This window comes from Globicephala melas, chromosome 9 (genome assembly GCF_963455315.2).
Source record: "Globicephala melas chromosome 9, mGloMel1.2, whole genome shotgun sequence".
Taxonomy (NCBI): Eukaryota; Metazoa; Chordata; class Mammalia; order Artiodactyla; family Delphinidae; genus Globicephala; species Globicephala melas.
The window spans coordinates 88,309,690-88,381,778 of NC_083322.1; the positions used below are offsets into that span (position 1 = coordinate 88,309,690).

General features: G+C 38.2%; 1 protein-coding gene and 1 pseudogene across 2 annotated transcripts; one reads left to right on the forward strand and one right to left on the reverse strand.

The window, feature by feature from the left end:
- Positions 1 to 2,487: 2,487 nt before the first annotated feature.
- Positions 2,488 to 44,282, reverse strand: NAMPT (nicotinamide phosphoribosyltransferase). Of its 2 annotated transcripts, XR_009565130.2 has the most exons (13): positions 43,920 to 44,282; positions 43,219 to 43,377; positions 36,905 to 37,061; positions 34,848 to 34,951; positions 32,542 to 32,670; positions 27,064 to 27,222; positions 26,354 to 26,490; positions 21,681 to 21,906; positions 19,815 to 19,934; positions 16,158 to 16,298; positions 14,887 to 15,021; positions 6,268 to 9,417; positions 2,488 to 5,521 (listed from the first exon to the last, which is right to left on the reverse strand). XR_009565130.2 is itself a non-coding variant. In XM_030834390.3 (11 exons), the coding sequence occupies exons 1-11, from the start codon at positions 43,273 to 43,275 to the stop codon at positions 9,307 to 9,309; spliced, it is 1,476 nt and encodes a 491-aa protein (XP_030690250.1). In that variant the 5' UTR covers positions 43,276 to 43,515; the 3' UTR covers positions 5,783 to 9,306. The 2 variants fall into 2 exon arrangements, 1 of the variants encoding a protein (XP_030690250.1); XM_030834390.3 differs by lacking the exons at positions 2,488 to 5,521; positions 43,920 to 44,282 and having other exon boundaries at positions 5,783 to 9,417; positions 43,219 to 43,515.
- A 22,462-nt stretch (positions 44,283 to 66,744) lies between these two features.
- Positions 66,745 to 72,089, forward strand: part of LOC115840920 (la-related protein 1B pseudogene) — a 5,514-nt pseudogene continuing 169 nt past the window's right edge.

Consider the following 72,089-nt stretch of genomic DNA (forward strand, 5'->3'; position numbering starts at 1 on the left):
TCTTTTTCTCTGGCTGCTCTTAAGACACTTAGTGTACTATTGTTGATTTGCACTTTCACTGTAACATGTCTGGGTGTGGCTTTTTAAAGTGTATCTTGCTTGGGATTCACTGAGCTTCTTTAATCTTTCACTTGTTGCTTTCTATCAGTTCAGGTAAATCCTGAACCCTCAGATCTTGAAATATAGCTTCTACCCCATTTTCTTTCTTCTTCTTCTAGAGCTCTGATTAGACATACCTTAGGCCCTTCCCCTCTCCCATGTTGCTTACCTTCTTTTTGATTTCGTCCATTTGTTTTGTGTTGCGTTCGGAATAATTCCTTCTGACCTGTCTTCCCTTTGGTTCCCTCTATGGCTGTCTAATCTGATAATCTGTTTCTGTATTTTTTATTTATACAAATTCCATTAATCCCTTTTTCAAATCTGTTATTAAAAAGATTTCCTATTCCAAGTAGCTTCAAGCTATTTCATTAACAAAAATATTATGCATATTTTATGTCTCATAATTTCCGTATCTGATGGTGTCCTGTTTCCTTGTGTGATTACTTTTTGAGTTGCTCATTTTCCTTAGAATATTATTTTGGGAGTCCTTTGAGGCTTAGGATGAAACAGTATCCTTTCAGAGGATCTGCATTCTGGCCAGCATTTAGGGAATTCCCCCAGTCCAGTTTAATCTAAATTTACAGCTTGAGGCTTTTGTAACATGTACGGGGTGTGAATTTGGGTTGCAACTAGGTGCAAGGGCTAGCTTGCAGTGACAGTTTGTCAGAGGTTTTTCTTAACTCGGTCTGCCCTGGTGGTGTTGGGGTAAAGGTTTACTCCTGGTTCACCGTCATCCGGAAGTAGCCCTTTGCAGGACCTGCTTTATAAAGGGTCTTTGATTTCTGTTCGCATGTCCCGTCGGGCCCTGGAAGCTGAAGCTCATACTCCTCAGGTTTGGTAGATGCCCCGGGACAAAAGTACCTTCCGTACTTGCTTCTCTAGTCCACATCCCATTTTCACTTGGATTTTGACCTAGTCATTTCTTGCTGATGTTTGTTAGTTCAATACAAAAAAAAAAAAGTTACCCATTAGTTTTTGTTGGCTTTTAGTGGAAGGCAGTCAGAATTACCTAGTCTGTTTACATTTCTGGAAACAGAATCGTCTAGTTATAAAAATACAGAGAAAGCTTTTGTCAGAAGTTTGGTGTTGCTTGGTTTACAGAGAAGATTCTGTTTCTCCACCTGTAAAAGAGACATTTAAAATAGCCACCAGTTTTGGAATCTGCATCAATGAAGTCTGCAGAACCCCTTGCGAGTTGAATTGAAATCACATTTACTTACTTTGCCTTGTTACAAAAACAATTTAAGGTGATTAAAACCTTAAAATTTCTAAGAGCACCAGTAGACGTTCAAATAAAGAGGGAAGGGCATTTGGTAGAGAGCACCCTTAATCTCTGCTCTGCAATTACAGGCATACATCATTATTTTCCTGTGCTTGTTGTTTTACAAATTGAAGGTTTGTGGCAACCCTACATGGTCAGATGATGGTTAGAATTTAGCAATAAAATATTTTTTAATTAAGGTATGTACATTGTCTTTTTAGACATGCTACTGCGCACTTAACTGACTGCAGTATAGTCTGAACATAACTTTTATAGGCACTGGGAAAGCCAAAAGTGAGCCAGACTCGCTTTATTGTGACGTTTGCTTTTTTGAGGTGGTCTGTAAGTGAACCCACAATATCTCCGACGTCTGCCCGTAACTAGGAGTTCTCATGGTGGAGTCTGTGTAGCAACCCCCTTAAGTTATATGCAAAATGTTTTATTTGCAAATAAGAGTTTTTCTCTGAAGAAGGCCCACAGCTGTAAGCACCGTCTCAGAGGTCTAAGGTCCAAGGAAAGTTATGAACTACTTAAGTACATACAAGGAAATCTTAGGCAAATAACTTATCCTCTTTATATGTTAGTTTTCTAACCTATATTTTGATGAAACAAACACTTCATGAATTTACTCTAAGGGTTTTCCAAAAAGACAGTAATATGTGAACATGCTTTGAAAAAGTTATCCGTGTTTAAAAAAACAACTTAGTAAAACGTTCTACTTGTTTTTTTTTGTTTGTTTGTTTTTCAACACTTATTAAAGTGTTCAGGGTACTACAAAGGGTACCAAAACACTGTGGAAAAGTGTTCATCTTAGTGACATTTATTCAACAAACATTTAAAGGTACTGAATGCAGGAGATACAGATGAATAAAACACCATTCTATATTCCTCATGCAGGACCCAGAACCATGGATTGTAAGAGCTGTTTTAGAAATACACTCAGTACCTATGGAGGCCAGAGGAAGGGCATGTGGGGTGGGGATGGCAGATGAGCGAGCTGTTGCATGATTCTTGGGGGTGTTACCACCTAACACCTAAAATGAGTTAGTCAAATGCAGCGTAAGTAAGGAGAGGAGTGGGGAAATGGTGTGATGTGTGTGCACGTGCAGGAGTGTGTGTAGGCAGAGCAAGTAGGTGATGCTGGCACAGAAAACAGAGGGCAAGACATGAGGCTGCGTGTGTGGCAGGGGCCAGATCAGGGAGGGTTTTGTGGGTTAGGTTGGATTCTGAGCATTATCGTGGGCTAAAGACAACACCAAATGCTTTAAGCAGGGGACTGAAATGATTCGATTTTGTTAGAACACTTTTTTGGCAGTACACAGCAGCGGGGGGAGGCGGCTAAGGATGTAAAATCTAGTTAGATATGTTTTGTATTGCTTCAGGAAGAGATCTGTGCGCCTAAAGTGGGAGTGGGAGAGAAGACAGATTATAACATTATTTAGTAGGTAAATCAATAGGAATGTGTAATTGAGGACATGTGCAGGGTAATGGAGAGGGAACTCTCGCTCGGGCGGTTGGCTGAACCCCCAAATGAGGTGGAGAATCAGGAGGAATATAAGTTTGGCCTCGTCGTATGTGAGTAGGTATCTGGGTGGAAATGCATCACAGGTAGAAAAGTCTGGGCTAGAGAGAGAAATGCGTGGAGGCTTGAATAAACAGGTGATTGCTGAGAGCAGGAGTGGCTGAGATCAGCCGAGATAAATAAGGAGATAAGCAGGACACGCCAAAATTGAAAAGGTAAGTGTGTGAAGAAGAGCCCCAGAGAGAGAAGGCACCTGAACTGTTCCAGCACAAGATGAAGCAGTTTCAAGGACTGAATTACTAACAGTGGCAAATGCAGGGGAGATCCTCCGGTAAGATAAGAACTAAACATATTCGTTTGACAATCAAGAGGCGTCTGTTTTGTTTAATGAGGGATGAGAACCAGATGGGAGATGAACAGCAAGTGAGGCAGTAAATGGAGAGGAAGTGTACACAGAGTTTGGATATGAAAGGGAGAAGGGCGACTAAGCTGGTGCTATCAGGGAGTGACTTTTTTTTTAAGGACTGGAGAAACAGGAACATGTTTGTTGGCTGAGGAGGAAGGACTAGAAAGGGAGAGGGTGAAGATTAAGAGTTGTTTTTTCCCAGGCTCAGAGTTCAGGCTACTTAGGAAGAGCTAAAAAGAACTAAATTCGTAGTCAGTCCATCAGGAGGGCTCCTCAGCCCAACAGCTGATCCATCCATCTTAATAAAAACTGCAGAACGTCTTCCCTAGTTTACCTCAAAGAAGTAACAGCTCAGTAGGCAATTATAATAATTAGATAAGAAAATAAAGTAAGTCAGGATAACTATATTTTTAATAGTATTTTGCTGCCAACAAAAGAAAGATGCTTCTTTGGGATGAACATAAATCAATGTAAACCAAAATTGTATTTTTCTGCAAAGATTATGCTATAAACTGGTAGAAAAGTCAATTGACAGCTTATTCTACTCGCCAAGAGAACAGTATGAGCCCTGAAAAGTGGTAAAAAGATCCCTTGTGAATATACCAACTAAGTCACCAAGAGTCCTGTATATACCAATAAGGTGAGGGGTCAGTCAGCCCACGTGAGAGCACGCAGGCAAAATTCTCGATTACCAAGGACCCATTTTCATGTTAGTTAAAAAAAATTTTGGTGAAGTTGGTAATTGGAGTGAGTCTAAAATTCCATTCAAGAATATATTTCTCTTTGCTGGAATAACAAATAAATAAGTTTTAATGGAATGAAGAACTGTGAACCAATTAAGATAGAGTTGTCTCTGGGGGGAATAAATAATAATTAGAGAAACTTTTGAATAAAATAAAATAATTTGAGGTGGGAATAACCTGAATAAGAGGTGACCGATTTTAACTGGCGCAGAATGCTTTGGTTTCTTTAAAAAAGAAAATGTGACTCTTAAAACATTAAAAACAAAAATTCAAAAATGTATTTAAAGGCTGGAACACTGGGCCCTATGTCAGTTGAAAGGGGATGCTGCAGCAAGCTAGCAAAACCAAGAAATTTTAAACCGAGATCATTCCTTCCTTCCGTCTATTCATTAACTCAACAAATAGTGCTTAAGCATCTGGTAAAGGACATCAAGCCTTTGGCAATACACAAAGCACTTTTTAATCAGTTTGTTACTCGTCCACGCATGTTTGGACCCTTCCAGGAGGCAGAGCTCCTCCTCTTGCAGGCTTGCCTGCGTCAGCGGTCTCCACTGCCCGATCCCTTTGAGGCTCACACCCCTCCTTGTTGCTGCCCCCTGCTCCCTTCCCTTCATTCACTGAACACACTGCCACCTGACTTAGTTTTCCTCTCCACTATGACTCTGGATGATCTTAATGTCCACCCGTCCAACCCACTTGTCTTCTTAGGCTTTGTGATCTTGTTTTGTCTCCAGTGATCTTCCTTAACTTCATGTAGCCACTGCAAGGTCACGCCTTGGATCGTACTACACCACGAACTTGCTCTTCTCAGATCACTAATCCAGGCATCCTGGTCTCAGGCTAGCATTTTCTGTCCTTCCCAAGCTGCTTGCTCAACAACTCCCAGTAGACCAGAGCTGTCGTCAGACTGTCCATTGGGCTGTCTACTGTCTTCCCAACACTGTGTGTTGCCTTGACGTCCTTACCTATTCAGTGTAAGTACCGTAGGACCCTTTTCAACAACTCAGTTTTAAAAATTATTCAGTTATTGTCCTTTGTTCTAGTCAGACTTATCTGGCAAAACTCCAAGTTATCTCTATTTTCTGCGCGTCTGTACCTAGGCATCAGGGTGTTACTAGGGAGGGCAACAAAAATAAAACCACAAGAGGCAAATTTTCAGTGTAAGTTCTCAATCACCAACTAGTTGGGGAACTACAGAATGGTGTGGAGGACCCAACACCTCTGGGCACTTTACTCTCCACAATAACTGTTTTAAAACTTGCATTTTCAACCATCTGCCCTGGTCTCAAATTTCAGAGAAAACCAAAGCCTGCATACGCACTAGCCTCTCCTTTCTTCTAGATTAAAAGCACTCTGTCCATCGGAAGCCAATCCTTTGGACCCCATCCTCCTCCACTTTCTTTGGAACCCAGTACCATGCTGATTCTTTTGACTCTCTGGTCTTCCACTTCTCCCTTTTTCCTGGGTCCTTCTCAGAGATAAAGCAGTACCTAAAAAGGGAAAGGGAGACACACTGTTGCCTCATTCTCTCCTCCTTCACACTTCCAACATTTGGGAGCTGTGCAAAGGGTAGCTTCTTTCTGACATCTACCTCCTCTACTACCTGGAAGGGCATGTCTCTAAGCTGCCGGTTATTTCCAGGAGGTCAAATCCAATAGATGCTTTCACATCCCTCACTCTACTTGATTTCTCAGCAGTATTCAACACCTGTGCGCAAAAAAAAAAAGCCCTTCCCTGGGCTTCCATGACTTTCCTCCTCCTGGTTTTCCTTTCATTTCTTTAGCTACTGCTTGTCAGTCTCCTTTGCCTGCTGATCTGCCACTTAAAACTTTTGAGAGTGCCTATGGTGTTGCCCTGGGCCCTCTCTTCTTATAGCAGAGATCCGCACATTTTTTTTCCTTTAAAGGGCCATATAATAAATTATTCTAGGCTTTGCAGGCCATAAGGTCTGTCACAACCACCCAACTCTGCCACTGTGACATGAAAGCAGCCATGAACAATAGTTTAACTAATCGACATGGCTCTGTTCCAATAAAACTTTATTTACAAAAACAGATGGTGGGTTGGATTTGGCCTATAGCCTGTGGTTTGCCATGCCATACTCTATACTCTGCCTAGAGAAGCATCCTCTCTTGAGTCTCCAATGACCATCTATACATCACATTCATATCCAAATCAGTATCTCCAGCTACCTAAAATCCACATTTAAATGTCTCAAAGGCATCTCAAATCTTACCTGAGGAATTGTGCTCTTTGCCCCCAAATCTGATCTTCCTCCAGTGTCCTTAGTAAAAGGCACTGCCATAGAGTGCACAAGGCAGAAAGTAAGGCATCCTAGATGTTTCTCCCTCTTTCATTCTCTAATTCTTTGAACTGGAAGAATACCTAAAAAAGGTAACTCTGTAAATGCCATTATTTGAAGCACACAGTCAAATTTAACATTTCACTAATAGAGCTAAACTTTATTTCCATGTTTATTACATGTTTATCTTTGATGTTGAATACATATTAGATTGATTTAACATACAACTTGGGAGAAAAGCTGACATTCTCCATTAGATGGGTTAAAAAGGAATGTAAAACTACAAAATACTTGTTTAAGTTTGAATTCTAAATTATGGCAAACAGAACAATAATTACCTTGCCATTTTTCTCTTTCTAGTTTTCCAAGATGGATTTCATTATAAAATGTTTTTCATGACAATTTATTTCAAGGAAGGAAATAAGGGATAATCATTAAAACCATTTTACTTTAAGTATAGAGTACAAATAAAGAGTCTTAACGCAGAACTCCTATCTCCTATTTAAAATACAAATAATACTTCAGGATATTATGAACTGAGGGGGACTGACTGTTGTAAACTGCAAATCTAATGACTTGAGCAAACCCACACATGCCATTTGCTTTTGTCTGCAAGAGTCAGGCTAATTTAAGGGTGACACAACAGAGTCCTATTTGATATCTATGTCACCCAGTTTCTACTCAGAATGGGGATGGCCAAATACTAAGTGCTTACGTGATGGAGATTCAGGATTCATCAATTCCAAGTGGCTAAGAGCTAACAGAGTTAATCATTCCATCCCCCAATCTATGGCCATGTACAAATGTACAGATTTTAGCATTCACTGAAAGTTTTAAAATAAAACTCCTCTAGATACTCTGAAACGGCTGAAATTCAGTGTATAAAGACTGTTATCTGCAGTATAATTGCAGTGTTTCAGCAAAATCAAAATTATGGGTGGTTATCAAAGTTGTTATTGGTAATAGTTTTTTTCTTCTCTATAAGCCCCTTAGCATATTTTGTGAAGAAAGGTGTGTTCTTAATACTCCTGCTCTTTACTTAGATTTAAAAAATAATAAATCAGCTTAAAATTATTTTCTACCAGGGATTACAGGATGAAAACTCTTACTAGAAGTGTGAATGATGCCTACTGTTCTCATTAGACAGGTGTTTAGAATCATCTGCAAAATCCCATATTCTTCTTAATAATGCATATAAAAGATGTTTAATAAAGATAACTCGCTTCTAATTAGATTACTCTAGTGATAAAATATTTTCTCATGTAACTGTTTAGGCCAAATGATTTATGGCTTTTCCATTTTTAAAATTTCACTTTTAATGTCATGTTGTTAAAGCTTTTCTAAATACTCTTCTAATATCAGGTTCTTAAATGAGAAAAGACAAAAGAGCGAAAAACTCCGTCTCAAGGCACACTCCTTTTCTTACAACAGGGTTGACACACTTTTCTGTAAAGGGCCAGATAATAAACATTTCAGGCTTTGGGGGTCACAGGGTCACTACTGCAATGACTCAAGTTCTGCTGTTCTTGTGAGAAAGCAGCCATAGACAATATGTATTTACAGAAAGAGTAGTCCGAATTTGGCCTGCAGGCCACAGCTGGCCAATCTCTGCCGTAGAACAGAAAGGACATCTAAAACATCCTGGTCTCTAGTCCAATGTGATGACTGACTCAGAATCTAGCAGTTTAATCACTCTAGAACACGTTGACGTTGAACACCGAATTTAGCCAACTTTCCGCTTCTGGTTCGGATTATTCAAACTCATGTCATCATGCTTTTCATTTGGGATAATTTATCTTCATTTAAGAACTTGCCTGAGCATTATTTATTGAGGGATTCAGTTTAAAATTAATAAATGATGTCCATAAAATTGAATATCCAATTTAATTTTTGAAAAAAATGAAAAATATAACAGAATCAAAACATTAAAAATAAGTACACTCACTACCCATTCCAGTAATTCATTTAAGTCATATCAACTATAGAATAGGAAAAATAAATTCAGAAGTGTAATTACTTTAAAATACACTGCTTCCATTTCTGTCAATATTTTACATTTATGTATATATTCTAGAGTGTAAGCAGAAATTCTCTCTAAAAATCTCCTTAAAATCTTGAGGTGCATATTAGAGCCACAGGCATTATCTGACATATAAAATTGCAGTACAGGCCTTTCAAATTTGGCATTTCACTGGTACAATACAATGACCAACGTGTATAATCACTGTACAGTGCCTAGACATTCCAGTAAGAACCATTATTTCCTTTAATGTAGAATGATTAATACATATTCTACAAGGGGCAGTGAGGTTTAGTAATTCTATTGGGTATGTCCTGACATAATTTTCAAATTGTACAATAAAACAAACAGCTTTGTTAAGGCCATGTTTTATTTGCTGATTAATGGACAAAAGGCAATGTAATTTATTTTCAAGTATTTTCTTGAAAGTCTGTGCTCATAAAAATCATGAAAAGTTGGAAAGACTGTTAAATCACTGAAACTTTAAATATATCTTACACAATCTTGTTTGTACAAAAATACAAGTTAAATATAAACATAAAGCAATCATGATAATTTTATGCAAATCTGTTTTATGTGATCTTCAGTTATATATAAAAGTTTCTTGGTTCTGTTTGTGAAAAGATCAATACCAGATTGAATTACTATCTATTGGCAAAGGGCCCTAAAAAGCTTACTTTAGCAATTATCTTTTACATGGTTAAGAGCATTTCCTAATTTGAGATCACCTAAACACTGGAAAAAAGAAAAAATGAAAAGGGCAGTATGTCCATAAACCAACAAATAATGTGGCTGAAATGTATCATAAAACACAAAGAAACCCCACACATCTGTACAATAAACATTATGTATTACATACTCACACACACAGGTGTATACGTGTGTGCATGCACGTAAACACACACACACGCACACGCAGGCACGCACACACATACCCAGTCATAAAACAAAGCTTAATGAGGTGTTGCTTCCAGTTCGATATTCAGCTGTGCATTTTTTCTTACTTCATCAAATGAATAGCTTTTTGTCACCTTCCCATTCTTGAAGACAGTATGGAGAAGATCCTGCACAAATATAACAATATTAAAGTTTAATGATATTAGACTATCAAAATTCTTAAGTAATGCTTTGATGAATGAGGTTAGTTAAATACACAGAGATGTTGATATTGTTCAAATTATGAAATGATTTTATTCACAAAGAATGCTGGTAGAGCAGGCATGATCTAAAATGGGATGTAGAGATATTTAACTTTTATGGAAAGGAATGATCTGCGTAGTACATTCTTAAAACAGTTTTCCTTAAAGGAAAAATGAAAAAACCTAGTTGACCCATCTCTTTTTTTTCAGGTGGAAGATGCTTACTGCTTTGGTTGCCCAGAAGAACTATGGCTGTCACTGATAAGCATGACTGACAGATCAGCAAGGAAAGCCTGCCAGACCTTCCCTCGTTCCTAGCCAAGACTCAACACCGATTAAACTTCTCAATTTGGAATTTACTAAACTTTCTAATCACGAGTTTTGGCCTTAAAGAAGCAAGCAAGCAAATAAAGCCAACACTGAAAACAAGCAACCAAACCCAGAACAGAAGCATAAATTGATTTCTTGACTAATGCACAGCCACTGATTTTAAAAACTCTGTGTATATTCCGGAAGTCACTGATACGTGTAATCCATTTGATCCACACAAGGATAAAACAAAGACCAATTAAGAGAATGAGGACTAAATTCCCTTTCGAGTCTGGTAAAGCCATCCCTGTCTCACTAAGGAATTATCTGCCTCTAGTTTTTCCTGAAAAATCCACAGAAGTAATCTACTATGCCGAAGTTTTCCATCTCATCGGAAGGTGAGGAGCATACAACGTTATCTAACATTTTTGTCATTATGTTGTTTCCTTTTTATCCTATGTTTTGTTTTTTATTTAAAATTTTTTTTATTGAGGTATAGTTGATTTACAATATTAGTTTCAGGTGTACAACATAATTATTATTTTTAGATTATAATCCACTTAAAGTTATTATAAAATATTGGCTATATTCCCTGTGATGTACAGTATGTGTAGTTTCTTTTTTTTTTTTTTTTGCGGTACGTGGGCCTCTCACTGTTGTGGCCTCTCCCGTCGCGGAGGCTCAGCGGCCATGGCTCACGGGCCCAGCCGCTCCGCGGCATGTGGGATCCTCCCGGACCACGGCACGAACCCGTGTCCCCTGCCTCGGCAGGCAGACTCTCAACCACTGTGCCACCAGGGAAGCCCATGTAGCTTATTTATTTTATACACAGTAGTTTGTACCTCTTACTCCCCTACCCTGCCCCTCCTCGCTTCCCTCTCCCCACTGGTAAACACTAATTTGTTGTCTGTATCTGTAAGACTGTTTCTGTTTTGTTATATTCATTTGTTTTATTTTTTAGATTCCACATACAAGTAATAACATACAGTATTTGTCTTTCTCTGTCTGACTTATTTCATATAGCATAATACCCTCCAGGTCTATCCATGTTGTTGCAAATGGCAAAATTTCCTTTTTTTTTTAATGGCTGAGTAATATTCCATTGTATATATGTGCCACATTTTCTTTATCCATTCATCTGTTGATGGACACTTAGGTTGCTTCTGTATCTTGGCTATTGTAAAGAATGCTGCTGTGAACATTGGGGTGTATATAGGTTTCAAATTAATGTTTTCATTTTCTTTGAATATATACCCATGAGTGGCATTGCTGGGTCGTATGCAACTCTATTTTTAGTTTTTTGAGGAATCTCCATACTGTCCTCCCTAGTGGCTGTATCAGTTTACACTCCCACCAACAGTGTAAGAGGGTTCTCTTTTCTCCACACCCTCTCCAGCATTTGTTATTTGTAGACTTTTTGATGATGGCCATTTATTCTGACAGGTGTGAGGTGAAACCTCATTGTGGTTTTGATGTGCATTTCTCTAATAATTAGCAATGCTGAGCATCTTTTCATGTGCCTGTTAGCCATCTGGATGTCTTCTGTGAAAAAATGTCTGTTCAGTCCTTCTGCCCATTTTTAGATTGGATTGGTTTTTTGGATATTACGTTACATTAGCTTTTTGGATATTTTGGATATTAACCCCTCGCTGGTCATATCATTTGTAAATATTTTTCCCATCAATGTAGGCTGTCTTTTTGTTTCATTGACGGTTTCCTTTGCTGTGCCAAAACTTTTAATTAGGCCCCATTTGTTTATTTTTGCTTTTATTTCTTTTGCCTTGGGAGACTAAGAAAATACTACTATGATTTTTGTGAGAGTGCTTCGCCTATGTTCTTTTCTAGGAGTTTCACGGTATCATGTCTTACATTTAGGCTCATTACTGCTTTTGACACATTTTGTATCTTTTTTGTTCTGTGTATCCCTGAACTACTTATAGGTGATTTTACTGTTTGTCTTTTAAACTTCCTTAGTATATGCTTGATTTGCTACCTTTACTATATAACTGCCATTACTGATGAGGTATTTCCTTTTGTAATTATCATGTTTACTCCTATTAACATTTCTTATAAAGCTGGCTTGGTGATGCTGAACCTTTAGCTTTTGGTTGTCTGTAAAACTTTTGATATCTTCAAATCTGAATGAAAACCTTGCCAGGTAGAGAGTATTCTTGGTTGTAGGTTTCACCCTGTCATCACTTTAAATATATTGTGCCATCCCTCTGGCCAGCAGACTTTCTGCTGAAAAGTCAGATTATACAGCCTTATTAGAGTTCCCTTGTAAGTTGTTGCTTTTCCCTTGCTGCTTTTAACAATCTAATTACAGTCTTTCTTGGTGTGGTCCTCTTTGGATTTGATCCTTTTGGGGCTCTCTGTGCTTCCCCTTCCCAGGTTAGGGAAGTTTTCAGCTACTGTGTCTTCAAATATGTTCTCTGCCCCTTTCTCTCTCTTCCTTCTGGGACTACTACAATGCAAATGTTAGTTGCCTGATGTTGTACTAGAGGTGTCTTAAACTGTTCTCATTTTTTAAAATTCTTTATTCTCTTTAGCTTAAGTGATTTCCACTACTTTGTCTTCCAGTTCACTGATCCATTCCTCTGTATCATTTCATCCGTTGATTCCTTCTAGTGTATTTTTAATTTCAGTTATTGTGTTCTTAATCTCTGGTTCTTTATATTTTCTGACTTTTTGTTACAAACTTCTAAACTCTCACTCTGGTTAGCCAGTCTTTTCATGAGTTCTTTGATCATTTTTAAGATCATTATCTTGAACTCTTGTACGTGGTAGGCTGGTTATGTTTTCTGACCTTTGAGAAGTTGCCTTTTGTAGAACTCCTCTGTGTCCCAGCAGTGAATCCCTTCTGGTCACCAGAGCTATGTGCTGCTCTAGGGCTCCTCCTATGTGGGTTGCTTGGGTCCTTCTGTTGTGGAAGACTGACTACAGCAGGCAGTCTGGTAGATGCGGCTGGCCCCCAGTCTCGTTGGTTGCCAGGCCTTGTGTGTAGACTGCTCGCGGCTGGTTGGTGGGGCTGAGTTATAAGGCTGCTAGCTGTGGAATCCTGGGGGTGTCCCGGGGCTAGTGTCAGCCCACTGCTGAGCAGAGCCAAGTCCTGAGGGCTGGTGTCAGACTGCTGGTAGGTAGGGCCAGTTGCTAACAGCTGGCTGTGGGGTCCAGGGTGTCCTGAAGCTTGTGTTGGCTTGCTAGTGAGTGGGGCTGGATCCAAGAGCAGCTAGCTGAGGGGCCCAAGGTGTCTCCAAGGTCAGCTACTGGGTCTGACTCAGGCTCCTTTCAGACTACTGCTTCTGCCCTGCGTCTCAAAGCATGTGTAAGTTTGTGTGTGCCCTTTAAGAGTAGAGTCTCTTATTTCCCACAGCCCCCTGGGTGTCCCGAAATAAGCCCTGCTGGCTTATCTTCCGGGTGCAGGACCTGCCCCAGGCTGGAGAGGCTGAGGTGGAGCTCAGACCCCTCACTTCTTTGGAAGAAACTCTGAAATTATATTCTTCTCCTGTTGATGGGTTGCCCACTTGCAGGTGTGGGTCTTGACTATACTGTGACTCTGCCCCTCTCACCTGCCTCGTCATAGTTCCTTCCTTATAGCTTTAGTTGCAGATCTTTTCTGGTAGATTCTGGTCTTCCTCGTCAGTATTTGCTCTGTAAATAGCTGTAATTTTGGTGTGCCCGTGAGAGGAGGTGAGCTCAGGGTCTTCCCACTCCACCATCTTGAAACAATCTTATCTGTCCTTGTGTTGCTTCAAATCACACTGCTCTTGCTGTGACATTTTCTTTATAAATTTAACTTTAATCTATTGAGGAAAGGTGGTTCCTATTAAATCAAAAGATCTAGATGATCATAAATTGATTAGTGACTCAAATGTTCTCGAGTCTCACTCACATACTCTTAAAATCAATGCCTTGTTTTACTCATAGTTATGAGCATGTCTAAAGTGAGTTTTGTCACTTTGCCAATTCGGCAAAGTCTTGGTAGTACAAGAGTTAAGTGAAGGCTATGCAAAGAACTGCATAACAGGCTATATAAAGGAATCTAATTCTAAAAGTTTTAGGGACTTATATATATTTTTCATTAAACAGAAAAATCATATTGTATTAATTCTGGCTCAAAATCTTAAAAGAATATAATAAAAGTAACATGAGCAAAATATGTGATGTGGTATAAAGGATCAAAAGTTAAAAAACATCTGAAGTAATAAGTTAGTGTATTTTTGTTTAGTGTAAACCCTCCTCTGAGAATATGAATATTCATGAGTAATTTTCCTCTAAAAAAGTATTTTCTTTTTCAATCTGGTGGCTTAGAAACAGAAATTTTATAACTATTGAGTTCAGGAATGTAAGTGTACTTTTGTATGTTAACGAGCAGAGAGACTACTTTAGCATACTATAAGTGTTTCTAGTTTGGTTGACTAAAATCAGAAAACTTGGTTAAGTCTAGGTTTCACCATTTATTAGTTATATAATCTGAATCAAGTCTCACTGTTTTCACATCTTACACTACTAAGATAACGTAACTTGCCTTTTTTAGTCATTAGAGCTGCTGGGAGAATCAAATGAGACTAAAGAAAACCATCTGAACTGGATTCTATTGTTTTGAAAAAGGGAATTGTCTTTAACAACATTTTAGAATTTGGATAGCCCTTCTTTTATCTAATAAAATTACCAAAGTTTTACTATAACATAAATAGCTATGAGCAGTCTAAGAAGAACATCCTTTAAGTATTCTTAACTATTCCCGTTCAGAAACGATTCACTGCTAATTGGCAATAAGAGTAAGATCAAATATATGCAAACTCACTGAAGCTCACCAATCACTCCCTGCTGATCACTATGTAGAAAACCATAATGTTTTTTGGAATGTTACAAAATATTTCACCCAATGTATGTGAAAGTCTCATATTTACTATCTAGCCATTTCTTGCTTTTCATCGTATTTTGGAAGGCTAGGTCAGCAACTGTAAACACTTCAAATAAAACATAAAAGCTTCCTTTCTTAATTTGAAGAGTCAACCTGCTACTGTTTAAAAACCAAACCAAACCAAAAAAAAAAAAACCCAAATCAGCATAGATACATACATGACCATATTCTTCAAGGTCTCCTTTTCCTTCCTCAAGTGTAACAAAATTCCCTGCTGGTGTCCTATGCAAAGATAATCGGCCCTTTTTGGACCTTTTGTTGGGATCAGCAACCGGGTCCTTGAAGACATTAATCTGGAATCCAAATTAAGAAAGTTGGCGAAATACAAGACTAATCATCAGAAATGTTCACTCAACACCCATTAAAAAAAAAAAAAAAGTGTGTACCTAATTTATATAAATTTTAAGGCACTTTGTACGTATAATTAAACCAATCCACACCTGGCTTTTAGAGACAAGACTCTAGCCTGTTTTGGAGGACAGAGTCCTCTGTGATGAAGAAGGTATGAACAAAATCCAAATCTTGGATAAAGTCTTTGAGGTTAACAATGTGACCCTTAAGGTATCTCCTTTTGTATTATGCCTTGCCCTTAAACTGATCTAAGTACAGCACGTGTGTGTTACTGAAAAATCAATCTATGTCAACTCAATTATATAATCTGCGGCAAGGGAACGAGGAGTTTACTATGATAAAGCCTTTCCTATTTCATAACCTTTTCCCTTTTGTTACTTTTTATTCTATTACCTTGTTACTCTCAGAAGCAAAGAAGACCTAGAGAACCTAGAGCACAATGTTTCAGGATCAGAAAGGAAGAAGCAACTGGAGATGGCTATAAGAAGAGAAGCAGAAGAGGCAATCCCAGAACTCGCCAAAGAAAGATGGTGGTGAACTAAGGTAGGGAACCAACCCCTGTGTTCTTAGGATCCCCTACACACACCCTTTAATACACAGACTCTCAAGAGCTTATGAAGAGCTAGGGAGACTGTTGTTCAGCTGCTTGCAGCTTGGGTTCCCTTGTTTTAAGGCTACCAGAACACGATTCTAGTAACACAACTCACACGTCATAGTTCACCTTCCTAAAACATTCTTTGACAGTGTTTACATACGTGATGGCTAGGTTAGCTGACATTCTCGTTCAAATATGGTCAACTTTTTGATTCAAAGGTATATACTGAAGTAGTGGAAATGAATTGACCTGCATCATCTCTCTTAAATAATCTCTCATTTCCCCAAATCTCCATTTTTTTCTGAAGTCAAGTTATCACCCCCTGTCTCTTTTCCTTCTTTGTTTCTGCCTCAAGGTCAGGGGTACCTGACAATACAGTAACAGTTCAGGACCATATTATACTTGGACTATTGTGTTCAATAAGTACATTCAACATACACACATAAATATTAACAACACAAGAGTAAAAGTTCAATGACATACCCCAAGGCCATTGGTTACAACATAACTACATTTAAAGGAACAATTCAGGAGATCTCTTGTTAACTTCTGTAGCAAAGCTCCACCAGAACCAAAGGAAACATTTTCTATGCTCCATTTTTTTTGCTTCATGCCTTCCACAATCTAGATTAAAAATAAGATATAAATAAATAAATTTAAGCCAAGTAATTTGGAAGAGGAAGGAGCTAATTATCCATGAGCCATACTGATGAATAAACCATCCAAAGCTGTTTTATAACACAGTAAATAATGAGATAAGAATAAGGTCTACACAAAGTTACATTCCACTCTTTTCTTTTAAAAGACCCACCAACCCCAAAAAAGGGCAGCCCAAGGGATAAGTGTAGAAGGAGGGGATTTCATTCAAAGTTCCTGAATTTGTGTTGTAGTCACAGTGATTGTGGTTTAGGTTGGGGGAATGGAGGAAATGAGAGGGAGAAAAATAATAGCTATAAATACCTAAGGTTACTTGAGTAAACTCTCATCTACCTCTTGCAGTTACTGCCCAGATGCCAGTAGCACAAGCAATGGGGCCTGGATGTTTGCCCCAAATTACTAGATTCTAGAAATGACACTCCTCATCACTAATAAATCTCAATACATGTCATCACATGTCATATGTAATGGGGCATTTAAAAGTCAACGGATATTGGTGGTAAAACAGTATAAAACACCCTCTCCTGCGTAACAGTTGAGACACTGGCAGTCATCTTACTCTGGCTGGTACTCCAGTGCCGTAAGCAAAATTATGAACTGATTGGGTGTTAAGATTTATCATTGGATCATTTTTGGGAGAATGATCATCTAAAAGCCAGAAAGAGAGACCTATATGAACAGAGAGTTCCAGCAACTAGAATAGTTAAGGGACACATAATTTAAAAGTTGCATTAATTTATTAATCTACATTATTATCATCATTTGTATTTCTTTTTCCTAAGCAGGACTTATTTACCTAGCATCTGTCTTATTTAACATATTCCATCACTTTTATGGTAGAAGGTGGCAAATAAAATTTAATAACCATTTTTAATTTTATAAGAATAGTCGAAAGGAAGTAACTGGAAAGTCCCGTTTCATTTTATTTAAACAGAACTTTCAGAAGTGATCAGAAAACCGTAAGCAAGTCTAATAGTTTTAAGTGAATCATTAATATAAATTTGCCATATTCCCCCCAATACCAAAAGTCTCAAACTGACCTTTTATCTATCCTTATTTTCAACCTTGCAAGACACAGATAGATAAACTCCAAGGACCTTCATCTTTTAACAAGCCCACACTTAAAAAAATATCTCAGCCATCTAATTCTCCTGGTATATGTCAGGAATCAAGATGGAAACATATGCAATTTATTTTAAAGTGATTCCTTAGGTTGTACATAAACCCAGTCTCATGTCTTTTATTACTATACCTGAACCCGAAAGTACTCAAGGGCCCTGAATTCAGATTTATTTTTCACTGAACTAACTGTAAACTAAGTATAACTAAAATAATAATAAAAACCTTATAAGACAACACAAAATTAAGGCATGTTCTAAAAAGTGCATTTCAATACTGAAGAAATACAAGGAGTAGAACAAAAAAATGGGGGAGAAGAAATGGAAACAGATAAAGATGGAGGGTAAGGAGATTTGGGTAAAATATATAGAGAAAGTAGTTTCAGAACTGTCACCTGATTTTAGGTAAGCCTCAGAAGCACAAGAAGGAGTAAATCACAAAGAACAGTATCACCTAATGTCATATCTCTGTATTTTAGGACCAATAAGATATTCTTCCCATATAGCTTTGCCAAAAGTTGTGAAATTTAGACAATTTAAAGTTTAAGTGAATTTTTCTATTGTTACAGGAAATTATGGAATTAGAGTAAAAATTACTGTTTAAAAATATTTGCACATACAAATCAGAAGGAAATCTGACTAGACATAGCAAAAATGCTATATGAATTTCCTTTTCCTGCTTCTAAAGACTTACTTTGACCCACCTACAGTATGAAGAAAGCAGGTAGCAGGTATTACCCCCTTTAGGTAAAGAGTGCATCTGCATTAATACCAACTATTCATTCTCTGACCATTCTGTTTAAGGTTTCACCAATGCCAGAGAATATCTGTCTCAATATTTAACTTAACTTCTTGATCATGGAGTTTAAAAAAAAAAAAGTTCGAGTTCTGAACTGATTCTCAACTTTAAAAAAGAAAACAAAAAGAAAAAAAGGAAAGCCAAAGAGCTTCAGTTTTTAAAGGGAAGTTCAAATACCTGATGGAACAACCGAACTTAAAGAGCTGCCCCTAAGAACAAGTGAGGGTAGGTATAAGCAACGGGAAGCGCACTGGGCTAATGCGTATTCTGATATACAGTACCCTGCCCACATTTCTTCATCTGAAAGGGCGATAAGTATGTGTGAGGGTACCCGCTACAATGGAGGTATGCGTACTAGTTCTTAACTGATACCAAGGTCAGAAACCTTCAATTCAGCTGAGCGACAGGACAACTGCAATTAAACATGCCAGCTGAGATTTCTATGCTCAGGTCCTCTTCCTTGCTGCAGATTTTTCTTCCTTCCTTTTCACATCAAAGCCTTAGAAGAGCTGGGGAAGTTTCTACTTTTCTTAGGCAAGGCAGTTTGGGAGAGTTGGTAGAAGAAACCTCATTTCTGTTATTGCAAGACATCTATTCCAGACATCATTTTCAAACTCTAAATGCATATCGCCACGGAAGTACTGATAGTGATATGCAATAGTTCTTACTTTTATTTATTTAGTTTAATTTTTTTTTGTTTTTGGCCACCCTGTGCGGCATGTGCAATGTCCCCGACCAGGGATGGAACCCTTGGCCCCTGCAGTGGAAGCATGGAGTCGTTAAGCACTGGACTGCTGGGGAGGTCCCAATAGTTCTTACTTCTAAATGAATCTTTGGAAAACAAACTATTTATAATTTGGGTACTGACCTTAATCTAACCACACTGAACTCTTTCAAACAGAAGATTCCATCTGAAACTACATACATTAAAATTTCGGTGCTTTATAGTAGCTGACAGTCTACAGCGTGGTATCGCTGATAGTCTTTAATACCCAAAATACTCCATAAAAATTGAGTTCCTTAGAAGCTTATCCGAGAAACAAAAGAGGAAAAAGTTTTAAATTGCATAAAACATACGCTATTTGGCTAATAGTGGTAACAGTCAATGTTAAAATTTAGAAGAGGTGACAAACCATTCAATGATTTTTGAAAAAGCACAGATGAATATCATTCAAGTTTCACACTGTTAGAATGAAGCTCCATTCTATTAAAACTGAGACCTATTTGTACAGTGTCAAGACTTTTTGTTGTATATACAAAAAATATTCCTTGACTGGCATTTTCTTGTTTCCTAGTGACACTTCTTTGGGCTCATCATCCAGGGCGGCCAATGAGGACTGGCAGTATGGTTTGGCCGGTACTTCTGTATTTTAAGTTAATGTATTTTAAATATACTTCTATATTTTAAATTTTAAGCAATTAACAGAAAAGACATAAACCATCTTAAACACTTATTAAAAGAATCACAGCTGTACTTAAATTATTAATGTGTTCTTTATCAAACTAATAAAAAGGAGTTTAATTATAAGGATTGCTTTATTGAAACTTTTAATATAAAATCCGTACCTCTTGTAAAGTATTAATATCCACTCCATCCCCTTGAATAACTCTAAGATAAGGTGGCAGCAACTTGTAGCCCTTTGAGTTCTCAGTAACAGGGAACTTCTTACCTAAAATATCCAAAACCTGTATGGAAAAATACACAGCCAAACACAAAATAACTAATACTGAAAAAAAAGTGTTAAAGCTTTCCAAAGTTTAAAAAAACCCAAGATTGTTAGCAAAGCAAGGTCGAGAATATAAAAATTAATCAAATTAAATTTTACAATACTATGTATAAGCCTTCTAAAATTTTGTCTCAATTCCTTTTGATTATGTTAGAAACAGGCATGCAATTTTCTACCAAGTCAACTTATACTGTAAAGTGGCTCAGAACACAAGTAGTTTTCCCTCACATTTTTCAAAGTAGATTCAGGAAAAAAAAACCGTTTAACATTAGGAGCTTACAGTGGTAAATATAATATTTTTCAAAGGTATATAAAACATCATTTAAAAAAGATGATTATACTTTTGATTTGGATTTTTTTCTGCTTGTGCCCAATAATTTAATTTGTCTGACATAAATAATTTGTCTGACACGAATCCACCTGAATTACAAAGTTCAAAGAAATCATGATACACAGATAAAGCTGGAAATGAAGCATATATAACCCGTAGTTTCTCTGAGGTGCTTCTCACTTAACAATGACACCCATTTTTAAAACCAAATTGCTTAATATGCCAAGTTGTCCCACTTATTCATTAACTACTGCAAGTTTGGGAGCAGCTGAAATACCTCAACACTGACTGAAAATTTCTCAGAAAGCTTGGTCAGAGATTCCAAAGATCTACCCAACAATCACTCCCTTTTCCTAAATAAATTGTTCTAACAATGAAAACATTCCATACTGCTAACTTTGTTGATTCTTGAAACTAGGTTTGGATATTTTTATTAGGTAACAGGAAAAACATGCAACCTGTTCAGTTTGCTAAAACCAAATCTGTTCACATTTCAGGCTAAGATCAGACCTTCAGATGGCCTATTAACAGGATAGGAAAAGACCTCCTTGATTCTACATCCCACTTTCTTAAGGGGTAATTCATCACCTAATCATCAGCTGGGAAACAGTGTGGTAAAGAGGGAAGGTGACAGCCACAAAGACCTACGTTGGATACTTGGCTTATTTTACATGTCATGTGACCTGAAGCAAGTTTATTTTAACCTCTCTAAGCTGGTCTCTTTGTCTATAAAAAAGAGATTGTAATATTGATCATAGGATTTTCATAGAGATTAAATAATGACACAGCTAAAGCAAAGCACGCACAGCACTATACTTTCCTAGTAGTAAGCATCAATAACCTGCTCTTATTAGTGCTTTTCAGAGAAGGTAAACCAAGTCCTAAACACTAAAAACAATGCAACAAGGCTATATTGAGAATCAACAGTATCTGTAATGAATCTCTACTTGAAAACTATTTCCAAATTATTTTTATTCCACATTACATTGCACATATTTCCTTTGCACTAAAACCTTCAAAGGTACTGCAATGATAAAGGAAAAAGAAAGAACCCACAAACTTGGTAACCAAATCACAGGACTGGTTACAATGTTAACACTATTAATTAATTTTGAAGGTAAAAAGAAAATATCTATTCAACAGTACTTAACTGTTTCTTTGACAGTATATAAATAATCCATAACTCTGGATATCCTTTCTCTGTTATTAATGCGTGACCTTGGGCAAATCTATTACTCTCTGGGTTGCAACTCTAAAATAAGGGGACTAGTCCAGAGAGTTCTGAAATGGTGTGTGTATAAATGAAATTAAAAGTAGTGTCGATGCAGCTGGTCTATAGGCACTTTAATAGTCAACTTACGTATTAAAATTTACCTTTAATACAGTGTCAAGAGGATTTCCAGAATCAGGTCTGATTATTAGTGGTGCCTCTGTACTTCTTGATACTATTAAATGTCTTAGATCTTCACCCCAGATTTTCTCACACGCATTATAAATGTCATAGCTATCGCTGACCACAGATACAGGCACTGATGAAAATTGTGTTACTATATGTTCAAAAGCATCTTTTTCATGGTCCTTCCCCCAAGCTGTTATGGTACTAGAAAACAAAATGAAAATACAGATTTACTTAGGCAGACACATTATATGTTCCTGAATCATATCTCATGTTTACTATACTACACCTTCAACACTGCAGAGAAGGTGAGTGATTTAGTTTAATAAATGCACATCAAAAGGTTAACTGAGTATCTGAGCCAAACCACTCCTTGGCCAATTTTTAAGACTGTAAGTAATCTCATTCCTCTCCAATAGTTATTTAGACTCTTAAGTCATGTTCAACCAACTATAAAACTACATTATCTTCTTTTTTAGTATTCCTGAACCTACCTCCTGAACCTACCCATTTAAAATGAGTGAGCTAAAAAGTACCTGCTGCAGACACTTTCTACGTTACACTGAGATGTTAGAAGGAATGAACACATACTCCCATTATTCTGCTAGGCCATGCAAGCATTTGGCTCCCTTCTGTGCATTTTCAAAACCATATACCAATAATAGAAGGGACACATTTTATCTTTCTTACATTTCAAAATCTTACACTTAAAAGCAATTACTTAGGCAATTATTTATACTACACCATGCATAGATACAGTAAACTAACTCTTTACCTGTTATATCTTCAGTTGGCCAGTAACAGGTAGTCATTTATTTCACTTACAGATTATCCACTAGTACTTAATATATGCTCCGGGAATAAGAATTATAATATTTAGTTTCAGCAAAACATAATTAAGATGGGAAATAAAGCGTGTGAGTTTCTATTAGGCAAGTATTATTATAGTGATTTTTACACTGTCCTCAATAATGGTGGTTCTTTTTGAACAGATTAATGACATGTAACCTAAGTACTTGCTGGTTAACCAATATATAACATAAAAATTTTTTTAAATTCTTAAAGAAAACTTCATAATGAATTTTAGAATTGTTACCATTTTCTCATGCCAAGTAGTTTTTCTTTCTCCCTAATTTGCTAGTCTTTGCCTCTACCCCATTTTCCAAAGTAAAATGATGGAAAGTAAAACAACCCATTCATTTAACCCCATGCAGATATAAGATTATCTCAAAACTGTTTGAAAAGTCATACTAATTTATTTTTGAAATTGTTGTTTTATTCTTATTTTTTTTCTAAAGGACTGAAGTAAACAACTTTTCTTATGCGGGGGATGGCAGAGCATGCACATTTCAGGGGTGTAAAGACTTAGCTACCCAGAACTACTCTCATCTGAAATGGAGAGATAGCATATTTATATAAAACTCATTTTACAGTGAACAAAGTAGCTATGATGCCAACTCTCCACTTAATGCAAGTATCTGCAGGCTAAAGGGAAAATTAACACACGGATAAAGAGAAGCCCCTTCTTCATATCAAGAATTGCTATGGTCCCCTTTATAAGGGAGAGAATTAAGCTCAAAAAGTACCAACACTGGAGAGCTTTGCAATGTAAGAACAAACTCTTAGAGTTAAGAGGTCACTGTTTATGCCCTTATTTTTTACTAGCATTGTATCAATACAGTCAACTAACTCTGCTATTTGTGTGTATCACATCTAGCAAACTTAACGGTTCATTTTTAGTCTTTATCTTACTTGCTCTTTGGCATGTGAACTTTCCTGAAGCTTTCTTTCCCAATGACTTCAATGACATATCCCATGTTTTGATTTTTTTCCCCATACTTCTATGGGTCCTCTTCAGTTTCCCCTAGATGCTCTCCTTTCTCAATGTGACCTGGGGCACTGGTCTCTCTCTATACCTCCCTATGTGAAAAACACTCAAAAGCTTTTAAAAAATACCTTTGTAGTGAGAGTTTCCAAAATCTGTACCTTAGCCCAGGTTTTTTTTTTTCTGGAATACAGATCCATTTTGTTAGGGAGGAAAATGAGTTTCTTCATCTCATCGTCCCACAGACATTCCCCATAGCACCCTCCACATAATCTAATCATAATAACATCTAGTATAATATTTGGTATATGGAGATCATAAATATTTGTTCAATGAATTCTACTTAATTTAATTTGATACCTTTCCAAAGTCTGAGGAAGAGTTATGTAATTGAATATTTTCAAGTCCAGATTCATATATTCTTTAAGAAAATATTTATAACAATAATGGCAATGTTCTAAATTTTAGTGTTTTCTTATTTTAAAGTTATCTTGGATGTTAGTTCATTTTCCCTCAATGACCTTCTGATGTAGGAGATGTAAAATTTTAGCTCCTCCTGCATGGAGGAACTGAAGAACAGAGAGATAAATGACTTGCCCAAGGCCACCCAGTATGTCAGCTGTAAGGTCACTCAGATTTCCCAACTTTCAGTCTACAGCTCTTTTCACTATACTTTGCTATTGTTTAAACGACCTGTCTATTTAAGAACATCTGACACATTAAAGAGTCAAATTTGCAGGTGTAGTAAATATTACAAGACTATAAAAATACAATAGATTTTCAACCTGTTTTAACATAAAGCCCTAAAGAAGATATCACCTTTATTCTCAGATGTATAGTATCATACTCATGATATTATTACTCTGAAACAAAAGCATCAATGAAGAGTCTAATATATGGGTACTACAAGAAGTTTTTTAAAAGGTGTACATATATCTAAGACCAAAAATAAAAATACTGCAACCCTAAAATCCTGGTCTGTTAATGTCACTCTTATTTTCCCAGTTTCACCAGTCTTGAAACTTACATGTGAAAGTATTCATGTCCCTACTAATAAAGCAATGCTAATATATGTTAGCTGAATGTACCCTCTACTGAGCCCCAATTCAAATCATCATGTTCCAGCAATTTCATCTCCCTAGCCAATGCTCATGTTTATCCCCTTCTTTCCATTTATTTAGCCACTTGGATCTGAACCTCATCATCTGTCAAACTTATTGCAACAGCTTCCTATAAATCCTCCTAACTTTTCATTTCTATTTTTCAATTCATAAGATAGCCCACTATTACTCTTTCGACAGTATTTCTCTGATGACATCACTTCTTTGCTCAAAAACTTCAATGCCCACTCCCATTTGAAAATGGAATTAGAATAATCTAGCATGATGAGCAAATAGTTAACATTTCAATATCAAAATAAATTTGAGGGTGTTTACTAACCTGTCTTTCCACTCTACCCTACATTCCCTACAAAATGTCCCTACAAAATACATTTCAGCCCTTATTCCCTAAACACATCCATATTCGCCCCTTTCATTCTTGCTCCTTCAGGACAATGCTTAACACATGGTAGGCATGTAATAAATACTTAGAGAATGAATAATCTAATGTCTGCCATTAAATTTTACCAATCGTTCAAGAAGTCAAGATTTGCATACCATCTCTATAAAACCTTTCTTGATCCAACCCTATCAGTGGCACATGACCCTACTTCTCCTTCCTTTGCACTGCTAGAGCACTTTAATTGTACCTCTTTAAAAGCACTTAACAGAGCAGAACGCTGCTAGTGTACTATTTTTAATCCAAAAGATAGGATTAATTCTTTACATCTTTCTATCCCTTGTAGCACCCAGTAGACTGCCTGAGATCAAAGCTCAGCTTTATTCACTGCTGGTTTTAACACCCTGCAATATTCAAGTATGAGTAGAATTTAATAAACTGCCCCGAATTAATTACATTAAATAATTTTTGTTATAAGAACCAGAAATAAGGTTTGGCATACATTTTAAAAACTCCACTAACTTTCAATAAAATTAACTCTAGGATCAGAGCAGCTATAGCCTAGATCATAATTGTCTTCTAGTTTAACTTGAGATGCTGTAGTAAAATCAGATAAGGAAGCGTAAGAAGACTCTAACACTCTTCCTTTCAACAAAAGGGCTAACTTGCGGGCTTCCATGGTGGTTGAGAGTCCGCCTGCTGATGCAGGGGACACGGGCTCATGCCCCGGTCCAGGAAGATCCCACATGCCGCGGAGCGGCTGGGCCCGTAAGCCATGGCCGCTGAGCCTGCGCGTCCGGAGCCTGTGCTCCGCAACGGGAGAGGCCACAGCAGTGAGAGGCCCGCGTACCGCAAAAAAAAAAAAAAAAAAAAAAGGGGCTAACTTGCTCATCTATAATTGAGGGTACTGGGTTCAGAAGATAACTTCCAGAACAAAGATAAGTGAAGTCATGTAGAAAGCAGGGAAAGGGAAAACAGTGACCAGGTTTCACAGTGAGGGCTTCTAGACTTAATGAATACAACCTATCTGCACACGGCAATAGAGAAGCTAAAAAAATCCTTACAATAAAACCTACAGAGCAATATATATGAGTTGGCAAAAAGCTCCTAAATTGTTTCTATTAGGACAGTTACAAGTTCTCTACCTCCCCAAGACCAGTCTTTATACAGGGTATGAATACTGAATTAGTATTGCTTAAATTCATGAAGATTTACTGTACTACCTGGCTCTGTAGTTAAACAAAACATCACTGAGTTACCAGAATGAAAAAATTTAGTTATAGAAAACCAAGGTTAGATAATAGGAGGATGAAAACAGAATTTTACCTGTGTTCTGCCGCTGGAACAGAATAGCCTGGAACAGGATCTTTCGTTCCATAGTATTTTTTAATTAAAGCAATTCCTGCTACTGTATCTGTTCCTTTGAAGTTAACCAAATGAGCAGATGCTCCTATGCCAGCAGTCTGGAAAATAAACCATAAACCAAAATCCAAAAAAAGAAAAAGAAAAGACCCATACTTGAGGTATAGAGCATAGCCCCCAAAGCAATTATCGTCTTCAGTTATTCCTAAAGAGATATTTAACTATTATCAGAGATAATAGTTTCTTATGACAAAGATCCAGTTTTTCCTAAATATTTAAGGATTCAACTGTTGCCTCCTCAAAAAGACCTATTCAATAGCGATCCACCCCCACTTCCCATCACCTCCTTTTCCCTTACTCTGCCTTGGCTTCCCTGTAGCATTATCTGACATCTGCTAATATTTATTTTATCTGTTTATCCATCTGTCCATCCATCCATCCAATACGTAAAGGACAAGGATGTTTACTGAAGGCTGTATTTCAGGTATTTCTAAAATAGGCTAACACATCTTAGGTATTTAATGTATATCTCTGATTGAATCTCTGGAATTTCAAAATGTGGCCTGCTTAGAAGCAAGATCAATCCCAGTAACTTCCCAAAAACTTTACAGTGGTAACCGTAACCTAACCGACAATCCACATTTTATTAATTGAAGTTCACTTCAGTTTCTTACCTCTTGGGAAGAGACTCCTCTGTAGCCAAAATCATGTAACTTGTACTCCAGACCATCTAAGTTACCAGACGTTTCTAACAAATATTTGGCCAATATTTTCTTCTGCTCTCTAGAATTTGTGGCCACTGTGATTGGATACCAGGACTGAACAAGAATAGTCTGTAGTAATAAAATCAACCACAAACATTAATACATAAAAAATTGGGTTCTTTCTGAGGAAAATCCTAGCTTTCTCTGGAGGTATGTCCTGGACTTCCATACTACTAGAAATACCAATTGGACATTTCAACTGTATGGCAGGACGCCTACCACATGCATTTCAGATACAGTGCCGAGCTCAGCTCTCAAATCCGCAACACAGAGGATAAGCAAACTCGGTCCTTAACAGTAAAGAATGTCAAATTACCTATTTTCCATCCAAAGCTCCAAAGTAGCAAATAATATTTGGAAAGACTATCTGTGATGAAGGACCAATGTATTTTTTTATTTTCAATCTATTGTGGACCAATAGTTTTATAAAATATACTCACACTTGGATGTTGAGGCAATTGCCATCAAAGTTTCTAAACGCTTATCCTTGATTTCCGTATTTAATGTGGACCTGCATCAAACAGTTCATGGACCAGCACTGGTCTTAATAGTCTACATCTTAAATAGTCTACATCTAAATAAGTTATTTATTTACTCCTCTAGGTAGTACTGGATCTAATTTTTCCTCGGATCTAACATGACTACTGGTAGGTTATGTACTTGAGGTATTTTTGTGTAGCACTAGACAATTCTATTCATTGAGCTATGCTTTATGTCCTTGGCTTTTATCAAAAGTCATTGTAAGAGAGCCACAGGAAACATTTCTGCATATGCTATAAACTTGTGAGGTCGCTGTCTATTTTGTAACTCAGTTCCTATTACACAGGTTCCCAAGTGAGGAAATGAAAGAATTGCTGGGTTCCTACTTTCTGCTAAGAACTGTCCCTTGCTTTCCCTTTTTTCCTTGGCTGCCAGGAAACTCCAAAGAAAGTCTGATGCTTAATCACAGCAACTATACTAATTATTATAGCTTAGGAATTCACTCCTCCATTCTAGGATCGTAATTTTCTATCTTTTATTTTGTAAACCAGATAGTCTGCTATTACAAGCAGCTTCAAATTTGTTTTAGAAAGAGCTGCTAAGCTGACAACAACATCTGTGCTCACTCAAAAAGCTATTTACTTCCTTAATTAAATTTTACAAAACAATCTTTTGCTGAATACCAGCTAAGTGACCAATAAATAAAATAAGTAAAAACAAACAAAAAGATTATTTAACCTTGGACTTCCCAACTCAGTCACCTAAGAAAAACTGCAGCATTGGATTCCTATGATTGATTAACTATGGCTCCAAATTCTTTGCAGCTCCTCCCATCAAGAGATGGAATCTATCTCTTCATCCCTTGATTCCAAGCTGTCCTTTTGATTTGCCTTTGACCAACAGAATGTAGCAGAAGCCATATTTATGACTTCCAAGCTTCTGTTTCAAGAGGTTTTATAGCTTCTACTCTCATTTTCTTAGAACCTCGAGACTGCTGTGTTATAAAGAAGCCTAAGTCATGAAAAGAGGTCCAGCAGTCCCAGTTACCTGAGCTGAGGCCCAGACATGGGAGTGAGGCCATTTCAGACTGTTTTATCCGAGCTGAACCCTCAGCTGAACGCAGACTCATATAAGTCCAAGCAAGACCAGCAGAGAACCATCCAGTCAACCGCAGAATCATGAGAAATAGCAGTTGTTTTATTTTGGGGTAGTTTGTTACATAACAGTAGAAAACTGACGCAACTCCTAACTTGAACTCTATGACAAATCACCTCTGTCTAAGCATTCCGCTCCTGAAATTATTCTTTCGTAATTGCAGTGATTCCACTGCCAGTGCCCATGATTATCCTGCTTCTAATCTTTAGCTTCTCTGACTTACTCTTTATACTGCACTGGTTATCCTTCTAAAGTTAAGAGTTTTATTCAGGTTTTGCCATTCCTTAAAATCCTTTAATGGCTATCTATTGTCCACAGAGGAAGACAGCCAATTCGTGTTGAAATTTGAGGGCTTTTACAAACTTGCCTTGTTTACCATCTAAAGATTTATCCCTTATGGTATTTTCCACTTTTATGCTATGGTCTCCCTTGGGCTACTTGCCATTCTAAGAATACCTCACCTTTTCCTGTCCCTTATTAAAAGCTTATTTTCCACTTCATGATATCTTAGACAGAATTCCCTATTTTTGCTACCAATTCAGCATTCTTACTTATATTAGTGGTTAGTTAAGAATAAATTGCTCCTCCTCCAAAGGCCCTTAAGTAAGATATAACTTACTCTAATTTCTGTGCCCAGCAATTTTTGGGTATATAACTGTAATCAATACTCATTTGCTGAAGTTAATTCAATCAACTCTCACATTTTTAATTTAACTTAGACTGATATTATCTAGGAGTATGAGAAAGATAGAAAACATAATGTGAAAAACTCTAGTTGAGTTATAAAGGTAGAAGATTGACCTTACCCCTCGAAAAATGCCAGGGAAGGAGAGAAATAACTATGAGACACAGTGATCCTTCACATCACCATTTCCTTTTCATAGTCCAACAAAATCAGCTTAAATTATACTCTTAATAAAATCACTCCCCTTTAAAAAAGATCACTGTAGGTGTAAGCAAGGGAAAAAAAGGCAAGTTAGTTTGGGTTAATTCAAGGTCTAACAAAGTGGCCTTGTTGGAAACTTCTGCAAAACAGCAATTTGCCCACACAAATCAAGATAAAATTTTTAGCTGAAAACTAAGACTAAAGTAAATGAACCTGCAAGTTTTATTTAAGAAGTGTTCATTATAACGTTACTGTCCAGGATAAGGAATTTTAAAGAATAAGAAATGGTGTGGTATAGTCGAAAGGGGACTGGACCTACACTGTTAACTAGCCTGTTCACCTCTCAGGGCTCAATTTCCTCATCTGTGAAATGAGGGCATTTGATCAATGTAATACTTTTAAAGTCTTCTTTTTAACAGCAAAAAGGTATTGTTTTGTTTTTTTGGTTGGAAGAAATGGTTAAGTTTAGCCCAATATGTTCATTCTTCAGCCCCTCACAAGTCTGAGACACCTCTGAAGAACACTTAGACTCTCTTAAACATGTTTTAAAATCTGATTTGAGGGCTAAGGTTTCTTCTAGCACCGATACTGAAATTGATAAAGCAATTCAATAATTTTAGTGGATTTTAAAATTCAGTGTACAGTGAATCAAAGAATGTTATTAATAACTTTGCACTGGGAATTCCTTGGCGGTCCAGTGATTAGGACTCAGCGCTTTCACTGCCCGGGTTCAATCCCTGGTCAAGGAACTAAGATGCAACAAGCTGCGCAGTGTGGCCAAAAAAACCCACAAAAAACCACCACACACACACTCTCACACACACACACACACACTTTACACATACTGGCAAAGGGAACTGGAAGGAATACTACTTAGTACTGTTATTTAAAATGTTTTAAATCAAGGATTTCCTGAAGAAAATCTCAAGTTTTTAAATAACAAGTTTGTTGGATTTGGTAACAGATTCCATTTATGAGGTGGTAAACTTGGGCTGGAGATGGATAAGAGGAAGATGAACCTCCTCTAACCCCACACAGAAACCCACGAAAGAGGCAAAGTGACTCTGAGAAAGCAGCTTCTGGAGACTCGGTATTTAGATTACACACAGTTTTTTATAAAACATAGGCTCTATCACAAAGGGATTGTTTCAGAACATACATTTTTGTGCCTTAGATAAAAATACCTACCAAGGAATGAAATTATTTAAATAATATACATTAGAATAGGAGGTAAACTCAATAAGCAAATGAAAACGGCATTTTTTTTCTTCAAAATCTAACAGCCTCATATTGGATTTTATGTTTAATAATTTTTAAACTAAAAATATTTTTCTATTTGCTAACAAACTGCTGTTAAGATGGCCGTATATAAACTTTTTTACTTTACGGTTTTTTTATAGTGAAATACACCAAAATAACGATTATTAAAACAGGTAGTTAAAAAAAAACTTTTTTTAAGGCTAGTGTTTTTCACTTTCTTAAGAGGATAAAGTAAAACATACATGAAAAGCAAGGCAGACTTGGAACTAGTTCTCTGCTGAACATCTGCTTTATGAAACTCCAATTCAACACAGGGGAAGAGTACTTATTGACTAAATCCTCAATCAGAAAACTAAAAAGAAAAAAAAGTGAAGCAAGGTGATTCACAAATGATGATTTTCAAAATAAGATTTATCTGTGTGGGACCTTTTGGCACTGAGCGTAAAGGATACACTAGATGATGCGGTTCAGAGCTCTTCTACTCTTTATAATGCCTTCCCCTCAGAATAAAACATCTGCCAGTAAAATAGCATGAGAACTGTTAATAATATGTTTCCTTTTACTCTGAGTTCATGAGTTAATTCAAAGTTTTAAGACATAGAAGTAAACTATTTTAAATCTTTACTTTAGTTAATTGTTCACTGTTTCAGAGCCTGTTAGGCTATTATAAATTGATGGCCCACCCAGAGTCTAAAAAGAAAGTTCCTGTCGACTTAGCAAAAATGTATTTCAAAAATATTCCTGACCTCTTACTTTTTCTAAACTTTTTCCAGTCTTTATAAATGAACCTCAAATGTATTATTTTATAATAGAACAAATTAGTTTAACCAATACATTAATAAGACAAAAAGTACCAAGCACTAAGTAAACACCTCTCAGATAGTGGGGTGACATTATTCTACGGTTACTTCCTAGGATATTTCTTCTTATAGATAAAAATCTAAGCTAATGATAATCTAATTAGATTATTAATATCAAAGCGATGAGGCTGTGAAAACATGATTGCTTAAGTACAGATACCAGGAAAGCAAACAAAGCCCTGTAATATAAACTCACAGCCTATAATGTACTCTCCTTTTGAGATTAGAAATTAAAAGCATCAGTGAATCTTGAATATATTTAAATGAGAAATACCAGGTGGTAGAGTCTAGGCCCTAAACTGATTAGGTAAAAAGAATAAAGAAAACAGTTACTAAGAAGCTGAACAAAATTCTTTTAGTCTAACTGGAACAGAACAGCCATAAAATGTCTTAAGTTACTAAAAATACACCTGTGCTGTTTTTGTAATCTTTCTCTATGATGGTATATATTTAGGATTGCAACAAATAAGATGGAGGCCAACTGAGCTTTAACAGTAATAATTCTTTACAATTTGATTTTAAGATCTCAGAAGACTAGATTTTACTGGAAGGAAACTTAAAGATTATTTAGTCCAACTGTCATTTTATAGGTGAGGAAATTGAGGCCTGGAAAGGTTTAGTAAATTTTAGGAGGTTACATAACTTTATTGGTAGCATTTTTTAAACTAGAATCCCAGTTGAATGGTTTTTACATCTACAATTAATGTTAAGTAAAAGTGAAAAGCAAAACAAAACAAAACAATTCACCTCAATCCAATTTGTAAGCCAGTAACACTCTGGATCTGTGTTTTCCACTGTGAAGAGAACATTTCCTCTGGGAATGACAGAGCCCTCAGGAACAGCTTTTACTTCTATTGGAAGATGCCCATCATATTTCTGGTAAGAGACAATAATGAAATTATTAATTCAGCAGGTGGTATGCCATTACCTGTTTAAATAAGGTTCTTTATATTTTACAGAAGCTAAACTTACTGTCATAGAAATTGCAATTGTAGATCTTATTATATTGCTAGTAATCTGGTCAGAATATCCTTATCCTCCTGAAATAAAATTAGCTAAAATGATTAACAGTTTAGTACTAGCATTAATTTTTAAATTTTATGCTGTAAAAGTACTTCTGCTAAGAAAATTTGTCACTTGAAGAGAATTTCAAACTGATTTCAAAACAAAAAAGTTGTTTTCCTATTCCTTCCAAAAAAAGAGTTTATTCCAACATATTCTAAGAGGACTATCTCTCTTCTAAGTAGGTCATTTTCATAAAAGAAAGGCTAAAGACTGAAAGATAAAATAATGGACTGCTATTAGAGAGCACAACAAAATGAACAAACAAATAAGAAAAAGAGAGCACTCCTTGCCAGTAGAAGAATCTTAAATAGGTTTTCTCTATACTGGTAGTAGACCTGATACCATTTTGGTAGTAGACAGACCAATCATAAGTATACTTTCTAGAGCTTTGGCAGTCAATATCCAAGTGCACCAATTCTCTCCCAAATTAGGCTGAGGATATAGTGGCTACATGGTATGTTACTAGATATTTAATTACGCCTCCCCCTTTTTAAAGTTAAAAGCTGTGGCTAACTTTTGGCTAGTAAGGTTTATTTATGTGATTTGGGACAAGGTAACTAGAATAAAAAAAAATCACGTTACAGCAGAAAGAATAATGCCTTAAAATCCTAGCTTGGATGCAAAAGCAGGTAGGAAACTGTGGGCAAGTAATTTAGAATCGCAAGGTCTCAGACTCCATGCTTGTAAAAGGGGTTACACAAGATTATCTCTAGGGAATCTATGAATTCCTAAGATTCTCTGAATATAAAATAAAAAGGTTTACCACCCTGACCACTGAGAATTCTATTACTAAGCACAGCACTTAACTTACCTATAACTATAATCCTCACAACAAACCAAATGGGTTAAGTGTCAACCAAATGAGTTAGCCAACATAATCAAAATATGTTCGCCAACATATTTTACTGACCTTACTCAAGATATGGGAAAACTAGCAGCGTGCTTACTCAACTTCTTCAAAGACCAGTAATTACCAAACAGTAAAATTCAATATTACGATACAGGCAGGAAAGTTAAAGTATTTCTAATTACTTTGTGTTTGATAGTTTACAATGAAAAAGACATTCATTTTAAAGATAATGAACACTTAACATAGCAAGATGCCAATAGATCCCATTCCCAACCTATCTTTGTAACAGAGAAAACCACCAGGGGACATTCAACACTTATGACTCAATTCCCATGTCTTTGGATGCCCAAAAGTTTAAGCAAGGAATCCAAACATGTTAGGTAGGAATATTACAGTACAATAAAGAATGAAAATTAACTTCATAGATTTGCACCAAACCATTCTTCTAACTATTCAGTAAGGGAAATGTCCTAGAAGTATTGCATAGAGACAGACTCACAGCATCTATTTTCTTAGATAATGTACAGTCCAGAAAATAGGCTTAAATTTTCAAATTGCCAAATAATCATGCTCTTTCTTAATTATAATGTATTTTCAAAGAAAGGATTAAATTACCTTTCTGAAAAATGTTATTTAAATTATAATACATATTACAACAAATTACTTAGATATGCTATAGATTTTAGATACTAATGATGTGTTACCAGGAAAAAAAAATTAAACATTAACTTTTCACAAGAATGTCTAAATAGCCATTATATTTATAGGGTCACAGACAGAAAAGAGTTACAATTACAGTTGACCCTAGTACAATGCTTGTGTTAGAGGCACCCACCCTCCTCTGCACAGTCAAAAATCCATGTATAACTTATGGTCAGCCCTCTGTAACTGTGGTTCCTCTGCATCTGTGATTTTGCATCTGCGGATTCAACCAACTGCAGATTGTGTAGTACTGCAGTATCTACTACTGAAAAAACTCCACATGTACATGGACCCATGCAATTCAAACCTGTGTTGTTCAAGGTTTGAATACCTGTGTTGTGTACAGTCTAATCTTCTATTCAAATTCCATGGCAAGAAATTCTGAACTAAAAGCAAAACCAAAATACATAGGTCAAAACATGAAACCATTTTTTACCTCAAGAATGTAGTTCCATCCCTTTTCATTAAAGACATCGTCTTGGAAATGCTCTTTGTACACCTCTTTGGCTTCCTGGATCTTCTCTTTGGTCACTACTTTACCTAAAAAAATAAACATCTCCTGTTTACATTTCTAAAGGCATGCTGTGAGTTGCTGAGTTGTCATAGGATTAATGTCTCTAGCTATTTCGCCCATTCTGTGGATTAAAAAAACAAGAACTGAGGTTAAATGATTCACCCAGAGTCAACAGCAGAGTCAGAAAAGGAATTTGCACTTCTAACCACTCGCTCTAAGCATAAATGTTAATTTCTTATTTGAAAAGCAAATTTGCAATAGAAGAGATTATTACATGTATAGTATTTTTAAAAAATCACAGTAATAAATTAACTTTTGGGAGATTTTTTAAAAATCTCTATTAATTTATACAGTCTTCAGATTTGAGAGTAAGCCTTTGATAGCTGGCTTTCCAGGTGAATCTGCTCACTTTATTCATAAAGGATGTCTTTGGGGCTGATAATCCAATAATTTTTACAATGCCTAAGTTTTTGCCCCCCAAATATACTTTTAGCTAACTTTATCTGTAAAATGAAGATAATAGTAGAGTACCTACTTTTAGAGTGGTTGTGAGGACGAAATGAGTTAAGACATCTGAATTAAAGCACTTAGAATAATGCTGGCCTATAACACACAATATATTTTAGCTGTAATTAATAACATTTTATAAAGTTTTTAAGCTGTAGAAAATTGAAGTGTGACATTAGTCTTTGGTAACTTTCTCTAAATAAGATCGCTAGTAAATTCATTTAAAATATCTTGGGTAATCTTGTTGCAATGAAGTACTTTGGATATCCAAGTAGGTTTTCAATAGTATAACATATCTGAACTATCTGATCTTAAAATTGCCAAGGTTACAGAAAAACGTCATCATCTGCATAAAATTCAAGTTATTCTGTATTCAATTCTGAGATTACTTTTATGTGCAAAGGTTAGAAATGAAATTTTCCAAAATGTATAAAAAACTTGGGCACTGTTTCCCCCCTCCAAATACCATTACAAAATAAGACTAGAAATGGACTTTCAAATAAGAAAGCACAGAAATTATTTCAGGGATTTTTTTCTTCTTTAAAATGCATTTGAGGGACTTCCCTAGTGGTCCAGTGGTTAAGACTCTGCCTTCCAATGCAGGATGCAAGGGTTCGATCCCTGGTCTGGGAACTAAGATCCCACATGCCGTGGGGTGTGGCCAAAAACTTAAAAAAAAATGCATTTGAGACTAAGTCCACCGTTACAGGTAGTTTTGAAAAATAGGCCTTTAAGGTAAAACTGACTAGCAAAACATATTCTAATTATAATTGCTACCACAATTCAAAATGAGTTCCCAGGTCAGTAACAAATCCTTTATTTTGAATTAATGACTAACGTCTATTAACAAACCAGATTAGCCTCAGAAAATTATTCACTTTTCTAAATTTATTCCCCATCTTACTAGTTTCAGAAAATCTTTGTCCTATTTAGAACACCAAGCACATAAGTCAAATTATAAAATTTAATGCTTTCAAATTAACAGATTTCTAAAAATTCCAAAACAACCCCTAAAATAGTTAGGGTAATTAAATAAACATCCAACTAGGACTTCCCTGATGGCGCAGTGCTTAAGAACCCGCCTGCCAAGGCAGGGGACATGGGTTCAAGCCCCGGACCGGGAAGATCCCACATGCCGCGGAGCAACGAAGCCCGTGAGCCACAACTACTGAGCCTGCGCTCTAAACCCGTGAGCCACAACTACTGAAGCCCGCGCGCCTAGAGCCCGTGCTCCACAACAGAAGTCACCGCAATGAGAAGCCCGCGCACCGCAACGAAGAGTAGCCCCCACTCGCCGCAACTAGAGAAAGCCCGCGTGCAGCAATGAAGACCTGATGCAGCCAAAAATAAATTAAAAAAAAATCAAAATTAGACTATTCAAAAAGGTACTTAAAATAATACAACAATATAGGAGGAAAACTATGATGAGGTATATAAAAGCAGTGTTTTAAACATATTAGGAAAAACAATACCTTTTAAGTACTTATTAAGAATGTACTGCAACCCATAAAATACTGTTTCCTCATATTTCACCTTCCTTATTTTGGAGTTTTCTGTCTTCTTTTCACGGCATTCAAAGTAGGAATAAACTTTGCTTGTATTGGGTGGGTACTGTTTATAGTGAGTAACCTATATGAAAGAGAAAATACCTGAATTAGAAAATACCAGAAGAATAGAATGTAAATTATGATAAAAAGAGCTTGAAATTATTTAAAACCAGAGAAACTATAGCAGAAATACAAATCAATAAATTGTTATTTTATAAATAGTTCCTGCATTCACAAATATATAGTCTGTACCAACTGTGTATCAGGCCCTGCTTCAGATGCTGAGGATGGGGAAGTAAAACAGACCGACTAGGCCTTCCTCCCATAGGGCTAGTGAGGGCTGAGAGATCATAAACAAAATAATTTGAGCTAGATGGATGCTATGAAAAATTAAAAGAAAATGATGGACTAGAAGGGGCCTGGGAGACTAAAGAGGAGGCCAAGAAGGCTTCTCTGAGATAGTAACATGTGAACAAGATTTACTGACGAGGAAATAGGAAATATCTTGACTTCAGGGACGGAAGAGAATGAAGACCACTGTGGTTGGTGCTTAGAGAATGGGGAGCGGCACATGGTAAGGTCAGAGAGAGAGAGATGCACAGACAAGATCATGTAAGGCTCACAGGCTACCAAGGAGCCTGAATTTTACCTGAAGTGCAGTGGGAAGCCATTAGCATGCTTTAAGCTGGAGTGAATATGATCTGATTCACCTCTGACAAGGATCAGCTTGGCAGAGATGGAGAATGGATTATGGGGTGACCAGAGTGGACACAGAGCATTAAGAGGCTACTGCCAAAGACTAGGTTAGGTGAGAGACTGGCTCAGTATCTTTGGAGAAGTAGGCTGATAGATTAGATTTGGGAATAAAGACGGGAAGGAATTAAGGATGTCTCCTAGATTTTTGGCTTGACAACTGAGTGAATAATGGTGCCATTTACTGAGATGGGGAAAGCCATTGGAAGGACTGGGTAAGGAAATCAAGAGCTTAGTTTTAAATATGTTAAGTAAACACTAACAAAAAGTTTCATAATATTCAAAATTAAAGTGACCTGCCAAAAGGGAGCCCTTAAATCATGTTGTTTTTCAGCACTGCTTTGACTTACATTACTAGAGAAAATAGTTGTACAATAAATTTAAAATTACTTATAAGATGAAGAGAAAAAAAACAAATTTCTCATAATATCCTCAGCTAACATTACCCCTAAAAATGTTTCCTCAAGTGGCATAGCCTTCCTGCAACTAACAGAGTACTGCCAGTACTTAAATATATGTGTGGTAAGAACAGAGGCACACAGGAAAATGTAGCTCTTCTAATAAAACTTAGTTTCACAGTTAGTTGTGTGGTTGATTTACTTCATGAAAAAATAAGCTTCTAAAAACTGCAATCCCAGATATCCCTGTATAACAGTTCAGGAGAGGTATGAGAAATATTTAAGTTGCATAGAATCTTTCTGTGACAGCGAAGTATAATTTTCTCCTGAGCTTCTCTGGATTTCCCATAAGGGTGACGTGATATATTTCCAAGAGCTTTCCTCCCACAGTGGGATCACACGACCAAAGGCAACTACTACTAACCACCTTTTACAGTTAATCACTAAGAAATAATCACAAGCCAACATTTTAACAGCACCATGTGTATGGAAGAGCACGTGGAATAACAGACTCAAAGTCACAAACTAAGCTATGTTACCTATGTAATATCTAAGGGCACTCATAAGAGGAACTTCCATTGGCTAAGACTCTCTGCCTCTTCAAAGGTGATGTGCCAGAAACAGCAAAAATCATAACTGATTCTTTCTTCTTTTCAATATTATTCAAGATTTGTCAAGCCCTGGACTTCTGTTGCCCCAGAAAATAATTCATTGCTATTTGGCTTTTGAAGTAATAACTTCAAAATACAACTTAAGGATTTTTGGATTACATTATTTTGGTGAAGGTGATAAAATTGTAAAACCAGCCATTATCATTATGCTGCCTCTTCCCTTAAATCGGGCAGAGTTCCTGGCAACTTGTACCTTTTTTTGCCGCAGCTTTAAGAGAGATTTCATAAACTGACAAAAAGGATACCAGTTTCTGGTATTTTTGTTTTGCAAGATACTCTACAATCATTACTGACCTAATCCAATCTTCCTAGGAGGTATGTTCATGATTTACATGCAGGATTTTATTTCTGTTGCCTGAGTTTTTCCTATAATTTATAATATAAAACTTACTGGAAAAACTCTATCCTAAGAATGAACAGGTACTCTCTGACATACAAACTGCAGCAGGACCACGTGTCTCACAAGGCTTAGGCTGCTGCTGTTACCATACTTAAGTGCCTGTTCAGAAGCGGTGAAAGAGAAGCAACTATGAAAAATAGGAACAGCTCAGAGGAAGACACTGCGTAGCTAAAAGTCCAAGGCAGGACTAACTTGCCCATAAGATTCTCATCTATCCCCAAATCTTTTCCTCCAAAAAGCCCCAAATTAAGATTTGTTATTCCACTACTAATGAGGAAGCAAGCTCTTCTTTAAAAAAAGCTAACTTGGGTGCTTAATCATCATACATGAATTATACAGCCTCTTATAACTTTTCTAAAATCAACTTTCACCCATCTTAGATTGTAAGGGACATCTTTCATATTTTATAATATGTAGTAGGTCTCCAATATTTATTAAATTAATGCATGAAAATGTGCTGAGTTCTAGATAACCATTTTTAAATGACCTTTTGAGAAGCAACCCACACTGGACGGCACATTTCATAACTAACATGTGATGTGGTTTAAACTGTAAATTGCTTAGGGATTACTTTCTTGTGCTATACATTATCTTTTCCAACTAGGGCTCAATTGACAACATCATCCATTCTAATCTGCTAACAGGTAAAATGTTCAGAAATGTTAAAATGATTCTCTGCTGTAGTTTGTTACAAACATTATCTACATAGAAGGGGAAGGAAGAATGGAACAGAAATGAATCTTTTAATGATCCGGTTATTCTGAAACTGATCAATGGCTATCCCAGAAATAACTGAAAAAAATGACCTGTCTCTTTTACAAAAAAACGTTCCAAATGCTTTTTAAGCACTGCAATGGCTAAGGCCAGCCCAAACGCACCTTTCTCTAGCTGGCTTAGCACAATGTAGATATAACACAGTAGATAATTTTACTTTAAACCATTTTGAAAACATAAATGGTTAACACTTAAGATTAAGTGTCCTTTTCATTTGTAACAAGAACCCAGGATAAAAATAGAAGAAACAACCACATTCACCTATTTCCTTAGTTCATCAATATGTATAATAAAGTATGAGATTACAGAAATGAGTATGTATCTTAAATGCCTCTCCTTTGGCCCAAATTGTCCTGATCCCTCTGGAAAGGATACAAGTGAAAACAAAATTCCCACATGTTGTCATGCACTTGGACACTATCCCATCTACTTGCAAAACACCTTTCTCTAGTGCCTAGACAGCCAATTATCCTTGCTTCAGTTCTAGAAAAAATAAATCAACAATATCCTGCTCTCTTCCACCAATACATCTAAAGCTGTTAGCTCCCTACTTTAACTGGCCAACAGTATGCAAGTACTGATAAGGATATGCATGTAACATTCTCATGTAATTTCCTAATAAAAGTGTAATTTCACTACTTCTAGACTCAAGATTACCATTTCTGTCTCCTCTTCATCTAAGAAGATAAAAAGCTGAAAATACTAAAGAGGCTATAAGGACCACTAAAAGTGTAAGGAAAATGAAACTTAAGCGACTAAATTGTGAGTGTGCAATACACTACTTATTTTACTATATTGCTGTAAACCACTGGTATAAAACATATCATCCTGACTGAATCCTCTTGAGGGTTTTTTTGTGGGGAAGGGAGGGAAATGAAATATCTTACGCAGGTGATAATCTTCTTAAAAGGTTTTATATTCGAAATGGGATAAAATACACCAGTCTGACCTGAAAATGTACAGGAATAAACTTTACTAAATAGATGCAAATTCTGATAGTGTTGTTAAGTATGCCTTGCTAGCAAATTAGAAAACTTTAAGGTAACCACTCTTACCTTTCATCCCAGGAAATTGATGTTAAAGCAATTTACATTCCTTATATATAATGGCTAGAGGAACTACAAACGAAAGAAGCTTGCACACTGTTTTGTAATGTTTAAACCATTTTGAAAATATAAATGGTTAACACTTAAGTGTCCTTTTCATTTATAACAAGAACCCAGGATAAAAACAGAAGAAACAACCACATTTACCTATTTCCTTAGTTCATCATTATGTATAATAAAGTATGAGATTACAGAAATGAATATCTATTTATTTAAATTTATTTATCGTATTTATTTATTTTTGGCTGTGTTGGGCCTTCGTTGCGGGTGCGCGGACTTCTTATTGCGGTGGCTTCTCTTGCTGCAGAGCACGGGCTCCAGGCGCACGGGCTTCAGCCGCTATGGCTCGTGGGCTCTAGAGTGCAGACTCAGTAGTCGTGGCCCATGGGATTAGTTGCTCCGCTGCACGTGGGATCTTCCCGGACCAGGGCTCGAACCCATGTCCCCTGCATTGGCAGGCGGATTCTTAACCACTGTGCCACCAGGGAAGCCCTGAATATATACTTTAAACGTCTGTTTTGTTTTTTTTAAAAGTTGGACCAATCAACCTCCGTTTATATTTCCCATTTTCAATAAAATAAGTTACTACATTAAAAAATCTGAAAATTATTTTAAAGATTTAGTTAAGGACAAAGTTCTAGAAAACTATGCATGAGACCATTCTAAAATCACTATTAAAAATACTCAAAACACTATAATTGAACTAAGAGACCACAAGAGGAGTACAAGTAAAAATACCCTTGATAGCACTATGATATCCTTGCAATTGTGTAGATTTCCACTTTAAAATTCCATTTAAAAGACCACTTGTTAAAGAAACTTGGTTCTACTTTAAATAATAACCCACCTAAATTATCATAAGTAGAATCTTAAACCAGCTGGGAAGGAAAGTTCAACAGAGAACTTAAGTAAAATGGGATTCTCCAAAATACTTTATTGGAATATTTAAGAAAAAACAAAAAGCAACAAAAACCACAACAAAAACCAAAATCTGAAAACATTATGCTTTAATCACTATATTCCAAACTACCATGCTGCTCAAGTAAAAACGAAAATTTATTCTGTGAAAGTGGAGTTTCCAGTCTGACATGTCATCTTTTAGGTGTCCTGGCTAACAAAGCTTGTTAGCAAAGTATAATCCAGTTTATTTCATATAATTTGGAAACTAGGGGAAAGGATATTTGCCGGATTTCTCTTTAATCACTCTTCCCTTTACTAATGTGTGTGAGTTTCAAATAAAATTAACGGGTCAGCTATACATGCAAGCGTCCAATAGCCATAGTAAGAGAATGTTGTGTCGCTTCTCTCTCAACAAGTTCTCCAAGGTTAACTACAGTTCCTTTAACACCTCGTGTTTCACTTTCCTTTTCACAGAAACCTCACAGGGATCCTAATGGAATAAGGGCAGATCGGCCTTTCCAAGAAGAGGTACGGAGCGTGAGTGATCACCAGGAGCAAGGGAGTCTGAAACGGAGGCCAGTGGAATGGGACGGGGGATCCAGCCGGGCCACAGGCACAGGAACGTGGCTGGCTGCTCTGGCATCCCTACTAGGACTTCGCCCACCCGTTCCTCGGGAAGGGGCGTACCTGCCGGCTAAGGCGTGAGCGCGCTCGACTCAGCTCCGCGGGGGAAACCCCACTTCTCAAACCCGGCTCAGTCTTTCCACCGTGGAACCCCAGGGGCCGTTACCTAACTGACCCGCTCCTCGGGCGAGCCCTCGCTCAGCCCGGCCCGGGGCCAAAAGGCCGTGCTCCTGCGGAAGGCGTGAGCTCGGCCGGTGACGCCCTAGCCACCCCGGCCGCCGGCCCGCTGAGCCGAGCTGAGCCGCCCCGAGCCCCGGGCAGCAGGCGAGCGGCACCAGCTCGGGCCCGCCTCAGCCCCTCGCCGCGCCCCCCCCAACCACGCACCCCCAGGCCCCGCCTCCTGCCGTCTATCCCTCCATCCCTCCTCCATCCGCCTCCTCCCCACTGCGGCGCCAGCCTCACCTGCCCCTAGTCGCCGCCGCCGCCGCCGCGCCTTCCCTCGGGGCCGCCTCGCGCCACGACCCTAGCCCGGCCGCCCCTGCCCCGCAGCCTCGCGCTGGTCCCCGACGCGCCCTCTCTTCCTCCGTCACCTGCCCCCGCCCCGAGCTTCTACCTTGTACGAGTCGGTGGCCAGGAGGATGTTGAACTCGGCTTCTGCCGCAGCATTCATCTCGGGCCGGAGTGTAGGGGCCGCGCGCCGCGGGCTGCCCGGCGCGGCTGCGAGGAAGGAGAAAAATGGGCTTCACCGCGCTCCGTTGCTTAAGTCACCGCTCTGTCGGAGAGGGAGGGTGAGAGGAGGGGGAAACGGAGCCGGGAGGAGGGACCAGAGGAGGGCAGGCCTGGGAGCCGTGACGCGGCGGGGGAGGCGGCGCGCGCGCTCGCAGTCTAGGGACTCCGGCGGCCTCCTCACCCCGACTCCCCGCCCCCGCCCCATCGCCCTGGCGGGGACGCGAGGGGCGGGGCGCGGCCGCGCGTGCGCAGCGCGCAGGGGGCGGGGCGGGTAGGACGTGAGGCACGCTCTCTTCTCGGAGACGCCCATCCCGGGAAGCCTGAGGCTGCGAGGCCGCCCCGGCCCTTGACCCGGGCGCCGGCTTGGCTTTCGTTTCCCTGCCCGGCGCAGTGGGGCGGGGCCGAGAGGGGGCGTTCCCAGCCTCGCCACCTCTGCGATTAGCCGGTTCGCCCGCCCCGCTGGCACCTTCCTATCCTACCCAGTCCTGGCCCGTTTTCTGAGTCCTCTTGAAGTCACGCCACCCGGCTAGGGGCCAAGGAGCCTCCCTCTGCCCGTCTCTCCGTCCCCCTCGCGCACGTACTCACCTTTGTCTCTGGCTCGGATTAAGGATCGAGCCTTTTGCCTCCATCCCTCGTGTCCCTCCTGGTCCTCCTAACCCTCGCTTTAAAATCTGAAGAGCGGCGGTGAGGAATAGGTCTGGGGGTCCCCTTTAATCTGACGCATCGACTCCGCTTTCCTCCGGCTCTGTGGCTGAGCTCTTGATCCTTTGAGGATGTTTAGACTGTCCCCGAGAAAATAGACTGCGCCCAAAGTCGGGGGTTGAATTCAATCCTCACAGATAATCAAAGGACAAGACCTAGTTGAATCTAATATTGCCGAGAAGTAAACGGCAACGAGCCAAGTCTTTGACAGGGTGTGAGACTGACGTTTGTCATCGTTGTAATCGCTCAATCTTGGGAAACGGGTTGGCAACCTGGAAATAAAAAAACGAGTGAAACGACGTCGGATGACTTCAGCCAAATGCGGACCATCTATTTGCGCAGTTCTCATACGTGGTTGCATTTTTGCGTAAAATTAAGATTCCCTTTGTCCCCATGATCAATAGCTGTTTTTTTGTTGTTTGTTTGTTTTTTTAAGATTTAGGTTTTACAAGATACAAGTAGCTGGGAAAAAGCGATTTAATGAAAACCAGTACGGGAACTTTACAGATTGTCATTCAAATTAGTGAAAGTCTCATTTTATGGGGGTGGGGGGGTCGGGGTGGAGGCTGTGAATTGAGAGTTTCATTGCCCGAAAACTGACACCGCTTCAATTAAAAGCAACTTCAGTCCAGACAATGTCACGGAGTCAGTACAGATTCCTGACAAATGCCTCCATCTATAGGTAGATGCAGCACAAGCAAAGATCACAGAAGTAGTGAGATATCCCTAGGCACTCAACAAGGTAGTGAGATATCCCCTAGACACTCACCAAGGTAGTGAAAAATGCTAATGCATTTAGAATTATTTTCAACAACAAGGTTTAAGACAAACGAGGCTTTTTTGGTTGACCTTACGTGTGTTTACTAGGGGAAATTACTTTTAAAACTATTTAAATAATTGAAATATAAAAAATTTTATTAGGGGAGATTCTGTTACGTTAGTTTAAGCAGTGCCATTAAAAGAAGAAAAATAATCCTTTTTGCTCCTCTTAATTTGGAGCTTTTTTTCCTTCATTCATTTTAAATTTCTATAACCTACTTTACTTAAATGATAAATGCTTTTTGCTTAGCTTCCTGGAATCCATGTATGTATATAACTGACTACTGTTCTATGCACCTTATGCAGGAAAAAAAAAAAGAATTCTGATTACAAAGAGGGCTTTGTTTATGGTAGCATTTTTTTAAAAAAGCAAAATAAAATTTGAACTGCATTCTTTGAGCTGAAGTTACAGTTTTAAGGTGAAAAGCCTTAATATCAGTGCAAATAAAAATGTTAATATTACACTGCTTGTTAAACGCAGAAACTCATAAAGCCTGCACCCATATTAGCAACTTAAACCCTCACAGCAGCCTCCAGAGAGGAAAATGAAGTCATGTTACCAATAGAAAATGACCATTTGTCTAAGGTAGAATTAGACACACTCTATATGTAACTACATGGTTAAGCAGGAACAATTTTGAGTTAGTCAGGATTTACAACTATGAAATTATCACCAAATACAAAGTCAAGGTTTCATTTTGAAATGGCCTCCCCGAAGGACAATTTAACAGCTAGCATTTAGTATGTTTATCTAGTAGCATATAAAAGATCTGAGAAACTGTTTCTCATAGGTCCCCGCAACATGACAAATAATGACGAAAACAAAGACTCAAATGGGCCCCCTCACTTTGTTCAAAGTCCTGGATTAATCTGCCACTCCTACCAAACAGCCCGTCAAGCTTGGTGAATTGGGCATCCAGCTCCTTGTCTATCCTCCTCAGAGAGCTATGAAAGGCCTGTGACTCATACATTTGATCAAAGTGGGTTTTCCTGCACCACCCCGTTTCCACACACCCTTCCAGACAGCCTTTGGTACACTTTTGTATTTCAAAGTTGCCTCGGATATTCTAATCAAACCTGAGTTCACCTCAGTAATAACACTGGAGAAGTAGGTGTGGGACTCACCCACCCGGAACGCCTGACAATGGTCCTACCCATTACCCTACATAACTTTCTCTAGCCTAACCAAGGAGCAAAAGCTGTCACGAAGACAAATGTAAAAGAGGAATTTTTAAATTAAACTTGAACCTTTTTCTTATTCAAACTTCCATGGCCCTTTGGGGACACCCCAGAGTTCTAATTTTGTAAGGAAAAGGTCTCATCTACAGAAAGACATGGGTCTTTGTGAATCTGATTATCAGCGCTGCCCACCCCTGATTCAGTTTGCTGGGTCCTCTACGATCACATAGAGACGCACAGAAAACTGCTGAGTCTTCGTCTAAAAGTATAGAAATGATACAGTAAATGTAACCCACATACAGGAAGAATTAGCACACATACATGGATTGTTCATAGACCTTCCATTACAAAATGTTCTGGTACACTTTCTACGGTCTTGTGGTCTGACTGTGCTACACTCTTCTAACCAACTATTTTCCTGGGCAAAGTAAGGAAAATGTGTACATGTTATGATGCTATGAGTGGGGATTTGGATGTCATAATTACTTATAAATTTTGCTGATGGCCACTTTTAGACTCAATGGCCACAATCAATGACTAAGAGAATGAGACTGTTAGGACTATAAAAGACTGTCAAGATACTTTCATGCAGCGTTTCCCTAAGAGAGTTTTTATCACTGATGGTAGTATGTGGTACATATCAGTGGTACACAGATATGCATTTTTATTTCAATTATTATGTATGTATTTTATTTTTTTGCGGTACGCAGGCCTGTCACTGCTGTGGCCTCTCCCGTTGTGGAGCACAGTCTCCAGACGCGCAGGCTCAGCGGCCATGGCTCACGGGCCTAGCTGCTCCACGGCATGTGGGATCTTCCCAGACCGGGGCACGAACCCGTGTCCCCTGCATCGGCAGGCGGGCTCTCAACCACTGCGCCACCAGGGAAGCCCTATGTATTTATTTTTAATGAGTTTTAGAAAAATGTAACTAGCACACAAAACTCAATTTTTTTCTTGGGAATCATTACTTAGGATGAAGCCAAAGTTGATGGGCACTTGGACTGGTGAACTTTGTTATTTTCCTTGCCTTTCCTAACCTGTCAGCTGCTTTCATATCTTCAACAGAAGACTGGTTTCCTTGAAGAAGCTAAACAGAAAAGGCTACATACTGTATGATCTCATGTATATAAAATTCTAGAAAGGCAAAACTAGTGTGAAAGAAAGTGATTGTCAGAGGTTGAGGCTAAGGGAAGCTGACTGAATGCAAAGGGGCATGAGGAAACTTTTTGGGGTAAAGGAAATGATATGTGTGATAGTGATTACACAACTGTTCACATATGTCAGAATTAATTGAAGTCTATACTTAAAATTGGTGAATTGTGTATATATTATATCTCAAGAAAACTAAAGACTGGTTTTCTTGAAATCATTTAAAATATTTTCCCCCTCTTTTCCCATTCTGTTTTCTTATGTTTCCATTTCCATGTTCCCATTTTACTTTACACGATTTGGAGATAAGCACCATTTTGCTCTCCTTAGAGAAAGGATAGTTGTTAGAACAAAAAAACTTACAATTTGTATGGAAACACAAAAGACCCCAAATAGCCAAAGCAATCTTCAGAAAGAAAAACAGAGCTGGAGGAATCAGGCTCCCTGACTTCAGACTATACTACTGATACAAAGCTATAGTAATCAAAACAGTATGGTACTGGCACAAAAACAGAAATATAGATCAATGGAAGAAGAAAGAAAGTCCAGAGATAAACCCATGCACCTATGGTCAACAACTCTATGATGAAGCAGGCAAGAATATACAATGGAGAAAAGACAGTCTCTTCAATAAGTGGTGCTGGGAAAACTGGACAGCTACCTGTAAAAGAATGAAATTAGAAAATTCTCTAACACCATACACAAAAATAAACTCAAAATGGATTAAAGACCTAAATGTAAGACCTGATGCTATAAGACTCTTACACGAAAACATAGGCAGAACAGTCTCTGACATAAATCGCAGCAAGATCTTTTTTGATCCACCTCCTAGAGTAATGAAAATAAAAAAGTAAACAAATGGCACCTAATTAAACTTGAAAACTTTTGCACAGCAAAGGAAACCATAAACAAAATGAAAAGACAACCCACAGAATGGGAGAAAATATTTGCAAATGAAGTGATACCCAAGGGATTAATCTCCAAAATATTCAAATAGCTCATGCAGCTCAATATTAAAAAAAAAACCAAACAACCCAGTCAAAAAATGGGTGAAGGATCTAAATAGAAAGTTCTCCAAAGAAGACATACAGATGACCAAAAAGCACATGGAAAGATGTTCAATATCACTAATTACTAGAGAAATGCAAATCAAAACTACAATGAGGGCTTCCCCGGGGGCACAGTGGTTGAGAGTCTGCCTGCCTATGCAGGGGACACGGGTTCGTGCCCCGGTCCAGGAAGGTCCCATATGCCGCAGAGCGGCTGCGCCCGTGAGCCATGGCCACTGAGCCTACGCGTCCGGAGCCTGTGCTCCGTAACGGGAGAGGCCATAACAGTGAGAGGCTTGCGTACCGCAAAAAAAAAAAAAAAAAAACTACAATGAGGTATCATGTTACACCTGTCAGAATGGCCATCATCAAAAAAAAAAAATCAACAGTAAATGCTGGAGAGGGTGTGGAGAAAAGGGAACCCTCCTACACTGTTGGTGGGAATGTAAATTGGTACAATCACTATGGAGAACAGTAAGGAGGTTCCTCAAAAAACTAAATGTAGAACTACCATATGATCCAGCAATGCCACTCCTGGGCATATATCATAATTTGAAAATATACAGGCACCCCAATGTTCATTGCAGCACTACTTACAATACCCAAGACATGGAAGCAACCTAAATGTCCATGGACAGGGGAGTGGATAAAGAAGATGTGTTTCATGTATACAATGGAACACTACTCAGCTGTAAAAAATAATGAAATAATGCCATTTGCAGCAGCATGGATGGACCTAGAGATTGTCATATTGAGTGAAGCCAGACAGAGAAAGATAAACACCATATGATATTGCTTATATGTGGAACCAAAAAAAATGGTACAAATGAACTTATTTAGAAAACAGAAATAGAGTCACAGATGTAGAAAACAAACTTATGATGACCAGGGGGCAAAGGAGGGATAAATTGGGAGATTGGGACTGACATATGCACACTACTATACATAAAATAGATAACTAATGAGGACCTACTGTATAGCACAGGGAACTCTACTCAATACTCTGTAATGACCTATATGGGAAGAGAATCTAAGAAAGAGTGGATATATGTATATGTATAACTGATTCACTTTGCTGTACATCTGAAATTAACAGAACATTGTAAATCAACTATACTCAAAGAAAAATTTAAAAAAAAACAAGAAAGGATAGTTGTGTTGAAGTTGCTGAACATTTATAGAAGCCCAATGTCAAAAGGAGTTTCTTGCTATTGAGTAGGAAGCAGGAAAAGGAATACAATTAAGTTCAATAGGAATATAAAAACACCTAGTATATACATAGTAATGTACAAAGAAGCATGAAGACTTCAAAAAGAAATGTCACATTTGTCCTCTGTTCTTTTCCAAAGCAGCTATGAAGTGACTGGGATCTGGAGTTGGGGGAAATAAAACAATACAGGTAGCTGATTCATAATTCCTAGTATATTCAGCATTGGACTGTAAAATCGAGGTAAAACTGCATATAGATATGACCCTTAAATACAGGAACAACTTGTAAGGAACAATCAAGGCCTGGATAAAGATCAACCACCTTCCACCCAACGTCCACTCCCTGGACTTTTTCTCTACCAAGAACTGCTCCACCCGTGAAACTTTACATTGCAGCCTTGCTTTCTCTGGTCAGTATATCCTGCTTTCCTCACTCACTCACTCACTCTCCTCCTGGAACTTTGTTGCTCAGCATTTGGCCATAAGACTTCACTTTCCTCCTTATCTAGACCTAGCCCTGTTCCTTCTAGTGTCAGCATCATCTGTGGCCCCCTTATTTCCTAGTTGGCCCTCAGATCCTTACCTTTTTTGCCCTTAGAGTATCCCGGCTGCTGAGCACCAGTAGGAAACATCACACAGCCATGAATCTGTCATCCACAGCAGGACAATGTGGTGCTGCCTGGCAGTCCTTTTATAACCCCCATTCAGCAGTCTTTCCCATTTTGCTCAGCAGTGTTTTGAAATGTTTACCTCCTTCCTCAAACTCTTTACTCTCAAACAACTGTCTCCCTCTTAGCAGACGATAGAGTCCCCTATGTAAGAAAAACCAAGGTCATCACTAGGAACTCCCTAAACTACCATAGCTATGAGAGCAGTGGTCTGTCTTTTTTAGAAGTCTATTCTCGGAGCCACGTGTAGTGCAAGGCACACAGCAGGGCCTTAGTAAATATTTACTGGCTGAATGGAGCTATTTCTATCACCAGCAAAAGTAGGATGGACCTTGTGGTAGATTATATCATCTGCCCATGTTCAAACTCCCTCTCTTTTGCATTGTTCACCCGTATTCAAAGTCCCTCTTCCACATCGTCATGCTATTAAACTCAGGCATGACCACAGGAATTGCTTTAGCCATGAAATGTGGACTGAGCTGATATGCAACACTTCCCTGCAGAAGCTTTAACTCAGGCGTGGTTGCCATTCTCTCTTTTCTTTCTGCCACCAAGACTGCAGGGTTCCAGTTGGGGGCTGAGCCATGATCCTAAATTCTGAAATGTGGGTGACACCGAACCAAATCAGAGCCAACAGGTGCTGGACGTGTAATGTGAGTGAGAATCAACCTTTCTCGTTGTCAACCGTGATGATTTTGGAGGTTGTCACCACAGCATAACTAGGATTATCCTGACAGATATAAGCCTCTACGCACGTTTTCTTCTTTCTCCAGGCTCAGGGAAAGATGCCCTTCTCTCTGGCCCGGGCTAATCTCCCTCACCTATGCTCTGGATCCACCTCCTGCCCCTCCCCCCGCCATCTCCTTAGGTCCAAGGTCTTTTAAGTGTTCTGTTCTGCTGAGCCACACCTATGATACATTAGACGCTTGTATAAGAAGTCATTGTTCTAGATTTCCTTTTGTTTCTCCAAGTCACACCAACCTTGTGGGATAATCAAGAACTTGGGAAACAAACAAAATGGTTTAGTATTTACAGTCTTCTCTTCCCCTTCCAAATTATTACAGCTCCTCCCTTCCCAAGGTTTCAAAGACACTCATTTCAATGCATTGCCACTCTTGGATTGGGGGTCATTCTCTCTGCTCTTTGCTCTGACGCATGGTAGCCTCTTCTAGCCTGCTTGTCATCCTTCTGCAGCCACATGCCCTGCAGTTGTGCTCATGCAGTGGCTTTGTACTTCTGTAAATGGTAGTGCTGGGTAAGGCTCTTGGCCCACTAGTGATTACAGCTCATAATACACCTTTAAAAAGAATTCTGGCTTTCATTGTCCTCTCATCTCAAATACTTGGGACAACTTTCCAAGGGCTTACATAGAGGGTGTTGGGATGGTACCACCCTGTTTCAATAAACAGACCTCCCCTCACTTTTCTCAGATAGGATACTTTCGGTGCCAGGAGTGACACTATTGCTATTAAAGGTGGCTTAAGGAATAGGGGCTTAATTTCATCTACAACAGGAAGTCTTGGGGTAGGTTTTTCAAGGGTGGGTTCAGTAACTCAAAAATATCGAGATTCCTGGCTCTTTCTTTTTTCCCCCTGTTATCCTCAATATTATTAAAGAAGTGTCTTTGTCACACAAGTCACAAGATGATTGCCACAGCTCCAGGTATCATGACTTCACACAAAAACATGCAGAAGTGAGAAAAGAAAGTGAGGTTTTGTTTCATGTGCACGTCTCTCTTTTTATTAGATGGAAAAATCTTTCCCAGAAGCCCCCAACAGACTTCCCTTGGGCCCTACTGCCCAGAGTTGGATGTATGCCCACGCCCTAGATGCAAGGGAGAATGCAAAGGTGAGAATGTTGGTATATTCAGTTTCTGGAATAGGAGGAAAGCTCCACTGTCAAGGAAGAAGGGGGTTAGAAATGGAACTATCAATACCATATGATCCAGCAATCACACTCCTGGGCATATATCCAGAGAAAACCATAATTCGAAAAGACACATGCACCCCAATGTTCATAGCAGCACTATTTACAATAGCCAAGACATGGAAACAACCTAAATGTCCATCAACAGAGGAGTAGATAAAGGAGATGCGTTACATATAGACAATGGAATATTACTCAGCTATAAAAAGAACAAAATAATGCCATTTCCAGCAACATGGATGGACTTACAGATTATCATACTAAGTGAAGTAAGACTTACAGATTATCATACTAAGTGAAGTAAGTCAGACAGAGAAAGACAAATATGACATCATTCATATGTGGAATCTAATTTTAAAAATGATACAAATGAACTTATTTACAAAACAGAAACAGACTTATAGATATTGAAAACAAACTTACGGTTACCAAAGGGGAAGCATAGAGTGGGGGAGGGATAAATCAGGATCTTGGGATTAACATACACATACTACTATATATAAGACAGAAAACTAATAAGGACCTACTGTATAGTGCAGGGAACTCTACTCAATACTCTGTATATGGGAAAAGAATCTCAAAAAGAGTGGATATATGTATTATATGTATAACTGAATCACTCTGCTGTACAACTGAAACTAACACAACATTGGAAATCAACTATACTCCTATAAAATTAAAAAAAAGGAATGATTGTTGCGTGGGTAATGACAATAATCTCCTTATCACTACCTGCTAGAAGTCCAGGTGCCTCAGGGATCTCCTGTCACAGAGTGAATTCATTCTCTCTCTACATGAAGGAATCTGTACCTAGACTTTGCCTCTTCTGTCTCCTTCCTTATTAGAAGGTAATAATCTCACCATTCCAGGTAGTTCCATCATTCCTAAAGTTTTCGTCATCATTTCTTCCAACAGCTCGAGGCAATCTTAACGTCAGTGGAACCCTAGTGGCCTGCCTGGTACTCAGAAGCAACCCAAGCAGGATATGTAGGTTAAAGTCCTGTTTCTGCCACCCATCCTCCCATCCTTCCCCCACCCTCCCCAGTTTTGCTACTTTAAAGCAAGCAAAGCCACATTTATTCCCTATGCAGGCTCAGAAAAATGTGTGTTGGCTAGAAAAAATGTTTATACTTTTTTCCAGAGTGATCATGAGTATTTCTAAGGAGTAATCACTAAACAATGACCTACTCTCATATATATTTATTCAACTACTCTCATTACTTTATAATCTTACATTATGTGCTCACTGTATCATTATACTGAATCTAATACAGTATTGGCTCTTATATTGTCAATAATAGTTTTCAGTTACCATCTGGATGCTTTAAATGTATTAATGCTTAGACTTTAAAAAATTAAGAAGAGTTTCTGTTCAATAAATTGTTATCACTATCATTTCAAAGCATTTATTAAGCATTTCATTCCATGTGGTACTATTCTAGCTGGTATATAAACAAAAGAAGGCAATACCTTTTGCCTAGAGGTTGAATAGTAAACATAGGAATTGTAATTGATTTAGTTAATGTAAATATTCATAATTTTCACTGATAAAGAAGGAGACCAAGCTCAGCCTGGGCTCAAAGAGATGGCTGCATCTTAGAAAGGCCTTTATTCCATTTCCTGAGTACTTACTATACTCAAGATCTTCATGGGCTTACAGAGAATGATATGATAGAAACTCTGCCTTCTAGGGGCAAACAATCTTATGGGGAAACCCAAGAACTAGTTTTCCCTCCTTCTGAAGGTCATTTCACATCTCTTCAGAAACCGTACTTTAGCCTTGCTCTGCTGACATCCCACCCTGAACCACTGCTTACCTGCTGTTCTTAGGGCCCAGGATACACAGGCTGCAGCCCCCTGTGGGCTGATGGTACCCTGTCTACAGGGTCCTCCATGGAAGGCAGAGAAACACTGGACAGATGTTACCTCTTTAAATCCATGTCCCTTGTCGAGCACATCATTCCACAGAAAATCTGTATTAGGATGCAGTTACACTTAGTTGGCTGTAACAGAAACAAACAAACAAACACAATGGCCTAAATGATATTTAAGTTTACTTCTTTCTCTGAGAATAAGCAGTGCAGAGATGATAGAATGGTTCAGGAATCCACGCTCTGTCTTGTTTTGTCATCCTCAACGTGAGGCTTTGATCCCATGGTCTGAATTGGCTATTTCAACTCTGCTCACCAACTTTGCATTGGATGGCTGCTGTATGCAGAACAGACTGCAAGGGGTAAGAGAGTAAGTGAGGAACCCAACTAAATGACCACTGTAGTCCGCATGAGAAATGGAAGTGGCTTGGACTGAGATCGCAGGAATGGAAAGAGAAAGAAATGGACAGATCTGAGATATCTGCAAGTAGAGTTAACAGGCCTTGTTGAGACATAAGATGTGTGTGCAACAGAGGAGGAGATTGTTGAGGGCTGTGTGAAGAGTGGAATTGATGATTCTTAGGCTCTGGCTTTAACTGCTGGGTGGTTCCATTAAATGAGTTGTGGACAACTTCAGAAAAAATTTTAGGGGAATCAAATTAGTAAGAGTTACATTTAGGCAGTTAAAACTTGAGATTTCTATTAGACAATTATGAGACGACCTGTTTGTCTACTGAGTTTTTTTGTTTGTTTTTTTGCAGTACGCGGACCTCTCGCTGCTGTGGCCTCTCCCGTTGCGGAGCACAGGCTCCGGACGCGCAGGCTCAGCGGCCATGGCTCACGGGCCCAGCTGCTCCGTGGCATGTGGGATCTTCCCGGACCGGGGCACGAACCCGTGTCCCCTGCCTCGGCAGGCGGACTCCCAACCACTGCGCCACCAGGGAAGCCCCGCCTACTGAGTTTTGACTACTATCGGATTTCTCCTTCCTGTGCCCTGATGCCTACATGGATACCTGGTCCCCAAATGCTTCCATAATTAGAAAGAGTTGTGTTGCTCTCCGTTCTTCAGTTTTATTTCTGGGGTTTCCTGGCCATTTGTTTCAGACCAGTCTTTGTAGATCTCAGTTTCCCCAGCTTCATTCTGCCTGGTGCTGGTTTCCTGTCCCCAGAGTGAGTTCTGATCCTGTGTTTCTATAGTCACAGGGTAACTTGAGACCAAGTCAAATCAAGCTGTTGGGAATAGACAAATCGTTTTTTGAAAAGAAACAATTTCTTTCCAATTCTTGCAAAATTTCATCGTCTATAATTTTCTTCTTTTGGTGTTGTTCATTTATTGGCATATGCAAAGAAATAAAATGCATTTTTAGAAAATGTCCAAACACTAAATAAATATTAGTAAGTTGGATATTTACTACTGATATTTTCTTATTTTGAGAATAAATATCCATTGCAGATGAAGAGAGAGGCAAAAGAGAAGCTATTATGTTCTTTTTTTTTTTCAACTATCTGTGACCTGCTCACTGTACATCAACTATATTATATAGACTTTCTGTTGGTAATTTCATGCTCCATTTTTTTTAACATCTTTATTGGGGTATAATCGCTTTACAATGATCTTTATGTAAAAAAAATAGCTTAAGGGTATCTTCATGGTACTAGAGCTGGTCCAAAAGTAGTTCCATTAGGTTGCTGAAAGCTGATCAACCTATAGGGGACTGTGAAACACTAACTAAACCGACAAACAATAGACTGGTCTCCTCAAGGGAAAATTTAATACATTGCCATGTGAAATAAACCCGACTTAACAATGGGATCCTGTTATCTGTATAGCAGGTTCCCTCTAAAACCAGTTTACGTGTTAATAATTTGCTTGACAGATACAGAATAGGACACAGAGTGTTAGATGCTCTCAAAAGATATCTCCATTAAGTCATCTGAGTCTGGGAAATTAGCTTTCTTTATTCTGGGGATACTTTTATCCAGATTAGAGCTCTTGGTCTTCTAGAATCAAAGCAGCCTCCTCTTGGAGAGTATTGGAAAACAGTGACAAATTCCACAGGTACCATTTCAACGTGACAGGCAAGCTACAGTGCAGTTGGAGAGAAGGAACGAACAGTTTCATTTTATATTAGTGGCATTTGAGCCATGTCTTCTTGACACAGGGATTGGTCATTTCCAACTCTACCAACAACACATCTGTAAGTTGTCTCTTCAGCTATTGGTATTACGATTACATTCTGTTTTCACTTTCAGGTGATGACTTTTTCCTTATTCTACACCCACATTCTGGATATTCTAGTGTAGTCCTTCATGTGCCAACAACATTCAACTTTTAAGAATGACTTTAGGGACTTCCCTCGTGGCACAGTGGTTAAGAATCCGCCTGCCAATGCAGGGGACACAGGTTCGAGCCCTGGTCGGGGTAGATCCCACATGCACGGATCAACTAAGCCCATGAGCCACAACTACGGAGCCCACATGCCACAGCTACTGAAGCCCACGTGTCTAGAGCCCGTGCACCGCAACAAAGAGTAACCCCCTCTCGCTGCAACTAGAAGAAGCCCGCGGGCAAGCAACGAAGATGCAACGTAGCCAAAAATTAATTAAAAAAAAAAAAAAGAATGACTTTAAAGCTGTGTGCCACAATCATTACGTTTACTAGGAATTCACAAGGCTCTTCTCAATGAAATTATTCAAACTAATTAATGATGTGTGTGAATCTACTGAAATGTGATGACTTACATAAATTGGGAGGGAATAAATACCCCATGGGTGCCTTGAATTCCAATTAGTAAATGGATATGTGTTCAAAATCAATGAGGAAATAAATTTATACATTTCACACTTATTTATCCTATTTGTTTTTACCCACTTAGAAGAAGTTTATATTATTTTTGATCTTGCAACAAAGGCTGTGTTGCTGGAAATATAAAAGTGGAGAGCTGGAAAATTATGCCATACATTTGATCATATAACTTTTGTACATGACTTAAACTTTTTAAAATTAAACAAGTATTGAACACATAAGTTATCTAGAACATTTATAGAATTCAGAAGTAACGGGTAAAAAGTATAAGCTGATTTTTATGTTCTAGATTGCTATTGATATAAATCTGTTTTTTAAACATGAATGAGCATTGACTTTTCTAAAATACTATTTTCTCCTTTAATTTTTCAGTGCCATAAATTACACAGAGTGATTACCCAATAGTGGACTGACTTTGTTTACCTAGAATAAACCTTACCTTGCTCATGTTGTATTATTCTTTAATATATTTCCATATTCAATTTGTTACTCTTATATGTGGGACTTTCACAGGTATGTTCAGGAATGATATTAGCCTAGAGTTTTCTTTTCTTCTTTAATACTATATCCTTGTCTGCTTTTTTTTCTTTTTTCTTTTTTTTTGTGGTATGCGGGCCTCTCACTGTTGTGGCCTCTCCCGTTGTGGGGAACAGGCGCCAGACGCACAGGCTCCCCAGCCATGGCTCAAGGGCCCAGCCCCTCTGCAGCATGTGGGATCTTCCCGGTCCGGGGCATGAACCTGTGTCCCCTGCCTCAGCAGGCGGACTCTCAACCACTGCGCCACGAGGGAAGCCCCCCTTGTCTGCTTTTAATATTAGAGTTATACTAATCTCCAAGAATGAGTTCAGAAGCTTTGCATATTTTCCAATGTTCTAGAAAATTCATACAACATAATTTCTTGTTAGAATTCTTCTGTGAAAGGACTTGGCCTGGTGCATTTTCATTCTTTTTTAATAACTTTTCTATTATTGAGAAATTCAAACATATACAAAAATAGAGAGGATGACATAATGTAACTTGATGCTCCCATCACCCAGCTTCAACAATTGTCAACTGACAGTCAATTGTTAAATCTAGTACAGGCATACCTCAGGGATACTGTAGGTTCCATTCCAGACCACTACAATAAAGCAAAAACTGCAATAAAGCAAGTCACATGAATATTTTGGTTTTCCAATACATATAAAAGTTATGTTTACACTATACAGTAGTTTCTCAAGTACGCATTAGCATTATATCTAAAAAAAAATGTATGTACTTTAATTAAAAAAACTTAATTGCTAAAAAATGCTAATTATCACTTGACAACACAGGGTTGTCATGAACCTTTGATTTGTAAAAGGTTTTGTGAAGTGCAATAAAGCACAGGGCAAAAAAATGAGGTATGCTTGAATTTTAAATATTATTTCAAAGCAAATTCTAGATGCTACATGATTTCATGTGTAAATATTCCAATATGGATCACTAAGAGATTAAAAACTCTTTATGAAAACATACCACAGTACATTTATCAAACAAAATATATCAATTCCTTGAATATATTGCCTGAATATTCCAAGGAATATTATTCTTTGAATAACAATAATTCCTTGGCTATTTGAATATATTCCTTAATATAATCAAATCAGTATTCAAATTTCCAGTTGTCTCCTAAATGACATTTTACAATTTGTCTGTTTGAATCACAAATAAGGTCCACATCGATACTAAAAAACTACAGTCATCAAAACAGCATAGTACTGGCACAAAAACAGAAATATAGATAAGTGGAGCAGGATAGAAAGCCCAGAAATAAACCCACGCACCTATGGTCAATTAATCTACGACAAAGGAGGCAAGACTATACAATGGAGGAAAGACAGTCTCTTCAATAAATGGTGCTGGGAAAACTGGACAGTGAATGAAATTAGAATATTCTCTAACACGATACACAAAAATAAACTCAAAATGGATTAAAGACCTAACTGTAAGACCTGATACTATAAAACTCTTAGAGGAAAACATAGGAAGAACACTCTTTGACATAAATCACAGCAATATCTTTTTCGATTTGTCTCCTAAAGTAATGGAAATAACAAAAATAAGCAAATGGGACCTAATTAAACTCAAAAGCTTTTGCACAGCAAAGGAAAGTAAAAACAAAATGAGAAGACAAGCCACAGAATGGGAGAAAATATATGCAAATGAGGTGACTGACAAGGGATTAATCTCCAAAATTACAAACAGCTCATGCAGCTCAATATCAAAAAAACAAACAACCCAATCAAAAAGTGGGCAGAAGACCTAAATAGACATTTCTCCAAAAAAGACATAAGATGGCCAAAAGGCACATGAAAAGGTGCTCAACATTGCTAATTATTAGAGAAGTGCAAATCAAAACTACAGTGAGCTATCACCTCACACCAGTCAGAATGGCCATCAAGAAAAAGTCTACAAACAATAAATGTGGGAGAGGGTGTGGAGAAAAGGGAACCCTCCTACACTGTTAGTGGGAATGTAAATTGGTACAGCCACTATGGAGAACAGTATGAATGTTCCTTAAAAAACTAAAAATAGAGCTACCATATGATCCAGCAATACCACTCCTGGGCACATATCCAGAGAAAACCATTGTTCGAAAGGATACACGTACCCCAATGTTCACTGCAGCGCTGTTTACAATAGTCAAGACATGGAAGCAACCTAAATGTCCACTGACAGATGAATGAGTAAAGAAGATGTGGTATATATATAAAATGGAATATTACTCAGCCATTAAAAGGAATGAAATAATTTGCAGCAACATTGATGGACCTGGAGATTATCATACTAAGTGAAGTCAGTCAGTCAGAGAAAGATACATATCATATGATATCGCATATATGAGGAATCTAAAAAAAATGGTACAAGTGAACATATCTACAAAACAGAAGCAGACTCACAGACTTAGAAAACAAATTTATGGTTACCAAAGGGGAAAGGAGGTGGGGAGGGATAAATTGGGAGTTTGGGATTGACATATACACACTGCTATATTTAAAATAGATAACCAACAAGGACCTACTCTATAGCACAAGGAACTCTGCTCAATATTCTGTAATAACCTAAATATGAAAATAATTTGAAAAAGAATACATGTATATGTATAACTGAATCACTTTGCTATATACCTGAAACTAACACAACATTGTTAATCAACTATACTCCAATATAAAATTAAAAATTAAAAAAAACAAACATTAAAAAAACATATAAGATCCATGTATTGGAATTGTCGATATATATATTTTTAAATTTATTTAATTTATTTTTATTTGTGGCTGTGTTTTGTCTTCAGTGTTGCACGCGGGCTTTCTCTAGTTGCGGTGAGCAGGGGCTACTGTTTGCTGAGGCGTGCGGGCTTCTCACTGTGGTGGCTTCTCTTGTTGTGGAGCGTGGGCTCTAGTCACGCGGGATCAGTAGTTGTGGCACGGGGGTTTAGTTGCTCCGCGGCATGTGGGATCTTCCCAGACCAGGGCTCGAACCCGTGTCCCCTGCATTGGCAGGTGGATTCTTAACCACTGCACTACCAGGGAAACGCTGTCTGATATATTTTTAAAGTCTGTTTTAATCTTGCTTTTCTTTTATAGTTTTTATTCTTTCAACTTACTTGTTGAGGAAATTAGGTTGCCATATAGTTTCCTGTGGTCTGAATTAGTTTTATCCAATAGAAATAAAATGAGAGCCACATGTGTAACTTTAAATTTTCCAGTATCCACAATAAGAAATGTAAAAAGGGACAGGTGAAATATATTTAAATAATATATTTTATTTAATCTAGTATGTCCAAAATATTATCATTTCAACATGTAATCAATATAAAAATTATCAAGATATTTTACATTCTTTTTTGGGGACACAAATCCAGTGTTGCATTTTACATTTATGTCACTTCTTAATTTGGACTCAATTGCTCAAAGTGTCACATGTGACTCATAGCAACAGTACTGGACACCACAGGTCTGGCTTTTGCTGAATGCATCCCTGTGATGTAGGTTCCCGTCTTCCTCTAGACTCTGTATTTCCTGTCAATTGGTAGCTCCTTTAAATCTAGAGGCTTGATCCTTAAATGTTTTATTTAGTCTCTTGGCAAGACTACGTCATAGGTGGTATGTTCTTCCATCAGGAGGCACGTATGTCTTGTGTTCACTCCTTTTGTGATGTTGACAGCCATGGAAGCTTAATGTTTACATCTATTAATTCATCTGGGGGTCATTCACTCTATTAACTCATTCGATCACTGTTTTTCAGCTCTTAGCAGAAATATGTCTATAGAGGGAAACTGCCCATCATAAACTATTTGGGTATCTGGATATATAGTTCATACAAGAAAAGCAAAATAAATGCTTGATTCTGCTTTTTTTATTAGCTAGTTTTCAAAATAATGAGTTGATTTTCTAGTATTCTCCAACTTAGACCAATACGTTTTATTATTATTATCTCTTCTAGCTATCCCATTGCTGTATATTAAAAAAAAAATCACTCGAGCTTTAAAAAAATGTTCTTTCTCTCAGTTTCTGTGGGTCAGGACTTCAGGAAGGACTTACCTGGTGCTCTCGGCTTAGGGTCTCAGATGGAGGCTGGAGCTGGATCAGTGGAGGGCTGGCACAACTGAGGATGGCTGGGCTTTCTCCCTTTTCTGTATCTCAGGGCCTTTTCATGTGGTCCCTCTACATGCACTAGGTTGGAAAACTCTCAATGTGTCAACCTTAAGGCAACCAGATTGCCTACATGGTGGCTGAAGGCTTCCAGAGAGAGTATTTTAGTGAGTGAGATGAAAAGCTGCATTGCCTTTTAAGACCTAGCCTTGGCAGTCACACACCATCACTTCCACAGTCCTCTCCCTCATGGGAGTGATGATTAGCCTTCTGGTCATGACTTATTTATGTATTGCATAATGATATTACCACAAGTGAGCAGCTGAGAACAACACGTGTCTATTAGCTCACAGTTTTTGTGGGTTAGAAGTCTGGACATGGCTTAGCCGGGTCCTCAGCTTCGTGGTCTCATGATACTGTAATCAAGGAACTGGTCAGGGTTTCCGTCTCACAGGAGTCTTGAGTGAGGAAGGATCCACTTTCAAGCACATGTGGCTGTTGGCAGCTGTCCATTTTCCTGGACTGACTGTTGAACCAAGGATTTCAGTTTCTTTTTTTTTTTTTTCCCAGTTAGGACAATTTTTAAAATCAAAATTATTTATTCACATAGAGAAATTCTTTACACAATTTTTTTTTGCCTGTGAGTTATTCAGTGAGCATCTTTTTTCCACGTAGATTCCACATAATCAGTTGTTAAGTAAACAATTGGTGAAATTAGGTCAAACAACAGAAATTTAACAAGTTATTTTACAATTATAGGGTATACTTGTCATACAAATCATACAGTTCTTTTGGGGAAAACAATTTGTTTTGAGAACCGAATTAGCTCCTTAAGCTGCAACTAGAGAAAGCCCATGCAAAGCAACAAAGACCCAACACAGCCAAAAATAAAGATAAAATAAATTCAAAAAAAGATGGGTTGCAATTTTATGGAATGAAATCAGGCACATGTAATCAGGCCCATCTTTGTTACCTTTGCCATGTTCTATTAGGTGGAAGAAAGCCCAGTTCCCACCCATATTCAAGAGATGGGGATCACACAGGGCATTTGGCCTTTCTTTCAATTCCCAATATATGCCACGATCTGTCCTGTCGCAGGGCATTTGCATAAATTATTCCTCTTCCCCAGATGCCTTTTTTCCCCCCAAGTTTACCTAGTTAATTCCTACTCCTCCTGCAGATTTCAACTCCATCCTAGTTGCTCTGTTTCTTGGGAGGGATTTGTGGAGATTTAAAACTATGCTGTCACTGTCATCTTTCCCCGGAGCATGTCTTTTTGCATAAGATTTTTAGATACCTTCTAACTTTGTTTTTTTCATCTATATAGTTTCTCTCTCTGTCTCCCTTTAAAAGTTTTGTTATGTATATTTTCCAATAAGATCATTCACTTCATAGAGATATTGGTCTTCAATAACCTCCAGAAGTTAAAACAAACTTCCTTCATCTCTACAGCTGTCTCCCTTCCTTATGTGGTTTATTTGGTGTTTCTCTCTTGTCATCATCACACTTGCCAAAGATCTATTTCATTGCTCTTTCAAGGAAATAACTTGTGATCTTACTGAACAAGTTGTACTGTCTATTTAATAAGTTTTATATTAGTTCTTTATTAATTGCTTTTATTTTCTTTGAGTTATTCTGTTTTTCTTTTTCTAGTGTCTTGAGTTAATTTATTTATTGATTTTTTATTTTATTTTATTTATTTATTTTTTTTGAGTTAATTTATTTTTAATTGTTCTTGATTTTTAATATATTATTTAAGTTGATACATTATCCCCTGAGTATTACTTTGGGTATATTACTTAAGTTTTAGATAATTTTTTTTCTCATTTTTAGTTTATTTAGAAGCAGTTTCTAATATTAGTTTTAATTTTCTCTTTACGAGTTTTTCAGAAACATTGTAAGCGTTTTTGTCATCTTTTTAATTTCTAACTTTTTTCATTGATATCAGAGAATCAAGATTATGATTTCTGCTTTCAAGAATTTCTTGGAATTGGAGATATTTCTCTTTGACTGGGTTTACGTTCAATTTTTGTAGCTATTTCATTGGTGTTTGAAAACAATGTTCATGCTCTCTTTTTTTTGGAAGGGAGTTAAAATATATTTTTGATCAAGTTTGTTAATTATATTATTCAAATTCTTTTCATTCTTTCTTAAGTTCTGTTTACTTGATCTATCAATTTCTGATATATATGAGTTTCCCACTGTGTTTGGGCATTTGTCAAATTCTTTTTGTATTAATATTTTTATTTTGTACTTTCCAAGTTACGTCAGGTAAAAGTTTTGACTGTTCTGTTTTTGTAGCTTGTTCTTTTCATCAATATAAATATTCCTCTGTTTCCAAATTTTTCATCTTGAAATTTACTGCATGTGAAATTAGCATCACCATACTTGCTCCCTTCTTACTAGCATTTACCCTGGATATCTTTTTTGGAAAACTTTATTTCAATTGTTTGGGTCATTTTGTTTTAGATACGGCTCTTATGAAAAGCATATGACTGGATTTTTTAAAAAATAGGTTTTTTCTGTTTGTTGATAAAGGAAGTTAATTCATTCATATTATTGGATCCTGTCCTGACATTTTTTTTTTTATGTTTCCCATTCACTATTCTTCCTTGTGGATTTTTCTCTTCCCTCTGAAGATCAAGAGAAAATCCTAAAAGTTCCCAGAGGAAAAAAGAGAGGTTACTGACAAAAAAATATGAGGCAGAATATCAATGAATTTTCCATCATCAATACAAGATACTGAAAGACAACAGACAGTGTCTCTAGTTCTGAGGGGAAACTATTTTTACACCAAAACTCTATAGTCAGCCAAATGTGACCACGTTCAAATGTGAGACAAAACAAAAAAGACATTTTGGAACACGTCACGAATTCTGCAGGACTTGGGAAATGCCACTGCTGCCCACTGCTCAGTATGGAGTAGGGAAAACCACCCTGAATGGGAGGGTCTCCTCTGGTCCAGCTCTATTTACTGTGGTCTTTTTTATTCTTGCCCAACTGTGTTCCTTGTATTTGTGGCTCCTGAGCTTGGGGCAGGGGTCAGCAAACTATGGCCCTCAGGCCAAACTCACCCTGTCACCTGTTATCAATAAAGTTTTATAGCAACACAGCCATGTTCACTTATCCACATATCCATGGCTGCTTTCACCCTGCAATGGCAGAGTTGAGAAATTGTTACAGAGACTGCGTGACTCACAAAACCTAAAATCAGGGCTGGGACTAAGGTGTGGAAAGAGAGGTGCTTTGGGTGCAATATTAAGGAGGTGCTCCTTTTTTTTTGCGGTACGCGGGCCTCTCACTGTTGTGGCCTCTCCCGTTGCGGAGCACAGGCTCTGGACGCGCAGGCTCAGCGGCTGTGGCTCACGGGCCCAGCCACTCCGCTGGCATGGGGGATCTTCGCGGACCGGGGCACGAACCCGTGTCCCTTGCATTGGCAGGCGGACTCTCAACCACTGCGCCACCAGGGAAGCCCAGCCTTTTTCTTTTTAAAATACATTTGTGGCATGTGCTTTCTAGGGGATGAGGCCCTTCATATCAAGGACTCTTTGCCAAGATTGTTTTACATCTCCCCTAGCTCCCTTTGTGGGCTTCAGTGTTTTGCCTAAGGTCTGGTTCAAATCACAGATAAGTGAGGAAGACGAGGTACAGGCAGTTCTCACTTTTCATCATTGGTGCTGGTCCCCCTGGCACTCCCCATACTTCATGTCACTCTGCTACCCTGCAGGCAGTGGTTTTTGCATAGGTCCAAATGGTGAAACCAACAGCATGTTAGCAGTTGGAATAATACTCATGACAGTCAAGAATTTATCTTATCTCAAGGTGATTAAAGACTTGGTTTTCAGATTATATTACATCTAAAGATGATCTAACCTGTAGCTGAAGGTTGGTATTCTCTCAGTTAGCAGCCAGCAAGAAATATAAAAGCCCATTCCACATTAACCAGATAAGCCATTCTAGAATTAAGTAGATAGAAATAAATGCAAAAATAAACAAATGGGACCTAATCAAACTTACAAGCTTTTGCATAGCAAAGGAAATCATAAAAGAAATGAACAGACAACCTTCGGAATGGGAGGAAATATTTGCAAATGATGCGACAGACAAGAGCTTAATCTCCAAAATATACAAACAGCTCATACAACTCAACAACAAAAAAACAACCCAACTGAAAAATGGGCAGAAGACCTTAATAGACATTTCTCCAAAGAAGACATACATCTGGCCGGTAGGCACATGAAAAGATGCTCAACATCACTAATTATTAGAGAAATGCAAATCATAACTACAATGAGGTACCGCCTCACGCCAGTCAGAATGGCCATCATTAAAAAGTCTACAAATAACAAATGCTGGAGAGGGTGTGGAGAAAAGGGAACCCTCCTACACTGTTGGTGGGAATGTAAGTTGGTGCAGCCACTATGGAAAACACTGTGGAGATTCCTCAGCAAACTAAAAATGGAATTACCATAAGATCCAGCAATCCCACTCTTGGGCATATACCTGGACAAAACTCTAATTCAAAAAGATACATGCACGCCTATATTCAAAGCGGCACTATTCACAATAGCCAAAACATGGAGATAACCTAACTGTCCATTGATGGATGAATGGATACAGAAGATGTGGTACATATGTACAATGGAATACCACTCAGCCATAAAAAAGAATGAAATAATGCCATTTGCAGCAACATGGATGCAACTAGAGATTATCATACTAAGTAAAATAAGTCAGAAAGAGAAAGACAAATACCATATATCACTTATATGTGGAATCTAAAACATGGCACAAATGAACTTATCTACAAAGCAGAAACAGACTCACAGACATAGAGAATAAACTTGTGGTGGCCAAGGGGGAGGAGGGTGGGGGAGGAAAGGACTCAGAGTTTGGGATTAGCAGATGCAAACTATTACATATGGGATAGATAAACAAGGTCCTACTGAATAGCATAGGGAACTATATTCAATATCCTGTGATAAACCATAATGGAAAAGATTATTAAAAAAAGAATGTCTATATGTGTATAACTGGTCACTTTGCTGTACAGCAGAGACTGGCACAACGTTGTAAATCAACTATACTTCAATAAAAAAATAAAATAAATTAGAATCAAGTAAAAAAAACCCTAGCACTTAAAAAAACAGATGTCACTCATATCTTCTTTTGCATATCACTAAGTGATATTATTCATCTAATCAAGGGTGAAAATCTAGGATAAAGTGTGGGATAAAGGAAAAGATAAGCTAACCCAGTAATACAATTACTTATACTTCTTATAATCATTTTTTACAAATAAGTCTCAGAACAACATTTCTTCAGCAGGCCTAGAAATCAATAATCCAAATTAAAAGGGAGAGTCAGTGTTCTTTAAGAAGAATAAAAATGGAATGACTTCCATGTAATAGTTAGCATGAGTAAGAAGCTGGAATCCATTCATAACATGGAGAAGAAGGGAGGTACTGCTTCTCTACAAGAAAAATTAAAAGCAATCAGAAATAATAGAAAAACAAGAAACTATAAAAGAAAGTCAGAGTTCAATATGCACTTTAAAATGTGTAAAGCTTTTTGAATATTGGTGGAAAGGAAGAAGAATCCATTTGACCTTGACTCCAGAACATTCTTCTTTGAGTGGCATAGGGGCTATTACGACGGTACTATAAGGAAGAAAGGCACTCTTGGTTGTGACTGTGTTTCTTCTCTACAAAAGGTCATGGCTCCTGAAGGGCAGCTCATCCCTGGAAATTCTGGTAACTACTCCTTCCCTTGTCACTTCTGACTTACAGATTACCAACCATGGGGAATCACCATCCTTTATTGGTTTCCCTTAACCCTGTCCACATTTTTGTAGAAGGTCCCTTCATTAAACTCTCTTCAGTCACCTCTTTTGAGAGTATCTGCTAGTATCCTGACATCAAGAGAAAGAGAGTGAGGCAATACCTTGAATTCCATTTACGTTCCACCCAGGGATGATTGTAGGCCCATGACGTAAGTGTGAGATGAAAGGAGAGACATGAATCTCCCCTTCCCTCTGTCAGTTTCAGTCCCATGTCCATAAGCCTCTCATACTGTGCTCATCTTGTGCCAAGTATGATTCTAGTGTTCGATTGTTCATTTGTTTGTTTGTTAGGTCCAAACGGCTCCTAAACACAAACGTACCTTGGGCTTAAGCGAATCAACAGAAATCAACTCCCATACCCACTGTTTACTCATGTAGAACGACTGTATGAGTTGCTAAAAAGCTCCTGTCCTGCATCTTGGTGAAAAGATCAGGCTAGATCTGTTCCCACTCACCCCTCTGGAGACCTTCTGTGGGCAAGGCACAGCCTCCACCCCCACGTGCAGTGGCCCTTCCTGTCCGTATGTCAATGGAAAGACTGGTTATGTTGGACTTACTGAGAAACCTTTCAGTCTGGAGCTCTATACGCTGATAAAACAAAATACTAAACTTTGAATAGCCTCCAAACCACAGCATAACCTTCCAAATCAATCTGGCTTCCCATGTTGGGTCATGAGAAGGGACTTGTCAGATGTTTCCATGTGATACCAACGCATCTCAACAAAAGCCCAAATCCAGGCATAAAGCTCATCGACTAATGGTTAAATTTTCTGTTTTTCAGGAAAACACCTCTCCTGATGTTCAGGTCAGCTCAACTGTAAAGAGCATTGCCTCTCCTCCATCCCCCTTCAGGTCCACTTCCATTTTGGCTTCCTTTCCCTCACTTGCCCAGTGCCAAAGCCCTTCCAAGTCTGCTTCACTCAGCTGCCTGGAGGCAACCACACTGTTTCTCCACACCCTGATTCCAAATGCTCGAGTAAACTGATTCAGTTGTGAAATAGACAACACGGGCTTCGAATCTCCCCATTCTGGGTTCTTTTCTCCTTCCTCGGTGCCCGCTTCTTCCATCTCAAGTTTCCAAGATCTTTTTGCTTGGAAGCAAAACCACTCACCCAAAAGGTTTTCTTTTTTCAATTATGTATATTTGATCTGAGTCTCCGTTCTAATAATGGCAAATCTTTGCATTAACATAGGGCTGGCTTTGCAGTACTTTGACATGGTCATGGTGCTACTGTAAGATTACCATTTTTGACCCGGTGTCAGTGTGGCCAGACTCCTCTGCTGGTTATTGATATAGCACGATCACCCTTCTCAACTTAGAGCAGTGAAAAGGCCCGTTTCTATACAGCACTAACCAGGTGCTTGTCATTAAGTACACTGATCGATCATTGTGTGGGGTACTTCATATGCGCTGTTCCATTTCACAGCCACTTTAGTGTTTTTATTGTCCCTACTTTAAAATAAGAGACTAAGCCCGTTTCTTCTTCCTAATGCTACTAAGTGTCTATTTCCTTCCTTTTCTTTTGAATATAGGCTTTTTGTTTGTTTTTAGGACAAGGATTGTTCCAAAAAATAATAATAATAACAATAATGGCTATTTATTGAGCATTTACTATGTACAAGGCATTGTAATGAATGTTCTATAAAAATTGCCTAATTTACTCCTTTGAGGTGGGATTACCTTAGAACAGAGAGATGAGATACTTTGTCTTGAATTACACATCTAGCAAGTGATAGAGTAGGGTTTGGACCTGGAACCATCTCACTCCAGCTCCTCAGTACCAAAATCTCCCTAGTTTCTAGGTGGACCAATCAATACAGTGATGAATAATTTCACTGAAACGTCAATAAAAAATAAAATGATGTTGTAAAAAACAAAACATGTTACAAAAATCACTTCCTGTTGGCTAACTGCGTAACAGAACATCTGTGGAACTGGAAAAGAAAAATTTAAAGTATTGCAAATAGTACCTAATAAGAAAATTGGAAACACAGCACTCATGATTTTATCTGAGTTGAAAGTACACACAAAAATTCAGCAGTGCCTTTGGTCTGGCTGTATTCCTTAACTGATCTGTTTCTTCCCTCAGGGAAATATTAAAAAAGTCTCCTACATCATCTCCTTAAAAAGTGGCTTACCCGGTAGATTCTTGAAATTCTATGTAAGAGCACTGGAGGCTAATTAATCGGTTGCTTGCCTTATTTCACTCTTATTCTCCCTGCCAGATACAACTCTGATGTTTATAGATCTAACTTTATACAGTCTCCATCAAAGACAGGTTGGCCTCATGTACTTGGAAAATAAGATGTCTTAAACTGAATGGGTCTCTCATGCTGAACATCTTATGCTACTCTTTCATTTTTTTCTTTCTCCAAAGTTTATTTTCTCTTCTAAAAAGAGTTCCTTAAATTTGCTACTTATTCTTTTTTGCTTCTTCTCAAATCCTTGTTCACTTCTTCAAAAATAAAATTAGAGCCATTCCCCAAGGGTTCTTCCCTGGTTCTGTGTCTGTAATTCCATTTTAAATCAGTGGTCTCTTGCGTAAATTCTCATATCCTGACTGACTCCCTAGGACAAGCTCTTCGCTCTCTCTTTTCTCTCTGCTCTACCATTCTTCTTATTTTTCATGTCATCAATTATTTTCTGATATATGTTTCTTTATCTTTTTCAACTTTTTTGCTCTACTCTTATGGTCCTTTCATTGCTTCTGCCCTTTTGGTTGGCAGAACTGAGTAGCCCAACTACAATATGACCCAGCAATTCCACTCCTACGTATATATCTGAAAAAACCCAAGAACTGATTTAAAAAGATTACATGCACCCCAATGTTCAGAGCAGCATCAGTTACAATTGCCAAGACATGGAAGCAACCTAAGTGTCCATCAACAGATGAATGGATAAAGAGGTGGTGTATACACACACACACACACACACACACACACACACACACACACAATGGAATACTACTCAGCCATAAAAAAGAATCAAATTTTGCCATGTGCAGCAACATGGATGGACTTGGAGGACATTGTACTAAGTGAGATGAGTCAGACAGAGAAAGACAAATACTGTATGATATCACTTATATGTAAAATCTAAAAAATAAAACAAACTAGTGAATAAAAGAAGCAGACTCACAGATACAGAGGACAAACTAGCGGTTACTAGTGGGAAGAAAAGGGGAGGAGCTATATAGGGGTGGGGGAGTGGGAGGTACAAGCTATTGGGTATATAAGATAGGCTACAGGACGTATTGTACAACATGGGGAATATAGCCAATATTTTGTAATAACTGTAAATGAGTGTAACCTTTAAAAGTTGTATAGGGACTTCCCTGGCAGTCCAATGGTTAAGACTTTGCCTTCCAATGCAGGGATTGTGGGTTCGATCCCTGGTCAGGGAGCTAAGATCCCACATGTCTTGTGGTCAAAAAACCAAAACACAAATAAAGCAATAAGAAGCAATGAAAAAAAGAAACCAAAAAAAAAAAAAAAAAAACCAAAACATAAAACAGAAGCAATACTGTAACAAATTCAAGAAAGACTTAAAAAAATCAAAAAATAAATAAAAAAATTGTATAAAAATAAAGAAGCTCTTACAAAAAGACTGAGTAGCCCATTTCTGCTTCTCGTTTTCTGTATGATTTGAATTAAACAAAGTATTGATTTTAAGCCCATTCCCCTTTTCCTCTCTCTCTTCTTCCCCCAGGGATGGAGGATTGGCTCCTGGTGGCTTATGAAACTTTTGTTTCTTTCTGCATGACTGTAGAACAGTGACTATCAGATTGACCTGTGAAATTTTCCCAGATAAATATTTCTCACCTTCCTATTTCTTCTACCCTTATCCTTGTATTCCAGGAGTGGGGTAGCCCGGGAAACAGTGAGCAGACACACGTGTTTTGACAATGCTTTAAATGTGGTTTTCCTGCAGTGAACTTCTACTCTTTAGCCATGCCACTGATTGAGATCCTCCACTCTAGAAGCTTCCATTTCCTGAGTCAGAAATAGACACATTTGTTTAAGGCGGTATCCTGTCAGTTGATGAATGGGCCATCGGTTTAGTAAGCAGTAAGTGGAGCGCTTCTGGAGGGAAGATGTTAGTGACATGGGAAGGATGAAAATCTTCTTTTTCATCTGTAATAATCACTTGTTTAATGCAAGGGTTAAGGTTGAGCAGATATTTATTTCATTCTAATTAAGAGTAGTTTCAGGGCTTCCCTGGTGGCGCAGTGGTTGAGAGTCCACCTGCCGATGCAGAGGACACGGGTTCGTGCCCCGGTCCGGGAGGATCCCACATGCCACCGAGTGGCTGGGCCCATGAGCCATGGCTGCTGAGCCTGCGCGTCCGGAGCCTGTGCTCCGCAACGGCAGAGGCCACAACAGTGAGAGGCCTGCGTACCGCAAAAAAAAAAAAAAAAAAAAAGAAAAAAAAATAGTTTCACATGTTGCAAGGAACTTATTTCTTGATGGAAGACCTTAAAAAAATTGCTGTTTTGCATTCATATCAGACCAAGTCTCTGGTTCATATATAGTGTCTGCCCCAAATTCTTCAAGAATTGGAAGTCTACTGAGTCCAAAGAAAAATACTGAAACAACTAATATTCAAGCAATATCTAGAGGTTATCTTCTGGTTTGGCTGACTTAGACTCAAAGCCTCGGATAGAAGTAAAAAGAGGGACACTGTGTATCTCCAGTGAAACTGAAGGAGTCAACGTCTGTGCCTGATGAGGCATTAAATCAACTGAATCCTCCAGAAGAACAAGACTTGATTTTCTTTTATTTGCTGAAGAGATGCAACAAATAGGAGGATGAAAAAACACATTTACTGATTGGTCTGATAATGATTCAGACTGTGAAATTGATGACTAAGATTCAAGCAAGATTTTGATTATAAATGAGACGCCACTTTACCTGAAAAA

Excerpts from the sequence above, each read along its gene's own strand:
- NAMPT (XM_030834390.3), bottom strand. The coding sequence starts at position 43,275 with ATGAATGCTGCGGCAGAAGCCGAGTTCAACATCCTCCTGGCCACCGAC. Across the intron at positions 26,491-27,063 it reads GAGGAGTCTCTTCCCAAGAG|ACTGCTGGCATAGGAGCATC; the intron begins GTAAGAAACTGA and ends TTTATTTTCCAG. Across the intron at positions 21,907-26,353 it reads GTTCCAGCGGCAGAACACAG|TACCATAACAGCTTGGGGGA; the intron begins GTAAAATTCTGT and ends TTTGTTTTCTAG.